The sequence below is a fragment of the Colossoma macropomum genome, unplaced genomic scaffold (genome assembly GCF_904425465.1).
Source record: "Colossoma macropomum unplaced genomic scaffold, Colossoma_macropomum, whole genome shotgun sequence".
In the NCBI taxonomy this organism is placed as follows: Eukaryota; Metazoa; Chordata; class Actinopteri; order Characiformes; family Serrasalmidae; genus Colossoma; species Colossoma macropomum.
In genome coordinates, this window is record NW_023494796.1 from 28,824,809 (window position 1) to 28,896,897 (window position 72,089).

Below are 72,089 nucleotides of genomic sequence, written 5' to 3' on the forward strand. Positions count from 1 at the left end.
GGATTAAGTGAACAGCACTTCCTTCTGGATTAGTCGAGTGACTGAAATCTACTCAAACCGAAGTGTTTTAAACCCAGAATGTTTTAGATTGTAGAGCTTCAGTATTCACTATTTACTGTATGTATCTATACTGACATATGATAGTGTCTCAGTAGTGTCCCAGATCTATGGCGTTTTTAGTAGAGGGATTATTGTGAAATCACTAGTTTGTTACTGAGCTTGGTAAAATAATATCGGTGTAAGCAGTGATTGAGTCTTTAGCGTTACAACTCTGACAGTGCTCTGTCTTAGTTTTGAAGGAGTATGTCTGAATGTATAATGACATTAGATTGTTCCATCATTGCATTTAACTCAAATATACGACTAGATTTATGTTATTTAAATAGTGTTTTAATGCATATTATTTAGCTTTTACTTTTCTAATATAAAATTGTGGTGGGGTACATGCAGGGTGTTGTAAGGCAAACTAACCCCCCCAAAAAAAAGTTTTACCAGCATTCCATATAAACACTCTAGGTTCTATAGGTTCACTGGTGGTTTTGGATAGTAAATGAAATGTCTATATTTGTGTTGTAGTCATGGGGACCCCTGGTTCCCATCACCACCACTGTAAAGAAATCTGAGTCTGTAAGTTTCTCTAATGAGCCATTTTACATCAAACCACTGACTGTTTATATCTCAGACACTGAATTATGCAGAAAAATATTTTTCTGATCATTTTTTTTCTTTTTTCTTTCATTTTAGTGCTTCTGCTTTTACTTCTCAGTTTTACTATTTAATTGTAAAGCACTCCGAGCTGCTTTGTGTATGATATGCTCTATAAATAAAGCTTATTTTTGGTTTTCAAGATTTCTGTAACAGATAAAATAGATTTTGTTCGGTTGTTTTTAAAATGTAAATTTAACTGTTTAAATAAATATCTATATTCACATCTAGATTTGTTTCCTTAAAATGTAATAGTTCATATTTTATAAGATGCAGGGCCTTAAATCTGTGTTCTTAATTGTATTTCCTTTAATTCATTACATTTTTAACTCCAGTAGCATTGCAGTCATTGACAGTCAGGCAGGTGTACTGGCACTTTACTCATCTGCATTAACATGAACTTTCTTTATCAGTACTGATAAAATCAGAAAAGGTTCTTTAGTGACCTCAAAAACATTGAGACAGACATTACTGACAGTTTATATTTTATGTGGGATTTTATGAATGTGAAGTTCCAAAGTTGAAAAATATATTCTTATACAAGTAAAACGTTTATTGAACTTATTTATTGATCATTTTGTGGAAGGTGTGGATAATTAGCTCTTCTATCTTTTAACTCGAGAAGTTTATATCAATTTACATTAATTTGATTTGGCTGCCAGAGCCTTCATTATTCCTCTTTTTATTCACTTCTCACTATTACATTTTTTTTTATCTTATCCATGTTTTTGTTTGTATAGTTTAATTATTTCAACACAGTTAGTGTTTAAATATAAACTGCTGTTCATCTTGTGTTTACAGCTCTCGTTCCCACACATTTTAAACAGTGCAGCCTCTGAAAGTGTCTGGTTCGTGCAGTCGTTCAGTGGTCTGTGCTCAGTGTGGTAACTGTTCTCCTCTCAGTGGTCTGACGCTTCAGTAAAGAGTATTAAAAACTTTAGAGGCCTCATGGTTCAAGACCACAAGATCATAAAGATGATTATTAATCAGGTCATGTACGTCTCGATGGGGGCTTTCTAGCATCACAGCCACCTGTTTTCTCTGTGTGTCTTTACGCAACCTGTAAGATCTACATGTTCAGAGATTAAGAAGTTGAAACCCTGATGGTTCATTGTGAAGAATGCAGGGTGTTTGTGATGGAGATTCAGGTACAGAGAACAGAGAACATGTAACAACACTTTCAGGCTTATAAGCTTTTCTCAATTTAAGGATTTTTAAGCACTCATTCCAGACCCCACATTTCAGGAATATATTTATATTGGTCAGTACCCCTTATTTATATCCCCCCGGTGTTCTAACAGGGCCTTCCAAATCCCAGTCCTGTCAACCGTTTGCTCTGCACATTGTGGTCTTCTCTACACACCTGACTCAGCCAACGAGGCACTCGTTAAGTAGTTAACCATTTGAATCAGGTGCGTGTGATGAGACAAAGCACAAAAATATGCATAGTGTTGGGTGACCAGGACTGGGATTGGAGACCCCTGTTCTAGAAGGCTCCCCTGAGCCACTGTTAAAAGAATCCCCCCTTTAAATTCTGCATAGATTACACAGTGTAGAGCTGTGATTTTACAAAATACATAATAATTTTATACAACAGGTTATAACATGGGCTACATGACAGCTATGTTTTATTACTTGGTGTTCAGTGTAAGATCCTCTCAGGGGGGATGTGGAATAGAGCCAGTGTGAAAAATTGTTCTGTTTAGTTAAATTAGTTAAGCTTTTATATATATATATATATATATATATATATATATATATATATATATATATATATATATATATATATATAATAAAGCTTTTCTCCCTGAAATATAGTTGAGTATATATGGTTGAATTTGACATCAAACACAACTATGATTAAATACGTAAATGTGTCTGTATAGTGTATATGTTTTATTTTAGTGTGATTCTAATTTTCTAATAAATGTACCTTTGTGTGTATGATTTGTTCCCCTGAAAAACGTTTGTGAATCTACACGGTGTCAGATTTATTCCGTTTTCTTTATATTGCATTTGCATCTCTTACTGTTCCATGTCTAAAAGCACTGGCAAAAAACTTAAATGCTGCACCCTCTTCTGTTTTAAATGAGGTGTGTTATTATTGGGTGGTTGTGCATCGTGTAGTAGCTGGTTTGCTGTTCAGTGCTCTGCTGCTTTAGTAAATAGTATAAATATGTATTAAAAGTTAAAATACTTAGTCATGCTCAAGCAGCCCTAAACAGAGTCCCAGCACTGTATGTACTGTATGTGTATCAGCTAATTAATGTTCTAGAATGATACAAGATATAATGGGGGAAAAAAGGGGGTTGGTCTCAAGTTCTGATCATAAAATCGCCCCTGAAAATGCTGCAGCTTCTGTATCGTGCGTTCTTTTGGTGGTTTGTGCTCAGCGTGGTGGCTGTTTTCCTCTCAGTGCTCTGCTTATTTTTTAGTAAGTAGAATTTCCAGACCCTGCTACTACAAAACCATAACACAGAAGACCATGAAGACGATTTGTAACCGAGTCATACAGATTTAGATGGTATCAGAGGGAAGCACAGAGCCACTCTGCCATGATTAGTGGTAATTACCAGCACTTGTTTGTCCCTTTACTTGAGGGAGGGTCATCCTGGCTCCTGGGCTCAGTCTTGAGTTGACCTCGCTAGTGGCAGAAATTGAGTTTGCTGGTTCAAATCCCACCAAGGACTTTTCTCAACCCCTGGTTTTTGAACAGTCCCTGACTACCCCCAAGTCAACCAACAAGCCCGGTTTAGTTGGGTTCTGTTGGTATTTCTGTTTTGATTTAGAGTTCTCGAGCAGCTCTCTACTAGTACATTTTCCCATATCCTTAGCTGGTAGCTCACTCAGTTAACACTGGTTCTCTGAGCGTTATTTTCCACTCATCCTCCTCCCTGATCCAAACAAAGCTGTATGCACTGTGCAGGTCAAGACTGCTAAAGTACAGGGATTCTCTTATGTTGAAGACACTGAAGCTGGTGAATTCATCAAGAACGTTATGATCAATACAGGGTTAAGACCTCTAATATACTCCTCCATAGCCTGGTGCTCTAATGGGGACAAGGGGTAAGACAAGGATGATCTCTTCCAGCTGGACTACACAACAGGAGAAGGGGATGGGCTTGGTGGCCTTTTCTTCACGTGGGTGATCAAAAATGTTTTGGAAAAGTTTAGAGCAATTTATGAGCCTTTTCTCTTCCCTGTACACACTGTACCTGTGAAGTGCTACTGAATGTGAATGCAAAGTTAGTATGAGAGGTCAGTTGTGGCACTGCATTTAGCCAGGGGTGCCCAATCCTGGTTCTGGAGATCTACCACCCTGCAGAGTTTAGCTCCAACTCTAAACTGACACCTAATCATGGTAATGAAGGCCCTGAGGAGCATTTGCAGAGCAGCAGAGAAAGTGGACAAGACCAGGGGACACTGGGGCGGCTAACAGTAGCACTAAGGTAGTTAAAAGCTGGACTGTCAGGGAGGAGTTAGTTAACAGTCCACATGCAGGGCAAAGTGACGGCACTTAAACCTGGTCGGCGTGCAGGGCGGAGTAGCAGCGGTGACGGAACTTAAACGTGGCGTGTAGGGCGGAGTAGCAGCGGTGACGGCACTTAAACGTGGCGTGCAGGGCGGAGTAGCAGCGGTGACGGCACTTAAACCTGGTCGGCGTGCAGGGCGGAGTAGCAGCGGTGACGGAACTTAAACGTGGCGTGCAGGGCGAAGTAGCAGCGGTGACGGCACTTAAACTTGGTCGGCGTGCAGGGCGGAGTAGCAGCGGTGACGGCACTTAAACGTGGCGTGCAGGGCGGAGTAGCAGCGGTGACGGCACTTAAACCTGGTCGGCGTGCAGGGCGGAGTAGCAGCGGTGACGGCACTTAAACTTGGTCGGCGTGCAGGGCGGAGTAGCAGCGGTGACGGCACTTAAACTTGGTCGGCGTGCAGGGCGAAGTAGCAGCGGTGACGGCACTTAAACCTGGTCGGCGTGCAGGGCGGAGTAGCAGCGGTGACGGCACTTAAACTTGGTCGGCGTGCAGGGCGGAGTAGCAGCGGTGACGGCACTTGAACTTGGTCGGCGTGCAGGGCGGAGTAGCAGCGGTGACGGCACTTAAACGTGGCGTGCAGGGCGGAGTAGCAGCGGTGACGGCACTTAAACTTGGTCGGCGTGCAGGGCGGAGTAGCAGCGGTGACGGCACTTAAACGTGGCGTGCAGGGCGGAGTAGCAGCGGTGAAGGCACTTAAACTTGGTCGGCGTGCAGGGCGGAGTAGCAGTGGTGGTGACGGCACTTGAACTTGGTCGGCGTGCAGGGCGGAGTAGCAGCGGTGACGGCACTTAAACCTGGTCGGCGTGCAGGGCGGAGTAGCAGCGGTGACGGCACTTAAACCTGGTCGGCGTGCAGGGCGGAGTAGCAGTGGTGGTGACGGCACTTGAACTTGGTCGGCGTGCAGGGCGGAGTAGCAGCGGTGACGGCACTTAAACCTGGTCGGCGTGCAGGGCGGAGTAGCAGCGGTGACGGCACTTAAACCTGGTCGGCGTGCAGGGCGGAGTAGCAGCGGTGACGGCACTTAAACGTGGCGTGCAGGGCGGAGTAGCAGCGGTGACGGCACTTAAACTTGGTCGGCGTGCAGGGCGGAGTAGCAGCGGTGACGGCACTTGAACTTGGTCGGCGTGCAGGGCGGAGTAGCAGCGGTGACGGCACTTAAACGTGGCGTGCAGGGCGGAGTAGCAGTGGTGACGGCACTTAAACTTGGTCGGCGTGCAGGGCAATGGAAACTAGCTTTGCAAGGAGTATGTGACCAAATGGTGTATACTTGGACATTTATAATATATTATTCAGAATAGTTTACTGCACAGTGTTTCTATAGTTTGTGTGTATTTATTGTATTTATTGTCTGTCTGTCTGCTGTTGTGTGTTTAATGTAGCACCATGTTCTGGAGAAACTACATTCCATTCCTCTCAACACGTCTCTGATGACTTTGATTTTGACTAATCTGCTAAACTCAGCAAATAAATAGAAACCGTGAGCTAAATTTGGAGGAAAATGTCATAATTCAGTTCGTCTGCAGAGGATGTGTTTAAATGTGAAATTTTTATATTTTATATGACAAATGACTCCTCTGGGGGCCGTCGTGGGCTGGAGGTTGGGGAACCAGCCTTGTGATCGGAAGGTCGCTGGGTCGATCCCCTCAGCGGACAGCACGTGACTGAAGTGCCCTTGAGCAAGGCACCTAACCCCCAACTGCTCCCCGGGCGCCGTGGATAGGGCTGCCCACTGCTCCGGGCAAGTGTGCTCACTGCCCCCTAGTGTGTGTGTGTTCACTAGTGTGTATGTGGTGTTTCACTGCACGGATGGGTTAAATGCGGCTGTCTAAGTCTGATGTGTTCAGACACAGTTGGCATTTCATTTTCATCTGTTCTTTGCTGTATTGTATTTTTAAGTCCTGTAGTTTTTCAGCCGTAATTACATTAACATGAATTTTCCTTATCAGTACTGATAAGATTAGAAAGGGTGCGTAAGTGACACCAAAAACAGGGACGTTATTGACATTATATATATTAGGTGAGATTCTGTGAATATTACAAAAAGTTTAAATATAAACTGCTGATTAAATATAAACTGCTGTTCATCTCGTGTTCACAGCTCTCGTTCCTACACATTTTAAGCAGTGCAGCCTCTGAAAGTGTCTGGTTTGTGCAGTCATTCGGTGGTCTGTGCTCAGTGTGGCAACTGTTCTCTCAGTGGTCTGACGCTTCAGTAAAGAGTATTAAGGTTTCTCAAGGTGCTTGTATCATGTATTTTAGGTGGTTGTGGTTTGTGCTTGCTTGGTGACTCTCGGTGCTCTGTTTTTTTTCTGAAAAAAACTTTCCAGACTTCATGCTAAAAAAAACACAACTCAGAAGATCATGAAGATGACTTTTAATAGTGTTGCACGTTTAGATGGTATCACTGTAACATGAACGTAACGTGAATTTTTTAGCAGTCAAACTTGATGTGATGCATAACTGCAGTTTATTAGCTGACACTATGATGTCCAGATATAAACGTTTTCTCTCGGCTGACAGTCCGACTGACCTTCACTGCTCAGAATGTGAAGACGTGCACAAGAACTGCAGCATTTCTAGGTTACAGGTTTTTACATTGTTTGAACTGCAGCTAAAGTGACAGAAAACGGCCATTAGATTGTTATTTTTAGGTTTCATATACGACACCTCAGCAGAGCTGCAGCAAAAATTTATGTTTTTTCATTAAACAATTACATTAATTTTGGTACATCTTAGAAATACAATGAATCTTGGGCCTGTCTGGTCACATCATGGATTTCCTTTTGAAAATGAGCTTTGAGTTTTTCTATGAAATCTGTGATTTATTCAGTTCTCCAGGCAATATTTAAAGTGACAACATCATTTCAAAACAGCTTTAGGACTAAAAATCCACAGGCTTTATTCATGAACTCTTCTTAAAATGGGTTATACATTTTCTCCAGAATTAGAATAGTTATGTCTGAAAATCATAAATAAATGAGTCAGGAGTCAGGATGTGATGAATTTTGGGAATCCAGTACACACTGAAATGGTGCTGATCCAGTAGACGAGTGAATTACAGAGCTCTGTGCTATTTTGGCTCATGGAAAATAACATGTCCGCTTCTCCTCCTGATCCTGGCAGTATTTAATTTACCAGGTCCTGGTTTACCCTCTCACACTGTCCAGTAGATTGAGGCTGATAACCAGACGAGACTTAAAGTAGGCAGAGTTCTCTTTAGCTTGTGTGGTGACATGATTTCTCACACAGTTCTAGCATTAATAGTAAACACGAATAAAAGTAGCAAACGACGGAGAACTTTAAATTTTGCTTGCTTGTTATTGAGGGAGTAAATATTGGAGAGACATATGCAAGGAACTGCCAGTCTCTTGGGGTAATGATAGCCTTTGTTCTTGGTTTGTCCTTTAGCATATTAGCCTGCTACCCAGGCATGTGTCCATTAGACCCGCCTGTGATGCACTTTTGTTGATCAATTGCATCACGCAGCAGAGGATGTGTTTGTTGTGTTTATGTGAATCCAGCATTCTGGTTGTTTGCTGTTGTTTTGTTTCAACATAGGGAGGATATTCAGTGCTAACAGCAATCCACCACTCAAATAACACCTGCTCAGTGGTGGTCCTGTGGGGTCTTAACTATTTTTACTGGTCTTAGGTGCCCGTTTGCTGGCACACTTGGCTCTGCTTTTTGTTGTTCATTAGTTATTTTTTATTTTCTCTGGTACCACAGAACAAGTGGATTGTTATTCTTAAGTAGTAGAGTTTCCTCTGAAATAAATTAGTAATTAATAGATTTGTAGTATACATGTCAGTGTTGCATGTGTTTCCATAATTAAAGTATTTCAGATGTTCAGGTAGTTCCAGAATCAGTGGGTCTTGAGTCTTTTTGTTGTTAACTGATTGAGTTGCAAAATTGATTTATTAGTATGTTTTTTAATAAAAGTCCTTCCAAAATTCATGTTACTTTCTCCAGTGATGACATCTATATTACAGTTAAGTACAAACCTTGAGGTGCAAGTGCAGGTGTTTGTAATCTTAAAGACACTTTCTTATCTGTTCTGTTACCAGGTGTGTTCAGCAGAGTCTTTACTCAGAGGTTTTGACTGAGGCTTCTGTATCAGTCACACTGTGAACCACAAACTCATCTGGTCAGACTGTTTGCTAAGAGGGCCACCACTACTGAATCTTCTATGTATCTTAAAGTATGACTTTTTAAAGAAAACAACCGTTTGTGTTGCTTGTTGAAAAATTGCCAGAAGATAAATTACAGTTAGAGCTGCACATGTTCTGTAATATGTATCTAATAGTTATAAAACTTTCATAAAACGTTTAACTTTCTACAAAGTGTATCACACCACTGTAAATTTATACTTGCAGTAAATTCAGATTAAGTTTGTTAAGCTATTCATTTACACACTCCTACCAGATGTTAGTTTGCTGTTACAAATAAACCAAAAATGAAATTGAAAAACAAAACTGTTGGTGAAATTTGCGTGCTCTCTGTTTACGATCAGTTTTGCTGCACAACTAAGTAATAAGGGACATTACAGACATTACGGCATTTATTAGACGCTCTTATCCAGAGCGGCTTACAAAAGTGCTTTGCTGTCCACTCAGACAGTGTGTCATAGAGTCCAAACTAGCCTTGAGCAGAGACACTGCCAGAGACAGAAGCCAGTGCTGATACCTGGAAAGACAGATACAGAATTACGACACAGTGTAACTGCAGTACAGTGTATTTCAGTAAGTGCTAGATTAGTGCTCACTGAAGTGCTTCACAGATAGATGGGCATTAGGTTTTCACTTGAAGACCATGAGAGACTCTGCTGCTCAGAGAGCCAGTGGAAGGTCGTTCCGCCACCCTCAGGTTCCAGGACAAATAAGAGTCTTGATGCTTGTCTGCCGTGTGTCCTGAAGGATGGCAGGTCAAGCTGAGCTCTACTTGAAGCTCAAAGAGCTAAAGGTGTGAACTGAGTTTTGACCACTGCTATAAGTTAAAGTAAGTCTGGTCCATTTCTGGCTTTGTAGGCAAACATCAGGGTTTTAAATTTGATGCGTGCAGCTACAGGAAGCCAGTGAAGGGAAGGCAGCCATGGACCGACATGAGTGGACTTAGGAAGACTGAAAAAAAGCCATGCAGCTGCGCTCTGGATCAGTTGAGGTAACTTGATGGCCCGCTTAGAAGGTTGTTGATCTTAGCCACTCAGGTGTTCACGCTGGCCCGTTTCTCCTGCGCCCAACAAGCCAACAAAATTTTGAAATACTTTCAAAAGCAAAAAAGCAAGTTGTCTATGACCATCAAGTCCTTTTACTTCACAGTCTACACCTTTTACATTGGTAACTATGGTACAACCATTATAAAAGGAGGCCAGTCTAAAAACTGATCTGACTTCTTGTTCTGCTGAAAGGTCATAGACTTGTCCCACCTCAGCATGGTGGGCTTGGTCCACAGTAATATCCCAAAAAGGCAGAACATCCCAGATCTTGACATGCACTGTTGTTAAGAGATGATCACCATTTTCATTTGTGAGTGGTCAGAATGTTTGGGCTTATCTGTGTATTTTAGTTATATTACATTCTCAGCAAGAAACTGTCACTTAAGTGAATGGCGTGTTTTCAGCATGAAGGGGGCGGGAGGTGGTCTTCTTTTATGATCTGACAGAACAGCATTTTGCTCTTTCAGAGTAACACAGTCATCTGCAGAGGTAAGAGCAGAGTATGTTTACCATAATAGAAATACAAGTTTCTTATTACTGCTGTAATATATAGACAAAATATTTTGATTGAGAAATAATTTTGTCCTGCCTGTGTCTGTACTTCTGTAAGCATTTATGTTTGCATTTGTTTACTTAAAAAAATAGGGTTAAATGTGGTTAAAATATATTACAGTTAGAACATATAGAGAGTCTGTGGTTTGTTTATTTATTTATTTATTTATTTATCTATTTTCAAAGTTTTTATTGGCTGTGCAAGTATGACCAACTGAAGCGTTCTTTCTGCCTATTGTTCCTATTCTGAACTCAGTGGTATTAATGCTCTTGTTGTGAAAGTTAGTGTAGAAAAGGTGTAAAACACTGATGTCTCTGTTTGGCTTTTATATGTTTTCCATCCTTTTTTCAGTGCATTCAGGTGGTGGTTTGTGCTGGTCACAGTTCATATCTCTGTATCTGGAGTGAAGCTTCAGTAGGTTCTTAAATCTTAGTTCACTTTATGATGTAAAGTCATTATTATTACAGCAGAAATGGAATCTCACTCATCATTTTCACTCCATCATAGGACAGAGTGATCGTACTATGGAAGACGTCCCATTCTTCACTTTTCCCCTTTATCAGGCAACAAACATCCTGTCCATCTTTCTTCTATTTGCCGTGTGTGCTGGTGTGCCGGCTGTGCTTTGGGCTCTTATTGTTCTACATCGTCATCATAAAAACAGGCACAGAATTTCAGCTTTTATCATCCTCCTCCTCACCAATGATTTACTGGAGCTACTTCTGAATCTGTACATCATAGCAAAACTATGGCAAGAAAACAGGTGTGAGGACACGACATGTGTGATACTGTCCTCTTTCTGGTCAGCGTTGAGAGTCTGTGGTGTTTTCCTCCAGCAGATGATGGTGTTAGAGGCTGGTATTGCTCTAAGATATGTTCTCTGCTGTGCTCATGTTTTCTTTCCCTGCTCTGTTATAATCTCTGCTGTTGGATTCATGTTTTTTTGTCTGTCCATCTTTTCCGCAGCACCACCGTTTCACCTTTTCAGTCTGTTACCACCGTTAGCTGTGACAGTCTCCTTATGTTCAGTCACCTGTGGAAAGTCACCCATTAAAATTCCACAGAGCTGATAGAACCAAGAAGCGTAAATATGTGGTGTTACCTTTGGCGACGTTCACTATGATCCTATATTTGCTTTTTCTCATTGCATACTTTTATCATAGTAGCTTGATCTTCTGGTTAATGACTGTGTGTCTGTGGAGTTTGAGAGTGATCACAGACCCCCTGCTATGTGTGATGGTCCCCAAAACTCTCACAACATCAGGTTGATCAGTCAGTGTAATTTGTCTGTGCTCAGCTCTCAGTGATCAGATATCAGTTTATCAGCAGGGTTTGGTAGTAAAGGAATACATGGAACAGTGTTTTATAATCAGGATACGGAAAAGGAAACTGAATTCTTTTACAGTGAAACAGACAGTAATCAGACTGGAGGTATATTATAGAGACTGGAGTGATCACTAGCTGTATTACATTACAAGCATTTACAAACTTTTGTTTACATTTGCTGTTTTGAATGATAAATGTGTCGCATGTTGTGTAGATTTGCAAAGTTTTTCAGTTTGTAAAGAAGGAGGGGGTCCTACTGCCAGGAGAAATTTCTGGAGAATCCCCCTCTCCAGCAGCAGTTTTCTGTCTTTTATTCAGCCAATCTATAGAAACTTTAATGTGTTGTATTTTATTGGCAGATATTTGATCTGCAGTGTTTTCTCAAAGATTACGCATTTAAGCTGGTTTTATAGCAGTAAACTGATCTGAAAATAAACACTTTACTCTCATTTTCTACAGTTTGACTGGGTATAAATCAAAGCCCAGACTCTGAGCAGTAAACCTGGTTTCATTTTCACATAAATGATTTCTTTCTTCAGTAGTTTTTGAATGATGGTGCAGTTAATATGTGAAAATGATCATTACTTGTAACAAAGACACTCAACTCCCTCTTAGTGTTCATGTGAAATGAAAGCCTTTTAAACTTGTTAGATTTCTGCTGAACCCACTGAGAGCTGAGGGGCGTCTACACATCTACACATTACATCACACACAGCGATCATGATCCAGCACAGGCCTTTTAGCAGATAGAGCACAAATGATGGTCAGTCAGAGTTTAGAATGACCTCTGTTTAATAGTCCTGATGAGGAGGATCTCAAAAGAAGTTTCAGACCAGATTGATCTTTTAGAGAGATAAACAACAGATTTGTAACAAATATGGTAAAATCCCAGGACAGCAGTTCAGTTTAGAGCTGTATTGTATTTGCATAGTTGTTGAACTCAGTGAACCAGATCATTCTACAGTTTCAGTCTCAGAGCTTTTAATCTCAGAGTACCAACATTTTTCACTCTCCCTGTTAAAATCACTCCAGTTTTCTCATCAGGAGCCTTTATTTCTGATCGTACTGCTCACGAGTCTAAATTACACTGTTTATACTGTACAGTTCTGTCATCTTTATGTCTGAGATATTTCCATAGGTTTTGTGTTCAGGAAGATTCTTAATGGAAAAGATGTTGATTTTTTTTTTTCTCTTAATTTCAATATATGCTGTTAAATGGACAAATAATCCTAAAGTAACAGAAAATAATCAGATTAAATTCCTTTAATATATTAATCCTTTAGATTAGGTTACTGTTCAGTTTTTTAACAGGTAATCTGTAATCCCAACCCTGTTTATCAGTGTAAAGAGAAACAGAGACCACGTTTTGGGGATCAGTGTCATATTTTTTTTTCAGCACATTTTTCTCAGAGTCTGATAATCATATATATGTATATTTTTCTTTCAGGGATTTTGTTAAAAATATGTTGAAGATTTCTTGATTGCCTTTATTAGACTGATGAGTAGACACTCAGGTCCACACATTTTACATTCCTTTGTATCTTCTTTAATTAATTTCTGATTATTTTTCCTTTAGTCTTGAGATTCTCACTGCAGAAATTCATTTCTGATTTTGTTTATTGTATTTAATCTATAAATCAGGTGATGTTTTCTTTCATAAATTTCATTTTCTTTACTGTTTGCTTGTTGGATTTCAGAACAAATAAACTCAATAAACTGCTGAGTTATTTTTCTATCCAAACACTGGGTGACTATTGGAGTATTGTGTTGGGTTATTTGGACAGTGCTGGGCAGTTTTGTGTAGCTCAACCACAGGGTTAGGGCCTGAGTCGGTCTCAGTGACAGTGAAGATATCGCAGATTACCTTGTTTATTTATTTTTTTTTTTTTTATTTATGACATTTTAAACACTGTTAGTTGTACACATGTTGTTACCTTAATAAACTGTTGTTCATGAAATAAAAATGTAATATGCGAGAGTTAATCTGTTATTAAACATAACACTGAGCTCAGTAACACTAACCAACAGAACTAAACATGGCACATTAATAAAAGGTTAACTGACACTATGTTTCAGTCCGCTGCACCAATGTACAGTCATATGGAAAAGTTTGGGTGCCACTGGGTAAATTACACTTTATTGATTTTTTGTACGTATTAATAAGTTAAAACATCCTCCACAGAGAACACACTGCTGAACATTTTCATTACTGTTTATTTGCTTAATTTGCTTAATTTGCTTAATTTAACATATAGGGGAAGTAAAAAAAAAATATATATCATATTGAAGTGTGTTTTCTGTAGACAGTGAGAACTTACTTACACTTAAAAAATCAACAAAACGTTTAATCTGAGTGGGTGTTCAAATGAAGGTTGTAGCTCTGAGCTTTGTTTAATGTTCAGCCTCAACCCAGTTTCTGTTTGCAGCTGCAGCATAAAGACATCCAGTTCAGTAACACACAGCACTAAGTTTGGTTGATGCTTAATGACATTATTTCATTTTGCCAGAAATGATTATTTATATTTTTTATGAAAGAGAAGTGTAAATATAATTTATTAAAATAAAATTGAGAGATTTGATTGTAGAACATACATCATTTTCTATGCAACAGGTTATACAATGTGCTACACGACAGTTATACTTTAATACTTTGAGGTCAGTTTGAGGCGGCACATACTTCCAGGTCAGTATAAAATCTTGCCAGTGGATTATGGGATAAAGCCAGTTAGAGAGATTGTTTTATGTAGTTAACTTATATATGTATTTATATTTCATTTTTTTTTTGTATGTGAAAAGCTTTTTTCCTTAAACTATTTCTCTGTGGTTCCAACAATGCATTGAACTTGACATAAAGTGTGACTGGGTAAATATTTGTTAAAAAGGAATAATTTTTTTAGTATTTTATTGTGCTTCTAATTTTAACTTTAAAAATCAGTTTTTATAAAGCATTTTATATGAGATTAGCAGATTCTGTGATTATGGCACCAACAATTTAGAGACCATTTGGCTCTAACCTCTTCAACTCCTTGAGACCACCGGTAGTTCCAAAACACACTTCGTCATATTCTTCATAACTTATATTTCATAAGCTACATTCAAAAGGTGGGTGTGATATGAGAGCTGTAACTGTCTTCTTTCCAGTCAAATAGATGGGTGATGTAATTTTAAACCCTTATAACTAAAGAAGCTGAACTCAAACAATTTTTTTTTCTACTGAAAGTCGACCCATTTTTCCACAACTCTGAGCTATAAACTATAAACAGATGGCGTCTCTTCAGTGATCTGCTCTGTAAAAATTATTTTAATAAAATAATACAAAGAGCGTCTAAGATTTTTGGCTTTCAGCAGTGAATTGTAAGCTTATAGCAATATGTGTGATCATAAAACACATGTTCTGTTAATTTGAGGGGAGCTTTTACAAAAAATGTACATTTATTTCATGCAGTTACGAAATAATTTGCCTTACGATTTGGTCATATAAATTCAGATGGAAAAACCAATATATACCCTGAAGCATAAGAGGTTCTCCGGGTAAATATAAAACTCTCATTCTTACACATTTTAAAGGGTGAAAACTGAAAGTGTTGCAGCTTCGCAAGGTGCTTGTGCCATGTTTTTTTTTTTTTTGTGGTTGTGGTTTGTGCTCGCTTGGTGACTCGCCTGGTCTGTTTGATTTTAGTAAGCAGAAAAAAAATTTAAAAACTTTCCTGACTTTATCATCTCAGAAGATCATGAAGATGATCTTTAATAAAGTGATGCACATTTGGATGGTATAACTGTTACATCTCAACCACTTTCTGTGGCTTGAATCTTTTAGCAGTCAAATGTGATGCATGGCTGCTGTTTATTAGCTGATTATTAACATCAGGCATCTGAATTCAGCTACTGTTGAAATGTGAAATTAGCATATTCTGGTCCAATTTCAGAGCTTTCAGTTATTTTAACACATGGTAATTGAGAGTCATGAATTTTTATCATTTTAATCATCATAAAAAAAAAATCATTCAGAAACATTTGCTGTTGTGAAGTCATTTTTGTTGTATTTTGTTTGTCCAGAGCAGCAGTTCCCAGTCCGGCCCTTGGGATCCCTAAATGGCTTATGTTCCTCCTCTCTGTATGTTGTGAGTTGGGTTGGAGCAACAATGTGGATCATCTGGGGGGCTCTGAAGACCAGGTTGGGAACCACTGAGGACACTGACCAGACAAACACAAAGAGAAATGTTTGGTTGGTGTGTCATACCTGTGTTTAGTTGTTGTTAGTGTCTAGAACTGAGGTTCTTAATCCTTCCCACCTATTTATCACTATAGAGCCTGAAATTGCTGACATTTATTTATTTGTTCAGAATTATGACCTGAACAATCGCTTATAAATCAGGTCGTCCATTTGAGTCCAATCACAGAAAATAACATTTCATCTCAAAAAATGATTTATTTATTTTGGGTGTAAACCTTTAGCTCTAGACCAAAACTGAATGGAGGGAGAAAAGATTGAAAGTCTTCACTGAATATTATTTAGCCTTTGAAAGCATTTGCATTCCCTTCTTAGTCAATCATTTTTTCATGACGTACGATTATCTGCTCACTAAGGATTCCAAGTACACCTCAGTAAAGGCTGAGGACCACCAGTGCTTTGGCCCACTGGTTGAGAAACACTGCTCTAGAACAAAGCTCTTCAAATCCAGACTTTTGAATTCAGTTTTTGTTAATAACTGGTATTTAACTGAAGTGCAGTGGTGGACGAAGTACACAAATCATGTACTTGAGTTAAAGTAGAGATACCCAAGGTAAAATATTACTCCAGTAAAAGTAGAAGTTCCTCCCTTTAGATCTCCACTTGAGCAAAAGTACAAAAGTATTTGTCTTCAAATGTACTTAAGTATCGAAAATAAAAGTACTAAAGATTAATTATGGCTCTGATGTCCTGTTACCATTTTTGTAACAAAACTCTGCTTCATTAACTCAATTTATGTGAAAATACTTTAGTGTCACTCTTGGTAAACCAGTCTTTTAATAGAATGTCATTAATTAGTCACTGATGTCTATTAAAATTATCATAAGCACAAAACACTGAAGGCAAACAGTTTCCATTAGGTAGAACTGAGAGGCTCTGAAATCACTTTTTACAAACAAGCAAAGTTTCAGTTTAAGATTTATTTGCAACTTAGTTACAAGTTTAAGTTTAATAAAAACTTTAATCTCAGATTCACAAATGAGTTTTCCTTTACTAAACTGCATCTGTAGGTCTCTGTTCATAAACATAAACTAGCCAAAACTAATTTACTATAAAATGAAATAGTGTTAAATTCAGAAAAAAGACACGTCAGTCACAACTGCATATGTGTACATATTTCTATATTGTGGTCTATTTACACAAAGTCAGGTTAGTTCCATCATTTATGTTGGAATAGGCACAAAGTGCACACTGTGCCCTGATTGGTGTGCTTGACTCGCACTTCTTTCGTTTTGACGTTACGTTTTCATACATACATAAGCCAAAAGGAACGGCAGATTCCGCATAATTTAGTGGAGTAAAAAGTAAGATATTTGACTTTGAAATGTAGTGGAGTGAAAGTAAAAAGTCGCCCAAAATGGAAATACTTCAGTGAAGTACAGTAACAAATTACATTTACTTAGTTACTGTCCACCACTGCTGAAGTGTTGATGTAATTGAATGACCACCTAGTGTTACTGCCAGTGATTACAAAGATCTGGATCTGAAGACCTCTGCTTTAGATTCTTTCTTCATTCACTCTGGCTCATTTGGCTTATCAGTCCTGTTTAATTTGTATAGAGACTTTCTCAAACCTAAGATCACTTTCCAGCCGCAAATCATAAAATACATTAAATACATAAGGAGGGAAAATTTCAGGTGGTAAGATTTTGCAGTAGTTCTATAATTTGGGAGCAACAACACTGAAGTATATGCTGTTAGAGTTTCCACCTCAGTTTATTATAATATTAATGTTCCGAATTCCTACTTCAAACAAGGTGATGAAATATTGAAGGAAACATTTTACATTGTTTCTGTTTATTTACAATAAGAATTTGTTAAATGCTAATATGTGTATTGTATATATGTAGTGCTTGAAATGCTGAATATAACATTTACAAATGGTTCCTCATATGAAGATCAGAGACAGACTTTAAGATTTAATATTGACTAAAGAACAGTCACTGTAGAGTGTAAACCAATTAAAATGTTCATGAAGTCACTGTAATACCCCACCCAAACATGACAACAGGGCCAAGCACCAAATTTATCTCAATTAGAGGAGGAAGTGCACCATCTGTTGGTTAGATGTAGTTTCACATCAGTTCACATTTCCTAATGACAATTCCTAACTTGCCTATCCAGCCCTAAATGAATGAAGTTCTGAAACTTTTCATGTCTGGAAACTTTTTTTTCCAAATCTTTGATTCAGTGACCTTCAGCTTAAATAGCAACAGGCTATAAAAGTTACTCTACACTTCAACAACATGGTAGATGATCACAAACAATCATACATGTTGAGGACAAGCTGAGAATAAATGTCAAGAACTAAGACAGGAGATTCAGTTCTCCACCTTTACTCACTGAAGGTGATTTGGCCTGGGCATTTGTTAAATGCTAAATTTACAGAGCAGGGGGTCCAAGATCTCTCACACTCAACAGAGAGCCAGACATGGCTTCGTATATATCAATTTTTCATATGCTTTTATCTTTTAATGTGAAAATTAAAGTATGAATAGAACCCACAAGCAAAATATTGAGTATTAAAATATCAGAAATTTAAATGTAGTCAAACAGACTTCTGCTTTTTTTTTCTCATTCAGGTATAAATGTATTACTCATTTTGCAAGTTTGTGCTTTCATTTTTTTCATTTGCTGATTTTGCTTATAGCTTGTTTGCTTCTAGACTCGCTCTTTTCCTTCTGACTTTTGGCACTTTTTAACAGGGGGCGGGTCTTAGAAAAGGGTGTTCACTTGCACTTTTTATTGGTCAACTGATTTGAAGTGACAGGTCTTCTGAACACGTAGCCACTCAAAATGAACCGCCCCCAGCATGGCAGAACACATCGTACTGAGTGCTGCTATGAGTGCAGCGTTTTACTGGCATATCTGACATTATGAGCAATGTTTATCATGTTCCTTTAAAATGATTAATATAACACGTTTATGGGTTCTGTGTCGACCTGTCAAAAAGATATAACTGTTTGTTTGGACATTGACAAACACAAACTTAGTTGTTTAAGTGAACAAAGCTGTACCACCTTTTGAGTTTGCAACTGCTAGAGCGAACTAGCCCAGCAGTTTCCTCTAGTGCCAACTTGGTGAGTCATACTGGTAATGGAACTAAACTACTTAGATGCCGCATTGGGTCCAGCCAGGCACCTCAACGGCGCTGCCATTTTAGGGCGGTTAACATCGCTGCTGGACTGCATTCAGTACCATTACAGAATGGCGGTTTAAGAAATATACTGTCCAAAATGACACTATTTCAAGAATATTGCACTCAGAAAGTGGGCTATGATTATATAACGGAGGGAATGTTTATGTGATGTTTATGTGTAGATATGGTTGTGTGGTTGATGAGGCACAAAGAACCTGTTGATGTGATTGTTTTTCTTCTGGCTTAATATTAAGCTTATTTCATTTGATAGTCTATTCAGGGGATCTTAACTTTATGTAGTAGTTATTTATTTACAATGATGTTTAAAGCTTTGTAGCTCAGTAAGTTACAGCATTCCTTAATCCGTGTAGATATTCATAATAGATTAACGTTAGCACCTTCTTACACGAACCTCTGAGTCCGCTTTGCCAACTTCTTGTTCAAATTTTCCCGTTCCACCTTAAATGGTGCAGCTTCAGGCACCAGAGTGTGACTGCTGCACCATTTAAGGTGGAACAGGAAAGCTCCAACAAGAAGCTGGCAAATAGGAAGCCAGCATCGTCCTTCTTACTGTGTTTTGGGGATTTATTTTATTTTTATGTGTATTAAGATTAGAAGTGAAGTTGTGGCCGATTGAATCCTGAGACTCATCATCTCTTAATACAAGTGAATTTGTTCACAAGCGTATGTTGACCGCTCTAACATGGTGGACACACAGACGTATCGCCTCAGATAGAGAACAACCGGCAACGCGGCATCTAGGTATGTATATCTATGTCTGTAACTATATCTATGTATGTCTATGTCTGTTTTGCCTCTTTCCTTTAAACACTGCATTTGCTGCATGTAAGGCTTCATTCTTGTCAGAAAAATTCAGTATTATACTCTATGTTAATGCTTGAATCACCATATATGGTTATGCTTAAGCTTAGAACTCTGTAGGCAAAAGAGTTCAGACAGAGTGCACTGCGTACACTCTGGGGTCAGATGAAGGGCTCTCCTATCAGTAAGAAGTGAAAACAACGCTACGCAGAAAGGAGAACTTGTCCTTTGGGTAAACTCTAAGAAAAGGGATTTATCAGGAAATAGATAAAACAAGAAGTTGAAGAATAGTTCAGCTGAGTAAGAGTAAAACGTACATTTCCAAAGGTATAAGACAGGGCATGACCCAAAGCACTTTGAGCATTACATTCTAGACTTGACTCTGTGTGTAACTGCTCCCTTGCTGCAAGGATAAAAGCTTCAAAGACATCAGTGGTCTCAGGCTGATTATTTAAAGAAGATTTTTCTAACAACTTGGTCCTTCGAGCCGGATCCCAACATCTCCTCTGCCGCCCAGATACAGGGACCTGAACCGCGCGGGGGAGTTTGAGGACTCCTGATGAGAAAAGACCTCGGGCGCGTCCTCCCTGAGGACGTTTGAGCTTTCAAAAAGAGGCCAGGATCCTCTGGGTGGTGGAGAAGTGATGGGATCGTTCTAGAATCACTGAGACACCGTACTTTGAAGGTAAGAAAAGGGTTTTTCTTACTGGTTCATAAAAGCCCAGAATAGGCCATCTGGTCGTCGGTTGGGTGAAGATCCAACACGCGGGAAGTAAAGCCAGGCGAGGGAGTCTGGTCATTTATTAGGTGTTTTTACTAAGTCCTAGTAAGTGAAGACCGGAGGTAGCGCCCCGGCAGTAAAGTCCGAAAGGCATAAAGTATTCGGGTGAAAGACCCCGAATGGTATTCAGGTGAAAGACCCTGAATGGTGTTCAGGTGAAAGACCCTGAACAGTTGTGTGAGTGTTGTTGTTAACGTAAAATTGCAAGTCTATGTGGTGGTTGTATTTGTGTAAGTGTTTTAGTACCGTTAAAAAATTTAACATCATGGGTAATTGCTGCAGTTGTTGTTGTTATGACAAAGCGGAGCCCGGGCTGCCAGGTGATGTGAAGTTTTGTTCTAAGAGAAGGATAATGCAAATGGTTTAAAAGATGGAAAAATAAATATGGATTTAAAGGAAGGTTGAGTATGTCAGAATGTGAGAATCTGCTATCAGAGATAGACAAGAGGGCTAAAGGAAGTTCAAAAAGGTTGGTAAGAGAAGGTCATAGTTCAGCCAAAGAATGGTTGGTAGAGGCAAAAAAGCGCGCAGAAGGTATTAGAAAAGCTAAGGAGCTCAGAAAAATTGACGTGCTAACACTGACGGACAAAGAGGACGAAAATGCTGTTGGACGTAGACTTTACCCGCAACTTAATAGTCGCGGGGAGACTGACCCACCACCTGGTTATAGTGTTGGTGTGACTGTACGTACTGACGAGGACAGTAAAAGTGATATTGCATCCGCCCCTCCAGCCCAAGTGACTCCCTCGCCCTCGACTGCTTTGGTCCCAAGGGACGGAATACAACTGCGCAGTCAGTTCATCCCATCTTTTTCTTCTCTCTCCAGTTTTACGCGCTATCTTCCTGTATTTTCCCCTGATGGTGCTGTTGTTAGAGATTTAAATAAAGAAATAGCCGAAGCCTACCCTATGATCGAAGTCCCAAACCCCAACCCCAATCTTGACGGCAGCAATCCCACTATGTTTGTGTTTAGACCTTGGACTGAGGAGGATGTAAGGAAGACTCAAAGAGATTTTTGACATTAACAGTGGAGTACCTTTTCCACCAAATTCTATCAGTGACAGTCCTTATGAACAGCAGTTGAAAAATGCATTCTTTAAAGGTGCACTCCAACCAATAAGCAGTTTGTTACTAAACACATGATTGATAATCGCTCAGCTCAGTTAAACAACACCTTAGAATATGCTAGGCATGCTGAAAGACATTTCAAAGAGAAAAAGAAAGCCAAAAAAGCAACTGCATTTGTCTTGCAAACTAACGAGGGTGAGGAAGTCTATTTTCAGGCTGAAGGAGGTGGACGCGGAAGGGGTCGCGGAAGGGGGCGTGGCTACTTCGGAGGACGAGAAAGATCCGCCACTCCTACTCCAGGTGGGGACTCCTGCTGGGAGTGTGGTAAGGCGGGACATCAGGCCCGCTACTGTAAAAACAAACGCAAGGGTGATCCCCCAGCAAATGGATGGACGGCATGACTAGAGACGGCAACAGGTCAGACTGACCCTTTCACTTCCAATGACAATAGCAAGGATAGGGAGGGAGTTGAGGATGAGCCTGTTTGTCTAATGCATGTTGACGCCTTCCTGCTCAGTTCAAAAACAAAGCCCGAAATAACTCTAGACGTGAAGGGTCAAGAAGTTACCTTCTTGTGTGATACTGGGGCATCACGTACAGTTATTCATCCTGACGATGTTCCACATGTTCAAATTTCTGATGATTTGATTTATGTCAAATCTGCCGATGGTAAAGTTAACCAAGCGCGACTGTCTATGCCTGTTTGTTTATTTGATCCCCAAACTGGCATACGTAGTTGCGACGCTCAAATTGTGCTTTCACCTGACGTTCCAGTTAATCTTTTGGGGAGAGACATGTTGGCTGATCTGCAGATCGCTGTGATTCCGGTCCGTGATGGGCTGCGGGCCCAGCGATGTGCAGATCTTGTATTGGTATTGGAAGACGATTCTTCTCCCCATTACTGGTATTCTTTAGATCTTGTCAACACGGGCCCAAGTTCGGTCTCCCAGGCCCTAGTTGACAAAGCCCGCGGAATGGGCTATGAATTGGCAGAATATATGAATCCAAATGATTTGCATTGCACAATGTTTTTCAAACACACCAGTGGCCGTGACCCTAAATACGAGGAACGATTCTTTAAAACTCAATGTACAACCATTACATTACATTGACCACATTGTACTGGTCCGGCCGAGGAATGTGTGGCGCAGTATGCTCATTGCAACCCGACATGCAAAAATTGCATCGCGGGCGCAATGTGCCCCACATTTCTGTCTCTAAGGATCAAAAACACAGCTGGAGTGACGTGGGTGTCTTCGTCACTGCCTGTGAAAATGCTCACGGTTGGCGAGAATATATGCCTGGGGTCCAACATTCTTTTGAGGTGCACGCATTCCGTATGCAACTAAACTGGGTCACACGCAGGACCCCGCATGTACACTTTGCCAGCTCTGCAGGACAAGAACCATGACATGTTTTGTCTCTCACAGATTACGAAATGGCTAGACTGCATACTGTTCCTGAAAAGCTTTGGTCAAAGAACAAAGCGGATGTAGGCCTTATTAAGGGAATTTCCCCTGTTTCTATTACACCCAAATCCTCATTCCGACCACATCACAGACAGTATCCACTTAAGCCAGAAGCTGAGGCTGGTATAGAACCTATCATTGCAGATCTGTTAAAAGCTGGAGTACTCATTGAGTGTCCTAACTCTCCGTGTAATACCCCATTGTTTCCTGTTAAAAAGACACCACCATCCTCCGGCTGGAGAATGGTCCAGGATTTACAAGCAGTAAATAAGGCTGTAATTCCTCGAGCACCGACGGTGCCTGACCCACACACTCTGCTCAATGATTTGCTTCCTCAAAACAGGTTTTTCACTGTTGTTGACATAAGTAATGCCTTTTTCTCTATTCCTGTGCATGAGGATAGTCAGTTTTGGTTTGCGTTTACTTTTAAACGTAAAAGATACACTTATACTCGTATTCCGCAAGGATATTGTGAAAGTCCAACCATTTTCTCACAAGCCATGTTGGCTAATTTGGCTAAATTTACACCTCTGTGCTCAAGTCAAATACTGCTGTATGTTGATGATATTTTGCTTGCTAGTCCTGATGAGGACTCATGCTGGACTGACACAGTGGCCCTCCTCCACTTCTTGGCGGAGAACGGTCATAAAGTCAGTAAAGACAAGCTGCAGCTTTGCAAAACGCAAGTTAAATATCTTGGTCATATTCTCTCCCATGAGGGCAGGCACACAGATGAGGCCCGTAAAAGTGCTATTCTCCAGGTGCCCAAACCTGAAACAAAACGCCAAATGATGTCTTTTCTCGGCATGGTTAATTATTGCCGCAGTTGGATCGCAAATTATGCCGAGATTGTAGCCCCTCTGACTGACCTCATCTACTCTAGCCCCATGGCAGCCCATGACAGCCTCCTCTGGACTCCCGAAGCCGAGGACGCTTTCATTTGTATTAAACAACTTTTGGTCAGCTCATCCGTATTGGGCCTTCCGGACTATCCTAAAACCTTCTTTCAGACTGTAGATTGCAGAAATGGGTTCATGTCTTCTGTGCTGACACAAATGTATGGAGAGAGAGCTCGCCCTGTAGCATTTTACTCCTCCAAATTAGACCCTGTGGCTAGGGCTTTACCTCCCTGTGTACAGGCTGTTGTCGCTGCCTCACTCGCTGTTCAAGCCTCGGCCTCAGTGGTTTTATTCCATCATCTAGTTTTACGTGTCCCACACGCTGTCTCAGTTATTTTGCTGCAGAACAAAATTTCTTATCTCTCTCCCTCCAGACATTTTCATGCATGACGACGTTGTTGTCACAACCCCATCTGGAAATAGAACGTTGCACAGGGCTTAACCCTTCAACCCTTATGCCAAATGCCTCAGAGGGATCACCGCATAGCTGTTTGGATGTTATAGCAGAAAATGTATTGCCTCGTGCTGATCTCAAAGATCAACCATTCGCCAGCCCTGACGTTACTATGTTTGTAGATGGCTCTAGTAGCAAACGCCCCGATGGCACTAATGCCACTGGGTTTGCTGTAGTCACTAGTGATGCGTTGTTAAAAAGTGGGAAATTGCCAAGCCATCTGTCTGCACAAGCTGCAGAACTTATCGCTTTAACTGAAGCACGTAAGCTCGCGAAGGGAAAGTCCGCTGTTATCTGGATGGATAGTAATTATGCTTTCTCCACTGTCCACGTTTTTGCCCAGCAATGGAAAAACAGAGGTATGATTACCTCGGGAGGTAAATCAATTAACCACAAATAACTTACTCTAAACCTTCTAGACTCAATTCAATTGCCTAAGCGTCTCGCTGTTTGTAAGTGCGCTGCTCACACACGCTGCGATGACCCTGTCTCTAAGGGCAACCAGAAAGCTGATGAGGAAGCGAAGCGAGCTGCTCTTCACGTGGCTCACATTCTCTCTCTTAGTTCTGAAACACACACACACTTAGATGAGGAAGTACTGGCAGATATGCAGCGTGTGTCTCCTGACACTGAAAAACAACATTGGCTAAAAAATGGGGCACAAATCAATGCTTCTAACGTCTACTCCTGACCCCTAGACAAGCCTATCCTCCCAAAAAACTTATTTAAGTATGCTGCTCTTTTGAGCCATGGCCCTTGCCATGTCTCAACAGGAGGGATGGTGCATACCATAAATCAAGTGTTCACAGCTTACGGGTTTACAAATTACTCGAGAATTTTTTGTCTAGCATGTGAGACATGTGCAAAACACAACTCAAAGGGAAATTTCAGACCCAGAAGAGGCAAATTTCCAAAACCACAATGGCCTTTTCAGCACATATGTATGGATTTCATAGAATTAAATAAATGCGAAGGGAAAAAGTATTGCCTAGTAATTATAGATTCACTCACCAAATGGACTGAAATATTTCCCTGTGCTAATCCAGATGCATTAACTGTGGCAAAAGCATTAGTAAAAGAAATAATTCCTAGGTATGGGATACCTCAGAGAATCTATAGCGATAATGGCACACACTTTGTTAATAGCCTTATCACACATGTGGGTAAAGCATTAAACATCGAACTAAAAAATCACTGTGCCTATCACCCCCAATCCGCGGGATTGGTAGAAAGACACAATGGTATTATAAAAGCTAAACTGCGAAAGACAATGACAGAAACAGGAAAGAACTGGGTTTATTGTCTCCCACTAGTAATATTAAACATGCACATAATGCCAGGAGAAAATGGGCTAACTCCTTTTGAGATGATGTATGGGAGGCCATATGTTATTCCCCAATTTAGAACTCTTTCAAAAGGAAGTGAAGAAGCAGAAGAAAGCTTAGCTACCTATATGAGGAACATGCTGAATAAACAAAATGTTCTCTCTATTAATAATCCTCCTGTACAGATTGAAGGAGAACCGAGACCAGAGACAGAAGTTGAACCTGGAGACTGGGTTTTCATAAAGGTCATAAAGAAGAAGTCCTGGGCAGACCCACGGTGGGAGGGACCGTTCCATGTGCTACTAGCAACCCCTACAGCAGTAAAAATAGCTGAACACCCCTCCTGGATTCACCTCTCTCACTGTAAGAAAGCACGAGAACTTTCTGATCACGGTCGAAATAAACCTGCTTAGAGCCTCCTGAGGACTAGTCCAGCTACAAAGGGGAGTGAAACCAATAGGGTCACTCGTCTCAACCCCGGTGAAGAAATTATTAAGGTCCAGAGACAGTAGTGAAGCAGATTCGACCATGACCAGACTGACTCTGTATTATTTAATCATTACTGCCTGCGGGCTCTATGTGATAGAGGGGTTTCATACTCCCATTTATCAGGGCAACCCGGTAAGGGGGGGGCCTCGGAAAATAGTTAAAACCCTGACGATGGAGTACCAGGAAGGTGTCACTGGTACTGTCAAATTTGATCTGTGCCAAATAATTAAATGTACGGACCAGAGAACTGGCTATATCTGGGCAGAAAAATATGTCTGTGAAATGCCCCTGATAGACACTCCTGGGCTCACCAAGGGTAGCTGGTGTGATTATTGGAATGATGTTATTTGCAATTCTGGGATCTCTAGGTGGGGCTACAGCCCTGCCAGAGCCTCCCATGGACCTGATCCCTTGAACCAACGTATGTCTATCTGTCAAGGCCAGACACCCACAACCTGTTCCATCGATGACTGTAACCCAATGTATCTCACCCTCACAAGACCAAAACCCTCTGATGCTGGTCTTTATGTACTTGGTGTTATCTTTTCCGGACAAGATCCTTTAGGTCATTTTCAAATAAAAGTCACTCCAAAACCTTACTCACAAACTACCTCAAACATTACCTCAAACACTCCCATGCAAGATAATGCCACTTCTGGCTCTTGGCTAAATTCCACACGCTTCTCTATGTCTAAAAAATTAGCCATTGAAACAGGCTATGCAGCTAGGAATGAATGGTTTGAATGGATGCTGTACACAGCTAAAACCACAAATGTCAGTAATTGTGTAGCATGCTCCGCCAGCAGACCTCAACTAGGAACAACTCCCTTTAGACTAACACAAATAAATGCCGATGAAGGATTAAGATGTACCCTGCGGCTGTTTACACGTGACAAATTTTTGAACTGCACATGCCAACTTTTTTCTTATTTGTTTCCAGCCACCAAGCCTACTATGCCACCTGGTGTTCTAGCCTTACCTGGGAACTACACCTGTTTCTCTAGGTCTTCTGGTCAGAAGAATGGGTCAACGCTTCCCTGGTGCACATATAGTTACGACGTCACCAAAAATGGTAATGGTTATCCATCCAAGTGGTTCACCGATCATACCATGGCTGACCTGTGGTGGCTGTGTGGGGATAGGAAACTGAGGGCTGTGTTGCCCCAATCCTGGCAGGGATCTTGTGCTTTGGTACAGCTTCTCATGCCCTTCCACATCTACCCCACTACTGCCTTTTCGGCACTGCCCGAGAAGCTGAAACGTCACCATCGTCAGAAGCGCGATACCCCAGCACCAGGGGCTTTCGATAGCCATATCTACACAGATGCAATAGGAGTCCCTAGAGGGGTTCCGGACGAGTTTAAGGCTAGAAACCAGATCGCTGCAGGCTTTGAGGCCAACGATTAATAAAAATGTGGATTGGATTAACTATTTGTATTACAATCAGTTGCGTTTCATAAATCATAGCAGAGATGCTCTGAAAGCTGTCCATGAACAGCTGCAGGCTACATCACTTATGGCATGGCAAAATAGGATTGCCCTAGACATGTTACTGGCTGAGAGAGGCGGGGTATGTAGAATGTTTGGTGACTTTTGCTGTACATTCATTCCCAATAACACCTCACCTGATGGAAGTTTTACCAGGGCTCTCCAGGGTTTGGAAACTCTGTCCAAGGAAATGCACGACAATGCTGGTATCAATAACCCTCTGACCTCACTGCTCGAATCATGGTTCGGGAAGTGGGGTGCTCTTGTTTCTTCTGTCTTAATTTCTCTTGCAGTAGCAGCAGAGCTGATCACCACCTGCGGGTGCTGTCTCATCCCCTGTGCGAGAGGACTCCTCCTGCGCCTCATCGATTCTGCCGTGACCAAGGTCATGGTATATGAGGACACAAACGAGTCCACCTACGTGGGCATGACCCAAAGCACTTTGAGCATTACATTCTAGACTTGACTCTGTGTGTAACTGCTCCCTTGCTGCAAGAATAAAAGCTTCAAAGACATCGGTGGTCTCAGGCTGATTATTTAAAGAAGATTTTTCTAACAATTCTGTACTTCTGATCAGGGACAGAGCCACAGAGAGGCCTGAGTCTACCCAGGTTGAAAACAGGCCTACTCAATCAAATGGAGAAAGAGTACTTAGTAAGCTGTTTTTTCAAGATAATGAAATTCCTGAGTGCTGTCATTGTAAAAATGGCCAAACAAAATCATTACACTCTCCTACAAGCTCCGCCTCCTTTTCCTCTGCCCTACAATCACTGCTAAGCAACCATTGCTATCCACAATTGCCAGCAGCTGTCAGTTCGTTATCTGCATGCCAGCGTTTAAATCCGAAGCTCCAGCTTTGTGAAAATGTCAAAGCAAACTTCTTATGTTACATCAGTGAAATGAATCTTAACAGGTGGGACATAAAAGGACCATAAACATTTTTCCTGTCTGCTGTGGCAGTTTGCTTTATCCTACGATGGTCAGGTTTAGGCCTTTAAGTTTGCTGTGCTGATTTTCCTCGTCTTTACATGAGTTGTATGATTTGAGCTCAGTCATGTTGCCTTATTTGGGTCTCCTTGCCGTGGCAGTGGGTGTTTGCCAAGAATGATTAAGATTTTTATTTGCTGTGTTTGCTGTATTTTTTCTCATCTTTGCACATCTCATCTGTCTGATTTTAACTTACGTTATCTTCATTGAACAATGTTCCTGTGGTGAGCTGATGCATGCTTTATCCTGAAGGATGCTGTGGTGTTGTGTTTATGTGAATCCAGTATTCATGTTGATTGCTGTTGTTTTATATCACTGTAGGCTGGAACCTTTGAAATTGGTGTGGGATTGTGAGGATGTGTGAGTATCAAGTATCTGTGCACAGCTTGAAATGTAAAGTTAGCAAGTGATCTGAATGAAAAGCACTTCTGAAATCGCAAATCAATCACTGAGACGAACCCTGCTACAGCACACACCCACAGAGGAACAAATGGCAAAGATACCTGCAATGAAAATTCATAGGGAAAAATCTATTTTCTTGGTTCCTTGTAGATGATCTACAGCTACTTGAAATTATTAACACAGTTTCTGGTGATTCCCAGTTGATCCTCAGTACCATTGGGGTAAGGGTTAGGTTTAGGAGTAGGTGTAGATTTTGGACTGAAGTTAATGTTTAGGGTTAGATATGACCATTTTTCACAGTCAACTTCAAGTTCAGTTGCATTTAATAGATATTTTGTTAAATGCTAAAGACAGACTGAGCATCTACAATCAAAATAAGCCTGATTGTCAAGGCCATTAAGGGTTAATTATCATAGGAATGCTGGAGACTCCACTGGCCAAGGAACCAAAACTGGCAGTGAAGATGTATGATTTGGCCTGCTACCTTAACCCCACCCCAGAATGAAAGAACAAACATTTTTTATGCTAGTATTTCCCAGCCTGGTCCTCATGGCCTCATGGCTTTAGATGGTTCACATTTTTCTTCATTCCTGTGTTTTTTACCCTGAGGACGGGTTTGGGAAAAACTGTTTTATGCTATGCTGTTACATTGTTATTCTCTGTTACATACCTCACTACAGAGTTTCAGACTGCCTCTGGAAGCAACATCCTGCCACCAAAAATATCAAGAAAGCAGTAATCAGAAACTGGCCACTGATGAAGGGCTCGACCAACACTGGTATAAAGTGGTCAGTACATGTACACAGTTTAAAAAATGGAGTTTTAAAACACCAGGAACTCTCCTATACTTGAACCTCGACATTTTATTGCAATGAAAATCTTTATTCCAGTGGAAAAAACTGTGAGATTTTACAAAATTACATTTTATATGTATTTTTATCAACCTCCTGTAAAGTTTTACATTTATGTCTTGTTGTATTAAGGCAGCAAAGGGAGGTCAGAATGACAGTGAGCAGAAAGGAGGAGGTCAGGAGGACAGTCAGCAGGCAGGAGGAGATCAGGAGGACACTGAGCAGGCAGGAGGAGATCAGGAGGACAGTCAGGACCTACTAGCAAAGAGGTGAGTTAGAAAGGACACTGCATTTAAAGATGTTTGTCATCTTACCAGATATTAGGCATTAGTACTTTCAGAAACTGATGGGATACACAAGTAATATCCCACTGTTATCAGACAGTATGCTAGCACTTTTAATGAAGTGTTGGCTACTGATAGTAAAGAAAGCTCAAAAGCCTCAGCTTTACTGACTACAGTGACACTATTTTCTATGGCTCCTGTGGAAAAAGACCCTGTAGAACATGGTGATTTGATAGAATATGATGATTTAATTTTCAAGGCAAATTTACATTATTGGGTGGTCTAACTTCAATGTTAGTCAAGCTCAGCCGTAGCTGCTGTATGGTTGTAACACACCTGCCTACCTTTCGGCACATTGATAGCATCTTGGTATAGTGTTATGTGGTTCTGTGCTTGAGAGGAAATTATGGTCTGCCTTTGTTGTGTTTATGTGGGACTGCAGACATTACATTAAACAAGCAAGATAGTTTAAGTGTAAGGATTGTATAAACCCCACGATTGTCAGAATAATTCACACTCTGATTTGCAGTATCAAAATATGTTCTGACGTTGCTCTGTTTGACTGAATAGGATTACAAGGTGTAAATGTAAATATGTCGATTTTTTTTTTAACTGTCTTTGTAAAATTCTGTAGCCAAAGATGTAAAATAACCAATTACATTTACTCTGTTTACATTACTTGAGTACAGTTTTCCCTGATATTGGAGTGAGGTATATTAATAACTTTATAAAAAAAGGCAAAAACACTCTTAAACTTCCAGTATAAGTTGAGGTCTGAAGTTCTATGTGTTCTGTTCTTTGCAGGGGTTTTGGAAAGTTTAAATTAAGGGGGCCCCCTGGTCCAGAGGCCCCAGAGGGAGTAGGTCTCTCCCTCTCTTAGTTCCAAATAGATGAGATCATTTTAAAAAGAACCATATGTTCTGTCTTCTCTTTCAACAACAAGTCCAATATATAAGCTGTTGGCCATAGTGGTCTGGAGGGGACACTTAGAATTGGCACGGATCCTCTCTCAGGTACTTTATAGTGCTTGATATGATACTGTTTTACTTTGTAATAAACATCTTAAACAAGGAAGACAGTGTCAGCAGAGTTTCCTTCATTATCTTCACATCATCGCTACTTAATAAACAACAGGAGTGTAATTACATCATAGTACTTTCCCTCTTCTACTTTATTTTTAATAACGTTACCGATTAAAAATAAATGTAGTGTCAGTTTATAAACCAATTAGAAGAAAGTGCTGTTACATTTGAGGTTCACTTCTGAAATCCAGTCAAAATAGAGCAACCAGAGCAGCTCTCAGCTGCAGAAACAGTTGGTTTAGCGGATACAGAAGGAGGAAAACATTAGCAGCACAAACAAGAGATTTACTGTGGCATCAGTGAACATGAAATAGTGCAGTTTGAAGGCTGTAAATGTAACATTTACTGTCTCTAGCAGTCTATCAATGTAAACTAGCGTAACAGGCAGAAGCTAACAGGCAGCAGGGCTGCCACTAAAAATTACATTATTAGTTGAATAATCTACTGATAATTTTGACTCTTTATTCACACTTTATTTTGAGGGTCCTCTATAGACAAACTATAGATGATATTTGATGATTTGTGATTCAGTAACATTATGATGAGGGTTGGGTTTAGGAGTAGGTGAAGGTTTTTGGTAGCAGCCACTAGACCTGCCACTTCACTTGACACATTCATTATTGGAAGGCAGCACGACTTGAAAAAGCAGCCGGACCTGCCATTTCACCTGCAACATCCATTGCTGGCTGCTGGCACATCTTGATGCAGCTGCCCCTAGACCTGCCACTTTGCATGGCGCATTTAGTTTGCGGCAGCTAGGCCATGGCTATGATAGCCATCACACTTGCTCTTAAGAGAAAGAACTCCAGGGTGTTAAAAGGAGCTGGCAGTTGACCCACCACAGCCACTAAAGAGGATGTGGTGAGGGGCCCAGGCTTTTTAAACACTGACGTGATAAACTTGAACTTCAAACAGTTTGCATGCACTAGGTTCACATCAGAGTACCTATAGAGAGGGTAAGTGGTCCAGTCTTTGCTGTTTGCATTCAAAACTTAGGTCACAGGCTGCACAACATAATGTGCTGACACTATGAGAATGTTCCAGACACTGTGGGAATGTACCAAGTGGTGACCCTTTGTCTGTTTCCAAAGACAATTAATTTTATTCTCTTTTCTGTGTTTTGTTATATGAATATTATCCATATTTCTGTTTATTATTTTATAGTTCCTAAATTTCTATCCCTTGTCTGTGTTTTATATTCATGTTTGCCTACTTGTCAAACAAATGCATTAGTCTTCTAAGACGTGCATCCTACTTCTTTTTAACCATGTATTGTCTCAACATTTTTAGGCTCAGCATTTCTGTGATCATAGTTTTTTTATATCCTTGTTCATGAGACGGTTCTTTGACTTTTGTCTCATTAATGATGCTCTGAAATGCTACTTAATGTGTTAGTAGAATTATTAATTAAGAGACTTTAATTCATAGAGTTACTTCATATACTTCAGTTAAAGCACTCATTAACTCATAAACTCAACACAAAGAGATGGACAACAATCATGAACCAAGTCACAACACAGAGATTTTGTCTTATAGAGTTTTCATCATAAGCTGCTTTACTGCGTCGATTCAGTTCCTGGTTTTCTTGTCATTTGAGTGACACTGTGAAAGAGTGAGGGTGTGGTCATCTCCTCTGCTGAGCTTTCAGAGCAACATTTCATTGCTGAATAATAAAGGTAAGAACAAATCACACACACACACCTGTAATTATACATAAATAAATTAATATAGTATCTGTCATTAACCAAAATAAATCTCTCTCTATGTATATTTAGAAACACTCACCCAGCACTTTATTAGGAACACCTTCTTGTTTCTACACTCATTGTCCATTATCTCAGCTCCACTTACCATATAAGAGTGGTCAGGACCCCCACAGTGCTGGTATGATTTGGGTGGTGGGTCATTCTCAGCACTGCAGTGACACTGACGCGGTGGTGGCATTAGTGTGTGTTGCGCTGGTACAAGTGGAGAATACAGATGAAATACAGTCTGAAATTGTAGATCTACAAAGTGCTCCTATGTGGTGAGTGTAGCTCCTAATAAGGTTCCTAATAAGTGTTCCTAATAAAGTGCTCAGTGAGTATGTATAAATATATAGATATATGTATATATATATATGAGGGAGAAAGGAGTATAATGAGCCACGTTTTATTATTCATCTGTGTATTTATTACAGACAACAATTGCTTTGTGTTTTTAGGGCTGTTCTCCATGCATAGAATTCGAAATATCACGTTCAGTTAATACAGTTTCTGAAGTATGACCCCTCAAAAAAAGTTGGTCCGTTGACACAACTTGCCCTCAGGCCGGGGTAAATTGAGCATAGGGAGGGGAAGGTTGAGCCTGGTAGGGGGTAAATGTGCTACGGTTAAATAACCTACATAAAAAATAAAATAAAATCACACCAGTGATTCTCCACTATAGTTCATATTAATCAAAGTAGGATTACTCAGGAAAGGGTGGTTGTGTTTGTTATGTAGTTTATAGGTAAAATTAACAGGTAGCTCACGAAGGCAACTTAAGTGCAAGCTCTATGCACTTCAAGAGAGATGGCGTTCACAGTTATGCTACGGTTATGACATCATGTTGAAGCTCATGCTGCTGTAAACTAGAATATAAAGCATCTCAAGCCAACTGGTTTCTTTTAACATGCAAGACTGATAATCTCAACCTTTCTATTTTCACTTGACATGAGAACAATAACATTTTTGTCTCCAGTTAGCTCACCATTTTCTTCATGTGCTCGTTTCAATAAGAATTCATGCGAGATGAACTGTTCTTCCTGAATATGGTTGTCTGAATACAAGAGGGTGGCTCACAGCTCTTATGTCTCACATATGCTTTTTGTGTTCACCATTCTTGTTTGCAGACTCTCTTTTTTGGTGAATTCAGCTGGTTGTGTGTATTTATTGTGGTCACCACTCTCATCTCTACAGTTGGTCCACCATTTCAGTAAGTAGCCAAACACTCACACAGTTCTTGCCATGTTAGATGTATTATTGCTGAAAAAGCCGTTCTTTACCTCTACGAGGCTGAATCTCAGCCTTGATGGTCATGCTTCTTCTGTGACCTGCTGGTGTTGCTTCTGACCCCATACATAGTGACAAAACTGTTGCAGGATGAAAACTGCTGGGAGACGAGCAAGACTTGCTGAATTTTTACCTCTTTGTGATCAGCATTCGATGGTTTGAACATTGTGGTTGTGGTGATTTTATATAGAACTGATCAACCCGTGAAACCCACATATGTGTGAAACACATCAGCAAGTCTATCTCATTCTGAACACCACATTATTTATAACATACTAGGCAAAATATGATACACATAAACAGCATTTAAATTAGGATATTCGCATGACAACATGCTCAACACTATACAAGTCCAAGACTGACCATAGTTGATGAGGATGAAAACAATTCAATACAAACAAACCTGGTACTTGGAGATAAGATATATATTCTATAAGAACATATTCTATAAGAGAAAATATACTATTACAACTAAGATACAAGATACACTTGTGTTATTACATGAGTAAGAACTGAAGTTGACATGTATTTCGATTATTACTCTTATCAATATGTAACAATGCATACATCAACAGTAGTTACATTGTTGTTAATGTGTAACTACACAATATAGACGCAATATAAAGTGGAGCCTATAATGTTAATGCTTGTGTGATTATGCCTATTTGTGATATTATCCATAATCTGTACGTATCATCATAACTGTATGTATCTTTATTTTTATTATGATTGTGTTCTGCTGTTGTCTGTGAGGTAATTCACCCCAAATTTCCTCTCTGTGACCAATTTCTCACACTGGCTCTGTTTAAGCAGAGCCAGTTGAAGCAGATTGTGTTCAGAAAAGACTTGTGAAGCTAAATGTGTTAAAACAAACCTGTGATGCTTTCTTTGAGTTTGAGGTTGTACCAGATTTAGAGCAGCCTCTAAATAGGAAATGTGTCATAGTAATATGGTAGGCCACTTGATGCTGAGGCACAGAGGCAGCACCAGAATTAGTTTTACAGGGGGGCTGAACCATTTGATGGGATTGCTATATCTATGCCTTTTAAGGTTGCAGTGTTTGAATGTGGGGGGTTCAGCTACACGCTGAGGTCAGTGGAGAAGGTTTGATATGAAGTTTTAATATTCGAGGGCATGTCTAAGCCTTGCTGTCACTTGTGCTTCCATCAGGACCTATTAGACTGGTCTTCAGCTCTGCATGCACTTTTGCTCTTCATACCGAAATGTGCAGCACCTTAGTGACACGCAGTGCACTCGCCTTCATGAGGGATGTGATTTTGTTTTTTTCCAGAATTATGATGGTGGTGGTGATGTGCCAACAAGGCAGTTATGCTACCATCTCAGTTTTGTGGTGGTCCCTGCAGCTGTATAGACGACTATGGCTTCATCACCGCCAACCAATTGTCGTTCAGCTTAACCTGAATACTGATGTGCCTCACTTGTTTCTTCTTTCATGTGATAGTTTATAAACCCAGGCTTTAGTTTAGTTTATTGCAACGTATTGCTTCTGTTTCTAGAGCTACTGAGCGGTATTTCCTGTACATTGTTTTCCGATGAACCAAACCTGATTTCTGTGTTTTCTGACTTCGTTTTTGCTTTCTCTCTTTGGAAATGCTTGCCTTGAATTTTGTCATTTGTTATATGTGTCTCTTTGTGTATCCTATCTGTCCTTGTTCTGACCTACGCCTGTTTTTTGACGACGTCTTTGGAAAATCTCTAAACAGTAAAGCATTTTTTGATTTTACCGCAAGCATCTCACAGATTCTGTCCCATTACAGAATACCTTGTCTACCAGATGACTGATTCAGAGGCTGTTCTGAAGGCAATGTTCAGTCAAAGACATTTAATAGGACAGCATCTTCATGTACTTGTGGAGGTAACTCAGTCAGTGTTTTGCTAATTCTCTGCCGAGTACTGATCAAGTGAAAGTTTCATGTTTGATCTTGCATTAAACTGATAGATCATTGGATTGAGCTACTTCAGTTTGGCAGAAGGTTCACAGTCTTTCGTATGATCAGTTTTTGAAAGATTTTCGTATCGTTTTTGAGCATCCACGCGATGGAAAAGGCTTGGTACGCTCTGTAAACAGTGGAAATACTTCACAAAGATGGGTTCAAACAAACAGTTCAGGTGAAGCTGATCTTTGAAACAGTTTGTGATCGGCGGACGATGTCACATGATCTCCAATTGGATTCTGGGAGTCCGTAGGATTACACTGTTTTACTGATGAACAACCTGGTTATGAAACTGGTGACATTGGTTAGAGGGTGCTAATCACCCTTTTGTTGTCCTCACTGACCATAAGAATCTTAAATATCTACGTATGACTAAACACTTAAGCCCTCGTCAACCTTGCTGGTCTCTATTCTTCTCCAGATTCAGATTTGGTATTACTTCTGTCCTTTTTTTAGCCTACACTAGGACCTTAGCACATACTGAGACATATTACAGCCAAGATGGTCAAACATTATTTCAGTAAAATGGACATGAGATGATGTGGCTCCCAACGTGGTTTGATTGTTGTTGAAAGGACAAAATGACTCTTCTTTACTTTTGGGTTGCTGACCCCTGCCATAGAGGGAGTCAATGTACCAAGTCACTGTCCTCTTGGAAAAATGTATATTTCGGGGCAGTTCTGAGACAAACTTATTACTTGGGCTCACTCTTCGCTAACATCAGGTCATCCGGGAAAGTCACACACTCAGCAACTCCTATCTAAATGTTATTGGTGGAAGTCCCTGACTACTGATGTACACAAATACGTGTCCTCATGTTCCCCCTGCTCACAATGTAAAACCCCAAAGACATTACCAGCCAGTAAACTTATGCCATTACCTGTACCTGTTAGACCATGGCCTCACATCGGCCTAGACTTTGTTACTGACCTGCCTAATTCTCAGGGTTACACTACAGTTCTCACTCTTGTGAATAGATTTTCAAGGAGTGTAAGGTCAATTTCTTTTTGGTCATTGCTCACCACTTTTTAGACTGGTGAAACTTTGGTGAAACAAGTGTTCAGGTTTTTTCTTTGTTTTTTTCTGTTCGTGGTCCTGAATTTACTTCTCAAGTGTGGTCGTCATTCTTTGAACATATTGATGTTTCTCTGAGTTCGACTTCAGGTTATCACCCACAAAGGAATGGACAGTGCGAGAAGGTGAATCAAGAACTCAGTAAATCTTTGAAGATTTTTTGTCATAACACCCCTCAGACTGGTCACGTTTTCTGGTTTGGGCTGAAGTGGCTCAGAATTCTTTAATTAGTTCAACTACTGGCATTGCAACAAAACAAAAGACAAGCCGACCCCCACCTGTGAGCCTGGAGACCAGGTTTGGCTGTCAACTAGGGACTTCAGGATTGCCCAGGGGAATAAGATCTCCCAGTCTTTTAACGTCTCCCTTTTCAAGCCAAAGGTTTCTGGTCCGTTGGACGAGGCTACACTCAACATCACACTGCCTCCTCCAGAGGATGTGGATGGAGCTCCTATGTATGCTGTTTGTCGGTTGCTCGACTCCAGAAGAAGAGGAGGGGAACTACAATACCTGGTGAACTGGGAAGGATACGGTTTGGAGGAGCTGTGTTGGAACCCAGTTCGCGACGTCCAAGAACCGGATTGGTGGCTGATTTTCATAGTCAGCATCCAGATGATCCTGCTCCTCATCCTAGGGGTCGTCCTAGGAGGGCTAGTTCTGGTCCTGCTCCTGGTTGTCTCCATGGCTTTTGAGCTCTGTCAGTCCGTCATCACGACAGCTTCGGGGTTGCTCCTGTTCCTGCCTCCGGTCGTGTGAGTGGTGGTCGTCGTGGCCGTCCTCCACCTAGGCCATCCTGGACTCCTTGGAGGAAAGGGGCTACTGTCACACATCCTTCGACCGTGCTTCTCTCATGGACTCCATGGTGACTGTGGCAGCATCACTGCCAACCAACTGTCGTTCAGCTTGACCTGACCACTGATATGCCTCACTTATTTCTTGTTTCATGTGAACTTTCGTAGGTTTTAAGTTTATTAATCTTTTCTGTTCTTTCAGATCATCATTTCACTCTTTCAGAGTAACACTGCACAGATCTGATCACAGAGGTAAGAACAGATCATGGCTGTGTAATATGGAACTGAACTGGTTCTAGATTCTACTGACAGAGAAACTGTTTAGACGTGTTTAATAAAAGTCTATATTTGTGTGCAGTGAAATTTTAGCAACTCTCATATTCAGTGTCTGTGTAGACTTTTCTACCTAGTCATGTTTTCAGTTTGTGGTTAACAGTGTTAAAATAAAATACTACTTAAGACAGAATAAACCATCAGTGAGAAAGTTTTAAAATCTTAATTAGAATAGTACTTTGCACTAGATTTTTTCTTTCCTTATGGATTTATTGATTTATTCATTTTAAACTTTGATCATGCCACTATTACATGTTTCCTCTTCAAAAAGTAAAGAACTGAATCATAAAGAGAAAGAAATTAATTAATTATTTGTTTAAATAAGATCAACATCAACTTAAACCTAAAATGTAAAATGTGCAGTAACTTTTCACAGGCCACATTTTGTGTTTTACTTTTCACAATACGTTACAATGTGTTAAAATGTGCCATGTGTTCTCTGAAGAGTAATTTAAAAGTAAATAGAGTAAATTAAAAAAATCAACAAAGTTCATTTTTTATTTTTTATTATTCAGTTTTATTCTGTTTTTCTTTTTTTTCATGTATTGAGTCCTTTATTTATTTATTATTTATTTATTTCGCTGTATTGATCAATATGAGTAAACAGCATGAATCATTCTAAGCTGAGTGTGTAAATATAGTTGCATTTTAATGGTGTGAGAGGAGTGATATCATGATCTTTATCCTAAAGTTTAGTGTTAACTTAATATGAATGTAAGAAGTTCTACTGCTCTACTGTTACTGTACCGTTTTAGATCACATTCACTGGTATTGTGTTGGTACATATTAGAGTACAAACAATGTAAAATATTATGACCCATCAATATCTCAAGTCTAATTTGCTGTTTTTATATTTTTATAGACTCTATGAAAAACCTCTGAGGTTGTTTGCACTTTTGGTCTCAGTTCTCTGCAGTAATTCCATCATTCAAGTAAGTAGTGCAACAAGACAGTGTTTGCAGTATTAAACATATTATTACTGTAAAATAAATTGTTCCTCACCTGATATTTTTACTACAGAATAAAAAAAGAACGACTGATTCAGTGACTGAGTAAAAAGAATGGCTCATATTTTACTCTCCCGCCATGCATATCATCAATATGATATGCAACAAGATCGTCTGGATGGTGAGATCAGACTGTCCATCTTCCTCGCTGCTGGAGAGTGTTTTGGTCTGCCAGCTCTAGTTTGGGCTCTGCATGTTCTGTATGGTCATCATAAGAGTGGAGGCCGAATCTCAGCCTTGGTCATCGTGCTTCTTCTCTGTGACCTGCTGGAGCTGCTTCTGAATCCATACATAGTGACTAAACTGCTGCAGGATGATTATTGCTGGGAGACGAGCACGACATGCAGGGTATTTACTTCTTTATGGTCAGGATTACAAATCTTTGGACTTCACCTCCAACAAGTGTTGGCTCTAGAGGGCGCTCTCTCTTTGACATATGCACACTGCGCTGCTCATGCTTTCTTTAATTCTTGCTCCATCATCACCTCCATTATTGCTTTCATTTCTTTCTTTCTCTGTGAGCTTTTCATGAACACTCTTCTCATAGTCTTCAGTCTGCCAGTTCTTTTAATTATAACACTGATATCATGTATCGTCACTTGTAGAGCTCCACCCCAAATCAGCGACTTCCCTTACAGAACCAAGAAGCCGAGTTGTACAGTGCTAGCTTACGGCACATCCACAGTGATCCTGTATGGGACGTTTACCAGCACGTGTGCTGTTGTGTATATGGTATATTGGAGGCTTCACTGGGATGTGTTTGTGATGGGTGTTTCTCTGATGAGTCTGAATGTACTTGTAGACCCCCTGCTGTGTGTGCTTGTCTGCAAAAGTTACACAGAGCTCAACAAGTCTGAGGTGAACATCTAGTGTCACCCTAATGTCCACAGCAGTCTAGAAGGATCTATATTCAGCATCTATGTTTTAATGTATAGTGTTTCTCTACATTTCTCTGTCCTTCCTGATCAGCACTGAACATGTCTGTCTGAGAGATCAGAACAAATTCATGAGGCCTGTTTTTAAAACCCAAAGTATAACCTGCTTATCAACCCTTTCTCTGTATTAATATGTTTTGGATGTTTGTAAAATTAAAGGGAAACAGTCACATTTGGCTATTTTTTTAGTGTCAGCAGGTGCTGCTTCATGCTAGAGGTCTGAAAATAGTGAGACACTACAGAAAAAAAAGTAAAGAAAAAACTTGAGGACTCAGCTCCCAAAAATCACCTCAGCAGTATTACTCTCTAGTTTATTCACTCTATTCAGTCACTCACTCAACCCCTGAAACAGTGAATCAGCAGCTGTCCACTAACACATTTTCTGCAAACTCACAACAGAAAAGACAGTCTTACTAACCGGCAGTACAGACTTAGCTGATGGAGTTTAACATGGCAGAGTGCAGTGCCGTATTTACGTTTTCAGAGTTGATTCTGATGCTCAGCTTATGAATGAAAAACAAATTTACCTCTGAATATTTCAACTAACTCTCTTGTGAGCTCTATTTACAGCAGCTAAAGCAGTGTTAGCTTCATTATTACAGTCAGCTGACCTTAACTCAGGTTTTCTGTTTCTGCCGAGTGTCCACTGAAAGAGCTCAGTCTGGATTTGATGCTGTTCAAAAGTCCAGACTTTAAATCCTTCTTGAAAACTAATGACTTAAAGTGTTTTGAACACACGTAAATGTTTCTCAGTAGAAATACAGTTTGGTTTATTTATAGCAGCACCAACTTTTTAGCTGTTTCAATTTTTCTGTGGCCACAGTTGTGTTACCCCTACCAGCTGTCAGAGTTCAAATGAACTCTGGGAGATGTAGCAACCAAGCTTTTTAGGATCTCTAATAAAAAAGGCTTGATATCTTTTAAGTAAACCACAAAATATCACGATTTTGTTCTGAATGTTTACTTGGATGGAAAATTGATCAAAGCTGTTTGACAGTGTGACTGTTCCCCTTTTAACACCTGCTTTATAATGTCCAGCTGCTTTAACCACAGTTTTCCTTTCTTTAAATGCAACATAACAAATGGTCAGTGTGTTCTTGAGGACTCTTTTCACATGGGCCTGTTTATGAGCACATACCATATGTTATGGTAGTTATCTATTTTTGGGATTATTATGCCTGTAATAATTGTGTGATTATGTCTGTGTTTATACCTGTAATAACTATGTATCTTCAGTTCTTTATCATTTGTGCTTTAAGCTGTAATGTGTATGATGTCCTGCTGTGGTCTGAGAGATAATTCTGCCCCCTCTTCTGTCTGTATGACCATTTTGTAACATTTTCTCTGTATGTTTAAGCAGAAGTTGGGTCATCTTTCACAGAACAGAGTATCTGAGGAAATGACCCTGAGCCTCAGCTCCCTTTATCATGCCATAAATGTCAGCAAATTGGAAAACCAAGGTTTTTTTTTAACAGATGTTAACTGGTGTTTTCTTGTTTCTTTTGTTTTTTCTTAAAACTGAATTCATTTTAGAAAGTTATGAATCATTTTAATCAACAATAAAGAATCATTGACCGACATTTGGTTGTTGTGAAGTCATTTTTGCTACATTTTGTTTTTTGTTTGTCCAGATCAGCGGTTCCCAGCCTGGTCATCAAACGGTTCATGTTTCTCCTTCATCTCTGTGTGTTGCGAGTTGAGTTGGAGCAACAATGTAGATCATCTGGGGGACTCTGATGACTGAGCTGACAACACTAACCAAACAAACACAAAGAGAAGTGTTTGGTTGGTGTGTTATACCTGTGTTTATTTGTCTTTAATCTGTAGAACAGAGATTCTCAATCCTTTCCACCTCAAGCCCAGCTTTTGGTCCCTGTCGACATGACTGCATCATGCAAAGATTTTTCAGAAGCACTTATATGCTGCAAATCTCTTGTTCACCCTTCTACCACATTCCAAATGTGTTCCCAAATGTGTTCTATTGACCAGGAAGGCCACTGAACTCATTTTCATGTTGTCCTGCTTTTGTAGCCCATCTGCTTCAAAATTCAACGTTTATATTTTTGCCCTGTTCTTTTTTTCATGCCTGTCTCTTTCTGTTTACATCATTTAAAAAAATAACAAAACCTCAAAACACTCGAAGTTGGGGTCAAAGAATTGACTCGTTCGGAATCGACTCCCCATCACCACAACCAGTATTGTAAACAAGTTTCAAGTTTATTTGTTATTTGCACAACATGTCAGGACATTCATGAATTGAAATGCTTATGGTGAGGCTCAGGTAATCACTCTACAGAAAGTAAACAAAGTAAAAATAAAAATACAAGAAAATACTGGAACTGAAATATATTAAATATACACAAAATATAGAGACAGGAGGGACCTTTGTAAGGAGAAAAAAAATCCTCTCTGCTATGTACAAATATATTTTATTAAACAAGGGAACAACGCACCATACTGAGGTACGTCACTCTTATTTGGCAGTGAATATATGTCATGACAAAAAGGCCACACTACAGAAGCAATGTAGTATGATAGTAATATGAAGACGAGGGATGGACTATGGTCTTCTGAGGCTCTGGGTACCAGCATCATTGAGGTCCCCCAAACTCTAACCAAAGGAGGGGTCCCACTTTGTCAAGAAGGATGTGTATAACAGAATACAGAAAAAGATTGACATAAACAAACAGACGAGCAGAAGCATCACTCATGTCAACTTATTCCACCAACCCGGAAGTGGACGGTCCACTCTGGCCATGCAGATACTATGGGACCTGAGAAAAAAGCTCAGGTGTGCCAAAGTGGTCGCTTCTACAACAGACACAAAGGCTGTTGCATGTCAAGTGGTGCAGTTATTTAATGCAGGTGGTTCTGGACAATATAAGTGATGAGCCTTCATTTGAAAAAAACCTTGAAGACAATCTTATTGATGAGATTAAAGCAAGTAATGTCACTACCACTGTCCCTGTGGTCATCATTTTAAACTGTGTCCACCAGCTGACAACAGCAAGGAGCACAACACTCTGCACAAGTCTTTCAGAAGAGGAGAAAAACAAACTGAAGGAAAAACAAGCTGAAGTTATTCAAAGACATGGAGACAGACATACAATACATCTGATGTTTCAAAGATCTGTTCAATTCTCCTTCCTATTAAGAAGAAAAAGAGGCCCTGCAAAGCACCACTTTGGCATATTTAGCTCTGGTTAATTAGTATGCCCCTGGTGCACTGTTGCTTTACCCAAATCCAGCTAATGCTATTTGCTGGACCCCTATGTGGGCCAGCCAAGAATAGTGATTTAGTAGATTTCAACCTGTGGGATGTGGCCCCCATTTGGAAAGGGTGGTCCTGCTAGGGGGCCACTAGCATTCCTTTTAATTTCTTTAAAACACAAAACATCACTACAACAAATAGACACTGAACTAAACCAGTAATTTTAAATATGAAAAATATTATTGTTGTGATAATTATTTGCAAAAATAGAACATTGAAAATATTTAGTCTGAACTGAAGTCAATATAAAACGAAATTCATCTATCATTGATAAATAGGTTGGTGCTGGGCCATGAGTTACAAAGGTTGGGAACCTCTGGGTTGGTCGGCTCTGGTTCCTCTATATTATTTAAAAATATAATAGAATATGTTTTATTTAAATTGTACTGCTTAAGTATTTCAGTCACAAAATACAGTGTAACATTAGCAAATCCGTTTTAAAACTCAATCTGAAAACTCCACTTTCTTTTTTGTATAATGTTTATATTTTTTGTACCACAAATATTGTATTTTTGCCCCATAAGAAAATAACTTTTAAATGTTTAACCTGTTCTATTGGCTCTGGCGGCTAGGGTGCGCTACCCATTAATGAACTTGAATTGAAAATATATGGACCTGATATTTTTGGGCTCGTCTGGCTGCAGAGCTCCAAAAGTGATGGCCAGGGCACACAGTGACCTAGCAGGGAGGCTTTTAGTGAGATCTTTAGCTCAAATGTTGCTTCTTTTGTGGCTTTAGGCAAGAAGAGTTTCACTGAAAGACTGTTCAGCTTCTACAGTCTACAGTCTTTTGTTTATACGTACAAACAAAATTACTGAATTCTAAAATTCTACAGTGAATTGGGCTGAGCCCCGGATCTGTACATGCTCAGCCGGAGTCCCTGCTTTATTCACTATTACGCACATCTAATACAATCAAACACACACATATCATACATTTTATTTGTGGACAAACAAATTACATTTTTTGTTTTTTATTTTTTAAATTGAAATTGTTCTGATTTCTTTGTTATCTGAGCTCAGTTTTAAAAGTTTGTAGTTTATTAGGTAGTTCAGGGTCAGTAATGTGACATGAACTGGACAAACATTTTAAAATGCTTATTAACCTCCATCTCACTCATCACTCCATTTACTGTGACTTTAGAAATAATCAATGATCCCTCCATTCTGATTTTTATTGTAAAATTAATCAAAAACTGATATTTCATACAGTAAGTTTTTCTCCATTTTGCTCAGGAATGTGTTAAAATGTGAGATTTTAATAAGGGAATCATATTTAAATGGCTTCATATTATTATGAACAGCTGATTCTGCTGGTTATAATGATGTGTTTATGTTGTGATTGTTATGTATCATAATTGCACAACAAAGTGTTTTTCTGTGTCAGCGCGCATACTACAGACACAAACAGGACGCTGACGGTCGATGACGTCGGGGACAATCGGGGATTCCGGGCGGTGACGTCACAGTTGGGGATTCCGGGCAGCATACAAATAGAAGAGACCGCTGATCAGCGGTTCATAATGATAATGAGCTGCTGAAGGTGAGCTGCGATTCGGTTCCTCTGATTCTGATTCTTTTTCTGATTCTTATTAATGTGGAATCCAAACCTCCATCTTTAAACCATCATTCACTTTAATACTTTCTCTGATTCTGATTCTTTTACTGATTCGTATTAATGTGGAATCCAAACATCCATCTTTAAACCATCATCCATTTTAATACTTTCTGTGATTCTGATTTATTCTTACTACTGAAAGGCTGTTCACCCCCACACAGTTTACACTCTTAGCAAAAAGGGCTCTGTACAGAACCAGAAAAGTTCTCTCACTTGTACAAAACAGCAAAAATGTGCTGTTACATCACTTAATGACACGATACAGCAGCTTCTTCACCATACAGAAGAACGATTTAAGTCACGATTTTATTTTATTATTTTGTTCTACTTTATAAAACCCTTTTCGCTGAAAGTGTATACAGTCATTATTTTCACTGAAGAACCCCTTTATAGTTTGTCGATTTAGAAATGTAGAGTTTATTAAACAGTAGTTTTGCACAGAACTAAATTTCAATGATTTTATTGAGCACTTTTTTGTTTTCATTTCTTCAGCTGTGAATATTTCAGTATCAGCCAGAAACGTGATATAAATGTAATTTAGACTCTTTATTTGTATGAGATCAATATTAATAAAATATTATCATCATTAATATTATGATAAATACATACATTTGTTACATAATAATAGTAATAATAATAATAATAGCGGTTAATGTTTTCAAATACTGATGTATAGTAATATTTAGTTTATATAATTATTTAAAAGTTTAATTTAAAAATAGATGAAATAATTTCTGAAAATATAAGGAGACAACTGTGCTGAAAATAGCGATGACGTCAAGACGCCCCGTCTCTTCCTTCTGTCGTTTCTTTTGGTGTGATTTATTAGCTGATCGTCCTAAAGAGCGCACGCATCCTGTAGATCAACTTTAAGCTGATATGACTGAATGAGTAACAGAGTGAACAGAGAGCACTGAGCCTGTAGATGGTCTGTGGATTATAGAGCTCAGACAGCATCACTGTTTATGTGGGATTCACTGTAACAGCCCAACATCATCTACACTGGAAGTAAGGAGTGACTGAATTTGCGCGCGAGTGCGTGCTGGACTCACCTACATTCATCCAGCAGGCCGTGGATGTGGACTGTGGTGTAAGAGCTGTAGAGCTCTTTTAAAATAGCTCAGTATGTGTTGACATGCTGACTCCAGTTCTAATGCACTTCAGACTCAGCGTTCACCAGCGTTCAACCAGTGCAGAACTGTGCAGAATCAACCAGGAACCAAAATCACTGTGTAAGAAATAGCTGTGCCCCCACAGAAGAACAAAATATAATGACTAATGCTCTTTTAAAACGGAATTTGGTTCATTTTAAGTTTGTTAGTTTCAGCTGTGAAGAGGCTGGTTATGGTGTTTAAGCTGATTGGTAAACTGTTGATAGGCAGACACTATTGTCCACTAGGGTCCACATCCTCTCCATGCAGGCTCTCCACTGGTGTCCCACAAGGCTCGGTGCTATGTCCTCTTCTCTTTTCTCTTTACACTAGCTCTCATGGCTTCTCTTATCACTGTTATGCTGATGACACTCAACTAATGCTTTCTTTCTCACCCTCTGACACACAGGTTTCCGGTCGGATCTCGGCATGTCTGTCTGACATCTCTTCATGGATGTCAGCTCACCACCTGAAGCTCAATCCTAGCAAGACTGAGCTGCTGTTCATCCCTGCAACTACAGGTCTTCATCATGATCTTGCCATCTCATTCGAGAACTCTCTGATTGTCCCGTCTGTAGAGGCAAGAAGTCTCGGTGTGGTTCTGGATGGCCAGTTATCTTTCTCGACCCACATTGCGAACCTAACTCGGTCATGCAGATTTCTCCTGTACAACATCTGGAGGATCCGACCCTTTCTCACTCGAGAGGCCACCCAGGTGCTAGTGCAGTCTCTTGTCATCTCAAGGCTTGACTACTGCAACTCGCTCTTGGCTGGTCTTCCAATGCAGGCCATCAAGCCTCTGCAACTCATCCAGAATGCAGCAGCACGACTCGTCTTCAATCTCCCCAAGTTCAGCCACATCACCCCACTGCTGCGCTCCCTTCACTGGCTTCCTGTAGCTGCACGCATCAGATTTAAAACCTTTACGCTTGCCTACAAAGCCAAAAATGGACCAGCCCCTCCCTACTTGATGGCAATGGTCAAATCTCGAACTGTACCACGAGCCCTTCGAGCTTCGAGTACAGCTCGGCTTGACCCGCCATCCTTCAAGGCGCACGGAAGGCAAGCATCTAGACTGTTCTCTGTGCTGGCACCCAGGTGGTGGAACGAACTCCCACTGGCTGTCCGTACAGCAGAGTCTCTCGCTGTCTTCAAACGCAGACTGAAGACACACCTGTTCATTCAGCACTTAAATGAGCACTGATTTAAGTATTGATTGTAATGTCTTGTACTGCACTTATGTATTGTATTGTATTGCACTGCTCTGTGTTTAACTCTGTTCCTTTTTCTCTAGGTGTCAATAATGACTTTCTGATTCTAGCAGTATCTGAGCTTAGGACTGGCTTTCTCTCTAACCTACTGGTAACTAGCGAAGATACTTTCTCTGGATAGACAAAGCACTTTTTGTAAGTCGCTCTGGATAAGAGCGTCTGCTAAATGATGTAAATGTTTAGTTCAATGTACATAGGCTACAGGTGCAAGTAACAAATTGATGAACAGTACAGAGAGAGAGTTTAAGAAGGATCCACTTAAAGTTCTGTAACAATTTAATTTTGTGAGCAGTTAGTGACCAGTGAAGCTGCTGAGTAGCATCAGATGTGTTTAAGCAGCAACACTGGTAAGCTGTGCTGGACTAAAGTCCAGGACTGGAGTTCCCCACCATCACAACAGTTTACCACAGTGGTCACCAAGCCTGGTCCTGGAGATCTAGCTTCCTGTTAACGAGCCACACCTGGTCCAGCTAATTAGCTACTTCACAGGTCCTTGATTGGCTGAATCAGATGCAGCTGTGTTAGGTGAGGGGAGGGACAGCATGCATCTACAGGTTGGAACTAAACTCTGTTTGCTGGAAAGTAGATCTCTCAGAAGAGGGCTGATCAAGATATCGCTGATGACTTTGCTTCAAAAAATCAAGAAAGCAGAAACACACCATGTTCACACACACTGTCATTAATTTAGTTTGTCATCTTTTTAGGGGGATTTCATCATTTAGGTTGGGGGTGTAGGATGAAGGATACTGGAATTTTAAAACAAGCTGTTTATGTTATGTTTATGTGAGCTTTTAAGAATAGTCTATGTAAATCAGCACAGTTCCGATTGGCTGCCCTGTATCGTACCTCATTCCAAAAGCTGTTTGGTAAGAAACACTTCTTATCACTTCAGCGTGACTCGGTAGGTGCTCTGACATCACAAGAACCGTGAATTCAAAACAAGCTGTTTCTGCATAACTATGTTTCATATGTAAAAAAGTGAGATGACGTGAGTTTAACTCAGATATAGGCTCTTTTAGATTACGGGCCATGGTTCACATGTTGTTTGAAACCTCTCTGGAGCTCTTACCATCATTGAGAAGACTAGTCAAAAAATGCTTATAGACTTAAATAAAGCTACTAGGCTGAAATTGCACTGTTTGTGTTCTTATTTTACAAAAGTAAATAAAACTAACCTATGTTTCCTTTTTTCTACAGCAAACGGGTTTTGGGCAGCAGAACGCTGGCATCACTGCTACTGAGTGCTGATTGGTTCGGCAAGCAGAGCAGCTTATTGAGATTGTCGTTGCTGCAGAGCCAAAAGTCCAGGGGATTTGGCTGATCCTTACACCTCCCACATCGTGTTTTAACTGGTCTGAACTAGAGTGGAGCTGATAAAATGGACAGTGAGTGTAGAAACAAGATAGAATGAGCTAATAAAGTGACTTATCAGGGTATATAACATTTAATATGATTTTATTTAGGTATATTGAGTTTTTTAAATTTTTATTAGACTTATGGAAATGTGTGGCAGTAATACCAAATCCTTTTAAATGTAAAAAAAAAGTCAATTTTTTTTTATTATGAAATTCCAGGATTTAGTTGATAAACACAGTTATGTGGGTCATTTAGGCCTGTAATATGTGCATTCTAGTGTTTAAAAAGTTCATTGTTTTCAACTAGAACTCATCTATCATAAGTACGCTTGATTTGGCCTACAGAACGGACTTTGTACCGGAATGTGAAAAAGGCTTTTCGAGTTGTGACAAATGAGTGTAAACGTCGTGAATCATAAGCGGTTATAAAGGCTGTGTTGTGGCATTCAGGAGCAATATCGAGAAAAACACAAACACACCAGCAACACCTGCGGGTTTCCCACAGAGAAACACGCGGCAGGGTAGACCAATGAAATAAGTCGTAGGAGGAAAAAGTAAGCGACACATACTGGTTTAAAGACCAACAGAAATGTGATGATTTTAGACCAACGAAAAGAAGACGAGTTGGATCAGGTCCGGCTCCACCCCTTTGGACTTGTGGTTCTGCAGCGAGTGATAGTTGAGCTTATTGGCTGTTCGTGCACACTGACGTCACGAACCTATATGAGGTGCTGTTTTAAACTCCTACAACTCAAGTTTAAAAGCTCTTAAAAATATAACAGCGGTGTTGAAATATTTTACATTGTTCAGTGTTCAGGAAATGGATGTATTTTTTATATTAAAAATCTTTGCTATATTTTGCTGCTGGAGCGCCCTCTAGCGTTTGAGGAACACAGAAGACATTACAGAGTGGTAATTCTCCCCTCTACAAGATCTCTGTTCTAAACTGCTGCTAAACCTGTGGGTTTGATGGCACCTACATATATACACTGGTGCTCACCATCGCCCCCCACTGTTATTTTCCATATATGAACGCAGTACAGTTTAAATGTCAACAGTGTTTACATGCTACATCAAATTCTTGTTTCAAAAAAAAAAAAAAAATCCATGATACAGGCTTTTTTAAGATTATGGGCCACGATTCACATAATATTTAAAGCTTCATGTTTATGGTAGCTCATGAGCTCTTACCATAAATCTGAAGACAAGTCACAAAATACTTACAGCCTAGAAATAATCTATACTGCTGAAACTGTGCTATTTGTTTTTTAGGAGTGCCTTGGAAGCTTTTACCATCAACGTAAAGACCAGTACAAACATGGGTTTACACTTGATAGCAATGATGTCCCAACATGCTGCTCAAATAATCAAGAAAACTGCTATATCTGACTTACACTGGAGACTTTTTCATTAGTGTCAAAATGGTTTAATTTACTGGTTGCTCAAACTTAGCTTTGTGCACTAGACTTCTCATTCATAGTAACTCAGTAACTTAGTATATTACCACATTTCCATGTCAGAAAAAAAATTAAAAATCACCAAAAGTTACCATTAACTTGAGAACAAGACCTAAAATTTATAAATTTAAGTTCTACCCAGTTTGACCCCCTCTCTTCCTGATGTGCTGGGGTTTGGGGCTGCCCAGATTTTCAGATTTGGAAATTTGAATAAGCTCTATACTGGTACACTTTAAGTCCAGCCCACTTTGGGTGGGATTTTGTAGGTGTGTCTGTGGGTAACTGGGCCAGCCTATATTTTAATGGGAAAACAAGATCCATGAACTCCTATTACAAGAACATGACTTATGGATGCTGTTCAAAAGTAGTTTTTTCTACAACGCTGATACTTAGACACAGCCCCATTTCTTCTTTTTTCTCCTACCCCTTGTTTTCGAGTGTCACTCTAACCCTTTGGAACTGAGTTACAAGGGGTAGTGGTTGAAATCTTGCGCTACGAAATGGGACAACCCCCAAATAAAAAAAAATAAAAAAAACATTGCTCCATTAACAGCTACTAGCGGTGCTCTGTAGGCGACCCGGCCCGTCTTCAGTGATAGCGGAGAGGGGAAAAGTTCAGCAACCTCGCTGCTGGGCTTTAGTTACATTTAAGGCATCATATCCTTCAAAGAGGGGACAATTATTTATTATCACCCACCACTAATTCTTTGGTGATACGCAGCTGAAGTCGCTATTCACCAGCTTCTTGTTCGAATTTTCCTGTTCCACCTTAAATGGAGCAGCAGTTACATTATGGAGCTTCAGGCGTCAGCACTGCTGGACTATTTAAGGTGGAACGGGAAAGTTAGCTAGCTAGCTACCGAAACATTAGCATACTATTAGCGGTTGTTTTATGCTTGTTATGAAGAAAACGACCATAATACATTGAAATGACATTAAACTAAGATAATACAGTGGTTAGCATAATTTTTAACGGAGAAAATTCTCACATTTGTGGGTTTCTTTGGTCGCTCGCGCAGCCATCTTGCCGGTTTTTTTTTTTTCTGATAACACTCCGTTTGGAGTGTGAAAAACCTCCATTTGGAGGGCCATGTAGCCCTAACACTTCACGCTACCCCTCTATCTTAACAAAAATTGGGACACCCTAACCCTAGACGTGAAAGCGCAAAACAGAGGGCTAAGCACCAAGTGGTAGGCGTGAGGGGTGAAATGGGATTGGGCCTTAATCTTCTCACTTGTGATAGAAATGTCTTATATTTTAAGCATAAGCTCAAATGAGACTCAGTTTCCTGACCTCATCACAGTGTTAGAAAATAATAAAACTTAGTAATATCTTATAAGAGAACTTATCTAGAACATTTCATCAGTTTCTTCATCTTTTACAGTTCATTTCTGAAATCTGAGAAACTGCTACTCTCTTCTCACTCATTTACAAGGTCATTTTTAAATTTCACTACTGGCCACACTATAATTCACATAGACCAGGTAAACATCAGGACAGGCCAACCATACAAAGAGCAGTCCTCCAAAAACTGATACCATCCAACAAACTAGGCTACATTAGAACCATAAAGAAGAGCAGAGCTGCTCAAAGGAACTCTCTTAAACTATCCAACAGCACATATCACAGTCTATGATAAGACAAAGTTCAATTATTTTTTCTCTCTGCTACAATTTTCACATCTTCTGAGTCACTATAGATCAGAGCTATGGATATCAGTAAATGAACAAATGGAAATGGAAATATAAAATATCTAAAAATGTATCAGAAAGTGACTAACATTCTTTTAGAGTAACTAAATAGCAGTGTACTTAATTTACTGTAATGGTCAAATACTTAAGATAAGAACAGCACTTGAGTGACCACTACTTCTAAACTCAGAGAACAAGAAAGGTCACAAAGGTCAGCTACCAAACGTCAAACAGTAGAGTTCAGTCTTAATAACTGATGGAGAATCCACAAAACATGCAGCAGAGAAAAAAAAAAAAGAAAATACTAATCAAATGTACATGTCTAAATAATCCTACTAATTTCCTGGTTTCTCTTGATTTGGAAATGACCTTCTATGATAAAACAAGGTTGTCAGAATGATCTTAGCTGTACACAGCAGAAAGTTACCACTAGATGGCAATCTCAATAGCAGTTTGGCTTAAATAGGAAGATGTGCTGTTGCCTTTTAAATTTGGCAAATATTATCGTTGTGATAATTATTTGCAAAAACAGAACATCAAAAACATTTAGTCTGAACTGAATTTTCAGTACAAATTAATATAAAACACTTCTACTTTAATAATTCAGAATTCATCTATGATTGATAAAATAGATTAACGCTGTGTGGGCCACGAGTTACAAAGGTTGGGAACCTCTGAGTTGGTCTGCTCTGCTTCCTCTATATCTACATAAGCATAATGGATTACATTTTTATGTAAATTGTACTGTTTAGATATTTCAGAAACAGAATATAGTGTAACATTAGAAAATACGTTTCAAAACTCTACTTTCTATATTTGTATAATGTTTATCTTTTTGTTACCACAAATATTGCACTTTTGCTCCACAGGAAAACAAGTTTTAAACTTCTAATCTGTTCAGTTGGCTCCGATAGGGGGCACTGCTCACTATAAATGAGCGTGTGGTCTTGACAGTTTAACATTATTAGCATGTATGCTAGCAGCTAGAGAGTGTTTTTGTTACTATTCTCCTCTTTAACAGTGAAAACATTAACAGTTAAGCCCTCCTGAGGTTTGTAAACGGAGCCCTGTGCTGATCTGGTCTTGCTTCTGTTTTGTTCTTGTACCTTTACATTTTCACACTGTTCACTAAAATAACAGCATCATTTCATAATAATGTGTGATCAGCCTACCTGACTGTGGAGCCGCTCTTCATTTAGAGTCACTGTCCTTCTAACACCACATCTCATTGGCTGATCAGTTAACATTTCATTGGCTGACTGGCTCAGATGAATGGCATGATGGTTATATAAAACTCTGGGCCAGTTTTAAAGACACAGGTATATAAAACAGATGCAATACTGAAAATGTTAGGCATGTAAATATTTAACTTTCATAAATAATACTTTGTGAGTTGAAGTATCTTAAAAGGTCACTTGGAGAAGTCCATAGGCTTATACAGCAACAAAAAGGACAAGCAAAGGTCTGTTGTTGTTTACAAATTTTATTCTACAGTTGGAGCGAGCAGTGACTTTCTTCTAAACTGCTGGTGAATAAAAGCTATAATAGTAAAACATCTAGTGCTCACCTGTGCATGTTCTGTCACCTACCTATGTACACCTGTGCTCACCAGCGCCCCCCAGTGCTATTTTCCATGCATGAACACAGTACAATTTGTGACATTAACAGTATTTACACACTACATTAAACTCTCGTTTCAAAAAGTGAGAAAATTCACTTTTCTACGGTTTGGGAATTTTAAGATTGTGGACCATGATTCACATGATATCCCAGGCATCATGTTTATGGTCTCTCTGGAGGTCTTACTGTAAATGTGAACAATAGTCACAAAATGCTTATAGCCTTAAACAAGCTACAGTGCTAAAGCTGTATGGTTTATATTTTTTTTTTTGCTCAGTCAAAGATATAAAATGAAAAAAAGTCTTATGTGGTGAAACATGACCAGCTGGGTTATAACTAGCATGGTTCCTCATATGCACTTACCATCAATGTGAAAAAAAACATGGATGGATCTTAACAGTTATAGTTGAAAAAGTCTATATTGAGATGCTAATCAAACAACCAAAACAGTTTTTGATTTCTAATAATGGAGATATTAAACCAACCATTGCTAAACTCCTAGTTAGCCTGTCAAACAGACTTAGTGCTCTGGTAGTTTAAACATAGTTTGGGCTCCAGACTTCTTGTTCATGGTTACTCAGGAAATTAGCATATGCCCACATTACCATGTTAGGAACTCACTAAAAGTTAGCATCAATCAAATATTTCCACCCCAGTCACCAGCCCCCCCAGATGATCCACATTTTTGCTCCAGTCTGACTCCTAACATACAGTGATGAAGAAATGTAAACAACTTGAGGAGCCCAGAGGATGAGGCTGGGAACTGCAGCTCTCAACAAACAAAAAACAAAATGTAACATAAATTACTTCACAACGGCAACTTTTCTTGTCAGATTTATTCTGGTAAATGATTTTTGTGATGATTAAAATGATTCATAACTCTCAAAAACAGAATTTGTTTTGGAGGAAAAAACAGAAAACACCAGTTAATGTGTTAAGATTACTGGTTCATCTTTTAGTCTGAGAATTCTGCCCCTCCCCCAAACTCCTCCCCACAATACTGACTTTAATACATACAGTCATTATGTGTATAAACACACTGACATAATCACACAATCATTACAGGCATAATAATCACAAAAGTAGATAACTACCATAACATATGGTGTAAACAGGCCCTTCCACAAATCAAGCCAACGATGTGAAGATTCCGAACAAAAATCGTGACATCATGTGGTATACTTCAAACGATTTAATTTTTTGATTCCAGAACCTAAAATGCTTGATTTCCACATCTCCAAGAGTTCATTTGGACGGTTACAGGGGGTGGGCCATAACTGTGGCCATAGAAAGACTGTGAAAGAAGTAACAGTTAAAAGAGTTGCTGCTGCTATAAATAAACCAAACTGCTTTTCTACTGAGAAACACTTCAAGTTAGAAGATTTCAAGGATTTAAAGTCTGGAGAGTTAAGGTCAGCTGACTGTAATAATGAAGCTAACACTGCTTTAGCTGCTGGAAAGAGAACTCAGATGACAACATTACAAAATGTGTCTCTCACTTCAGCAGTCAGTGGAAATATTCAGAGGTAAATTTGTTTTTCATTCATAAAAACGTACATACATTCATGAAAACAAACAAGTCTTTGGGCACGTCCTAAAACATGCCCAAAGAGGTCATTTTTTTCTTCACTTTTTTCTCTGTAGTGGTTCGCTATTTTCAGACTTCTGGCATGAAGCAGCACCTGCTGACACTAAAACACAGTCAAACAGTCAGACTGTTCCCCTTTAATCTTAAAACATCCAAAACATATTTACACAGTGACAGGGGTCATAAGCAGGTTATACTTTGGGTTTGAAAAACAGGCCTCATGAATTTGTTCTGATCTCTCAGACAGACACATTCAGCGCTGATCAGGAAGGACAGAGAAATATAAACACTACACATTAAAATATAGACACAGAGTACAGATTCTTCTAGACTGCTGAGGACATTAGGGTGACACTAGATCTTCACCTCAGACGTGTTGAGCTCTGTGTGTCTTTTGCAGACAAGCACACACAGCAGGGGGTCTACAGTTACATTTAGACTCATCAGAGAAACACCCATCACAAACACATCACAGTAATTTAGAATAACTGCGATGACAAAAATGCTGGTAAACATCCCATACAGGATCAGTGTAGATGTGACTAAAGCTAACACTGTATAACTCGGCTTCTTGGTTCTGTAAGGGAAGTCACTGATTTGGGGTGGAGCTCTACAAGTGACTATACATGATGTCAGGGTTACAATTAAAAGAAGTGGCAGAATGAAAAACATGAGAAAAATTGCCCTAAAAAACTCACAGAGGAAGAAACAAATAAACGCAATGATGGAGGTGATGATGGAGCAAGAAGGAAAGAAAACATGAGCTGAGCAGAGTGGATGTCTCAAAGAGAGAGCGCCCTCTAGAGCCACCACTTGCTGAAGGTGAAGTCCATAGATCATTGATCCTGACCATAAAGAAGTAAATATCCTGCATGTCGTGCTCGTCTCCCAGCAATAATCATCAACAGTTTAGTCACTATGTATGGATTCAGAAGCAGCTCCAGCAGGTCACAGAGAAGAAGCATGATGACCAAGACTGAGATTCGGCCTCCACTCTTATGATGACCATACAGAACACGCAGAGCCCAAACTAGAGCTGGAAGACCAACACACTCTCCAGCGATGAGGAAGATGGACAGTCTGATCTTACCAGGCAGACAGTCTTGTTGAATATCATACTGAGGAAATGCATAGTGTGAGAACAAGATATGAGCCATTCTTTTTCCTCAGTCACTCGTTCTTTTTTTATCCTGTGATAGAAATATCAGGTGAGGAACAATTTATTTTACAGTAATAAGATATTTAATACTGCAAAGACTGTCATGGTTGCAAACAACCTCAGAGTCTATAAAAACATGAAAATAAATGTATTATTATTATTGCTGTTATTCTTAACTGTGTATAATATGTGCAAACACAAACAGTGAATGCGATCTAAAATGGTTACTGCAGTATCAGAAGAGCAGTAGATCTTCCTACATTCATTTTCAGTTAACACTAAAGTTCATGATAAAGATCATGACCTCACTCCTCTCACACCATTAAAATACAACTATATTTACACACTCAGCTTAGACTGATTCATGCTCTTTACTCACACCTATCACTATGGCAAAAAACTAATTTAAAAACAACCAAACAAATAAATAATTCATTACAGTTAATATGTTAACTCTATTTAAATTAGCAAAAAAATTCAAATTGGTACAATTATTTATTTTTGCTTTTGTTTCTCTACTTTTTACCATGTATTTGTGTGTTCTTTTACCTTTTTCATTTATTTAGTCATTTATATATTTACTTTTATTGTGTAGCTGCATTTTTTATATTCAGGCTTAGCAGAAAACCAGAGTGATAGAGAAAGCCTGATTCTTTTTAAAAACTAAAATATAAAATTAGTTCAAAGTACCAATTGCGATAAAAAAATCTCTCTGATGTTTCATTAAATTTTACGTAGTATATATTTTAACACTGTTAACCTGTTAACCTAGGTAGAAAAGTCTACACAGACACTGAATATGAGAGTTCCTAAAATTTTACTGCACACAAATATAGACTTTTATTAATCACGTCTAAACAGTTTCTCTGTCAGTAGAATCTAGAACCAGTTCAGTTCCATATTACACAGCCATGATCTGTTCTTACCTCTGTGATCAGATCTGTGCAGTGTTACTCTGAAAGAGTGAAATGATGATCTGAAAGAACAGAAAAGAAGAGCATCACACCCTCTCTCACTCACAGTGACGCAACAAGTGACGAGAGGAACAGGAAGAAAGCAGATACCATTAAGTAGCTGAGAATCTATCAGCATGAGCTGAACACTCTGTAAGAAAGACTCTCTAAACTGACTTGTTCTGAGTTCTAAACTGTCCTTTACATCTAGTTCAGCTGAAAGTCCTGACACTGAGGAATCCGACACTGTCTCTGCCCACATTCACCAACTTTTTGTTGGCACAGAGTTGCCTCTGTTCCGGGCTCTTCCTCTATCTCACTCAGTTGAACACCTGTGCGTTGTGTTGCTCGTGTCACCTTCAAACACTTCATTTTCGATTGATTGATCTTTAATCCTTGGTTATTCTTATAGATCTGCGGGTATATACAACTCGAGTGATGTTTGCGTATTAGCTCACAGATAGAGCGTTAGCTTGAAACTAGAGCATGTTAGCTTGCAGTTAGCACATTAACTCAGGGCTAGTGCATTAGCTCGGCCCTAGGGCTGTTGCTCCCGGCTAGCGCATTGTCTTGTGACAGCAGTGGCATGTCCACTCACCTGCACCCGCATCACCCTTCTGTATAAGTCAGTGGAGTGGAACCAGAACAGTAGAAAACAGTCTAAAACAGGTGCTGTGGTTGTTAAACTGAGATGATTTTTCCTGGTTCTACTGTCAGGAAAGCTCCACCTTAATTTGACCAGTAAGTGTCTTATTTTGACTGAATTTTTGTTAGAACAAGAACATTCTAGTTGTTTACACAGCTTGCAGTTGTGGAGTTCTTGCCTCATTATTCAGTTCTAAGTAAAACCCGTCAACTTCAGACAAGGTAGCTGTTGTTGGAGTTCTGCTTGCACTGGACCAAAGTGACCAAGCACATTCAGTTTGTTGAGGGATCTGTCAGAAATGTTGATTGTGGTGTTATTCCAGATTGTCAAGTAAATGGATTTGTTGTGCAGTTTGACACAAAAACCTCTGTTAAAGTAATATCTGGAAATCAGTTAATTAATCAAATGAAGTAAATGATGAATATTACGATTCGTCTTTCCTCAGCCATCAGGAAAGATAAATAACAAAACAAAAAACAGGTAGCTTGTTTCTCATGTGTACGTATTTCATGAAGGCAGACTGAACAGGCTGACACTTGTACGTCAGGGACATACACAATGTATGTGCATAAGTCCTTGAAGATGTACAAACAAAGACTGAAGATAATGATCCATCACAAAGATGAAGCTCCTTTATTATTTATTTAACCAAAATCAAATGGGAGTTTTCATTGTGAAACGGCTTTCAACAAGTAGTGATTATTAAACAGGAACATTACTAATATTTTGCATGTTCTGCAGTAAATGAGTGCGGCATTCTCATGGTCACATCTGGGCTGGGGACCAACGTGGGTACTCAGCCGTAACTGTGAGCCATATCTGAGCCAGATCTGGACCACACCTTTTAAATAGTGTCACTTTACAGTGTGTGGGCCAGATCTGGACCACAGCTGTTAACCGTACACACTATACAATATATAGGCCAGAACTGAGCCACATCCCTTAGTTCTTCATGTTTTACAGAATATGGGCCCAGACAAAACTGGATGTTACTAAGATAAATTTTGCTAACTAGGTCAGACCACTGAGAGGAAAACAGTTACCACACTGAGCACAAACCACCGAATGAAAGCTCAAACCACACACTTTCAGAGGCCACACCATTTTAAAATGTGTGGAAAACGAGAGCTGTGAAAACAAGATGAACGGCATTTTACACAATCACTAACTCTGCTGAATAAATCAAACTATAAGCAAACGAAGGAATCTGGAATAATAAAGACTACTGCAGCCAGATCAAATTAATTTAAACTGATTCCTCTACAAGACACTTAAAGAGATAGAATGGCTATTTAGCCACACAACTTCAGCAATAAATGTGCATAAACAAGTTCAATGCAGGTTGTACCTGCATAACAATACATATTACAGAGACTTTTAATAATCTTAATAATATTCCCACATAACGTGTGCATTTCCAATAGCTTCCCTGTTTTTGTGGTCACTAATGGACCCTTTCTGATGTTATCAGTACTGATAAGCAAAGTTCACGTTAATGAAGCTAAATAAAGAGCTAGTACATCTGCCATTTAGCTAATTCTAAATCTTTGTGTAAAAAAGGGTGATTGTTATTTATTTATTGACTTTCTGCAAGAACCACATTAATTCTTACCATAAATGTCTTAAAGCCATAATCGGCAACGTAAGCTGGTAAAGCTGAGAGGGAAATAAGCACAAGTATAGTAAATAACAAAGTGTCTGGGCACGTGTTTCTCATCACTGTAAAGGCTTTCAGTAACAGTACATGAATGTTATTAATCTGGCTTTCCTGACTGCACCAGCTATTTCCTACAGCCGAACTCTCCAAGATAAACCATTTTACCGAACACAGCATAACATGCAAATGATTGGCTGTAAATGACGTAATGGAAATCACTGTCATTAGTATGAGGTTCTTATTTATCTAAAACATTCTTTGCAAACAAACATTAATGGCCCATTTTATGGATGCATTAAGCACAGAAGCATTTCTGGTATTTTATAAGTATAAACTTATTCACACTTCAGACCACTGGTTCAGAAACAGGTCCTCAGGGCAGTGGCGTAGGCAGAAATAAGTTACCAGGTAGGCCTGTGACAAAGTGGGTACGCAGAACTCAGTAGATACAAATTGCAAATGCCTTATGTCCCACAATGTCATGACATCAGGCTATAACGCATTGCTGACAGCAATGCTGTCATCACCTCACCTATTCCAAAACTTATACCATCACCATATGATGATACAGAACTACAGCAGTCAACCAGAACTGTTTATCATTGTTTGATTTCCTTGCATCGTTTCCTCACAACTTAACTCCTCCCTCTGAGAACTTGCTAGTCTACAGATATGTGCATATGACATGTCAACCGACAACTACACACAGGATCCAGGTTGAGCTTCCATCAAGCAGAGTGAGGAACAGGTGCTGCTCATTACCCACAATCATTGCAGAGCAGCTCAGTGCTTCCCTCTAGTGGCTGGAAGTGGCCAAGCCCAGCCTCAGACTGAAACCTTACACTAACAGACAAGAAGTTGCTTATTAAACTAGTGAAATGTGAATTTCATAAACAACTAATAAGTTTTGCCATGTAGTGTGATGTCAGCAAGGAGTAATACGCAGAAGAGGCCATGAGTGCTGAATGAATGATGACATTATCAACACCAAACAACAGAATAAAGACCCTTTTTCAGAGGACACGCGTCTCCCATGCGCCTTCATGCATTGCCTTCGACTTCCCTTCGCAAGTCTTTAATTTCTTTAATAAAATCAGCTTTTACCTCAGCTCCTATTATAAAGCATCCCAAACCCTATAAACCCTTCATCCTCCTTCAACCTTTCAATGAGTGAGTAGAAGTGTAAGGGTGAGGGTGAGGCCCTCGTGATGAGGGGCAGTCGTGGGCTGGAGGTTAGGGAACCAGCCTTGTGACCGGAGGTTCACTGGTTCAATCCCCTCAGCTGACAGTATGTGACTGAAGTGCCCTTGACCAATTGCTCCCCAAGCCCACCGCTCCAGGCAAGTGTGCTCACTGCCCCCTAGTGTCTGTGTTCACTAGTGTGCATGTATGTGGGTGTTCCACTGCAAGGATGGGTTAAATGCAAAGATCTAATTCCTCTGTGTGCAAACACAGTAGGCTAATGGTTCTGAATGTATCTCAAAGGCAAGGTGGTCCACCTTAAATGCTTGGCCTTGAAGAGCACATTCATTGGCAAGATGGAAATACGGAAGAAGATCTAACATTGGTTAGATCCTAGATCATCTTTTCTCAGCCCTCACTGACCACAAGAACCTGGAGTATCTCAGAAACACTAAGAGGCTTAATCCATGTCAAGCTTGTTGTTCACTGTTCTTTATATGGTTTAGCATCACTTTGAGGCCAGGACAGAAAACATGAAGGCTGATGCTCAATCATGTATCTATGAGCTAACTTTGCTCAAGGAAAGTACTGTTTACATCAAACCTATTGCCTGTGTGTCTGATTAGTCTGTACAGTGGGAGATAGATGAGATGTAAAGTGAGGAACATTCCTATTCCTGAGAAATGAGAACTGTCTAGTATGTATTATATCACAGGCACACACTTCCCCTTCGATGGGTGACCTGGGTAAAACAAAGACACTCCAACTGCTGTTCTATCAATACAGGGGGGAGAATATAGCTAAACATGTGCCAAGTTAGTCTCATCCTGTTCAGTGTGTGTTAGATCCAAAACACCAATGACACCACAGGGAAACTGATCTGTTAAGCTGAAACTATGGGTGAAGCTAATAACGGTACAAACCATTGCCTGTTCAAACAATCGTCACAGCATCGTCACACAGTGCTACTAAATGACCACCATTAAAAAAAAATAAATAAAAAAACACTGGCCAGCCAGAACTGCTGTCTGTGTGTGATGTGGTGAGTTTTACACCCCATCACCAGCCCTGATGCATCCAGAGACTGGTAGTATAACCATCAGAAGTATGCACATTTAATTGAAATAAAATGTTACCTACCTGTATTTCTTTGATGTGCGTCCTTTAGGGGATGTCAGCGAGAGCTGTGGATCCTCTTATCCTAGTCGGACAGATCCACCGATGTGGTGGGGGGGTTGGGGGGTGGTCCACTCTTGTGCGGGTCCTGTAAAGAAAAGAAAATATATTAGAGGGATCATGATCTTTGTATGTAATATTTGTATATACTTACCAGTAAGACGGTCATGGATTGCAAACAGGTTTATGTTGTCACTGAACAGTATGTGTTGTGTGTGTGTATTAGTTATGTTCCCCGGGGTTGGGGTTTGGTGTAGGCTGGGGCGGAGCTTAGAGTACAAGTGCTCCGGGCCAGCCATTCAGAAAAGGGTCTCACCTGTATTCACTACTAGCCATCTGTGTAGCTCGAGTCAGCGTGAGTTAGATGTGCGTGGAGTTCCAGCCTTGCAGCTGTTACTCAAATCCACTTGTAAATAGTGTATATATTATTGCGCTTTCTTTCCGTTTTGTTCAGTGTTTTGTTTGTTTGTTTGTGTCTTGTCGTTTAATAAACTCATTTCTTGCACTCACAATTTGCAGTGAGCTAAGAAATACATGAAGACTAATTTTCAAACACTTACACTAGATGGTACAGATGGATGGAGTTCTGGATGATTTGTTCAAATGAGCCTGTAACGTCAGCAAGGAGGTGGAGGAGTGATGATTTGGGCCAGTGAGACGGTAGGTCTCTTTAGGCTCCATGAGGGTGTTAAAATGACCTCTGCAAGATATACAGAGTTCTTGATTTTCTGTCATGGTATAAAAAGAAGAATCATGCCTCCCTCCCATTTCATGCAGGACAGTTCACCATCACATGCTGCAAATACACCGTTGACTCCTGGCTGCTATGAGCATAAAAGGAGAAATAAATCATTGTTTGGCCACCATCCTCCCCTGACCTCAATCCTACTGAGAGCCTGTGGAGCATCCTTAAAAGGAAGATCAATGAGGTTGCACATCAGTATAGCTCAAAACACCACCTCTGGGAGGCACTACTGGCATCCTCAAATGAAACACCGGCAGAAACTATATATTGTCTTACAAACTTGAAATGGTCGACAGAGTTGTTAAAGTCTCAAAGAATCTCAGAGAAGGGCTCATATTAAGATGTAACTTGATCTGTAAATGTCATTTTAGGTTAAACTTATTTTATTTATTTTTTTTATATTCTTTAAAAAAATCTGTCCATGCAGCAAATATGACACATATGAATGTGATTAGGACCACTGAATGTTTACAAAAACTGCATTCTACATAATAATATGGAACAACATATTTTGTGTTCTTTTCAAAATATTATGCATAACTTGTAATAACATTCACATTGTGATATAATTGTTGAGGATAACAAAATCCTTAACCATATTTTGCTTTGGAAAAAATAAACAAAAATGGCACAAGCAAAAAAATTTGGAAAAATTTTGAAAAACCTCACAATGGACATTTGTTTCGCTGCTGCTGGGTTAACTTTGCTGGTAACCAGGCTAATCTTAAGCTAACATTAGCCAGCATTAGCAAAGCAGCAGCGAGTTCGTTTCTGGTAAACATCCAGTTTGGTGTGCTGTGGTCAATTTGAATTGGCATTGACAACGTCAGTAAAAGATTATTATTTTTATTCTATGCGATTTTTTTTTTCTCTGAGAGAACATCTGAGAAGAAGAGACCCTCAAGTGACCACTGTAAACTCATCAGAGGAGAAACTGAGTGAACTGAGTGAGGTAAGACAGCTTTAGAACTTTGATTCCCACCACCAGTTCATATTCATACCTGATTATCAGTTATTAATGATCCATTTTCAGCAAGACTGACAGCTGTGATCCCAGTTTAGTCCTTCAGGCGCTCCAGCTCATCACTGAGTCACTGTTTCCACCTCATAGAGAAACACAGTGTCAAACTCTACAGTAAAACTGTCAATGTGCAACAATACAGAAGAGATAGTACAACACAGATGAGCAATTAATCAATCTACCACAGTTATAAGAAAGTAATATCATACATTAAGCCATTATGTACTGTATGTGTCTTGTTAAAAATTCTTAAACCTCACCTATGTTCACCACTATGTGGACATGAACTGATTACACCAGAAAGCATTTTGAAGCAACTGATTTAACTGACCAAACAACATATACAAAACTCTGACAAAAAGAGTGGAACAGCAATTACATAAGTAAAGAGACAGTTACAGTGGTGTTTACCAAACAATTACAAACTAAACTGGTGTGTGCTGTACGCTGCTGTACTTGATTATATGTGTACACTCACTGGCCACTTAATTATGTACAATTGCCTTGTATCTATGCTCATTTTACATTTAATCAGGTCCATTTAATGTATAGGTGCACAAATATTGTTGATCCGTTTCTCTGTGTAATTCGTTAACCCTTTCACTTCATTCATCAACTATTAGGACCCAAACCAAGACAACCAGGACCCCCACAGAGCAGGTATTATTAGTATTTCATTCTCAGCACTGCAGCATTGGCTTATATTATTATTATTATTATGATTTAATAAAAAAAAATTATAAAACCATTTCTGAAAATATAAGGTTCACAAATATAATTTTCCTTTCATAACTGTAATAACGGCAAAAACAAATATCCATGTAAATGTATATTTAGATAAGTATGTTTTGAGTCTTTTAACTGTTGGAGTTTGAGAAAGGGGCAATTTACACTGTTATTATTATTAGTAGTAGTAGCAATAGTCATAAAATTATTTGCATTATCATTGAACATTATTTGCATTACAATTAATAAATGTTTAATGATGATTTGATTTCTAGAAATGTCAGGAAAGTGTAAAACTGCACTAAAATCAACCAGGACCTGTAATCACTGTAGAAGAAACAGCTGTGAAGCCCCCCCAGGACCCCCCTCCTCCACAGAAGCTAAAATACTTCCAGGATATCCTGGACATCGTTTACACTCTGAGTGATAAATATGTTTCTTCTCAGAATTATTTAATGAATTTATCTCGATTTATTATTTAATAGAATAATGTAATAATTGATTTAACGTGTTGTAGGGAGCGGACAGCTCTGATGAACGATGTGCCAAATGCAGTAAGTATTAAAAATATATTGACTAAAGCTCTTTTAAAAAGAGGGGATGGAAGCAGTTCCCACTGCAGAAGAACAGCTGAAGAAGAAAGCCCAGTCTGAGTCTATGAGCCCACCTGGCCAGTCTACCAGGCCCACCAAACTTGAACCCTCAGCTGAAAGGTGCACTGTAATAATAGTTCACATTAAAACCAATTCTTACTTAATATCTATATATATATCTATATATATTAATATCTTAATATAGTGATCTGCTGATCACTGCTGCTAAGAAGATCAAGCACATCATCTCTAACTCAGAGGACAGTCTCAACAAGAGGACACCACTTGACCAAAACAAGAGAAGAAATGCTAAGGAGCTCCAGACAAAGGCCACCAGGTACTTCTTAGTACTACTGGAGTTTGGGAAAGGAATGGCAGCTCCACCGAGTTACCCAGCAGCCTCAGCAGTGAAGCAGATCTGGACTCTGTGCTGGACGCAATGGCTCAATCAGGATTCCCAACAGAGATGATCAGAAGTCATCTAGAAAGCACTTCAAGGGAAATTGTAGACACTATTGTAGAGAATATGGACACGCTCTCCTGCCAGCAAACAGAAAGATGTAAGTCTGGATTTACTTCAGTCGTTACCAACATCTTCCAGACAGTTAATGAGATGGTGAAGAAGTTCTTTCACCTGTCCAAGCGAGCTGTGAAGGAGAGGAGCGTAGAGCTGATGATGATGATGTTCCTCTAAGAAACCAAGTTGATGTGGATTCATGCACTGACAAGACCATTTACAGCATTGTGGATTTATATAAGAAGGAGGTACGACTTGACAAATCTGGTTCATCTGAGGTACATGAAGCCAGACCATCAAGTGATCAGAGCATTCACAGTGTTATCGATATACAAAAACATCATGAAGTCATCAGCTCTCTCTCTTTTCCAGTCCTCAAAGAGCCCGAAGACAACATACTCACAGCCGAGTCTGAGAGATTTCTAAGGCCATTCAGGTGGTGAGCGATCGTCTGGTCAAGAATAATCCATGCTTCAACATCTGAATTTGTTGCTGTTAATATTGCAGGAACAGCTGTTGAAGCCTTGGACAAACTTGTAGAGTCAAGTGTGATTGACAGCACAAGTGACTGATACAATAATGAGGTCCCTTAAAGTGTCCACTCATACTCTAAACAGATCTGGTCTTTCAGAGGGGAGGCTTCCTTCAGCCCCCTTTAACTTGTTCAGAAGGGTGCATGGCTATCATCAGGGTCTTTTCATGATGTGTCCACATTTCAGACTCCTCTGAGAAACGTGAAGGCCAACCAGCTGCTTCTGTATAGGAAGTTGCAGTCTCTGATCTGACAGTAAGACAGTAAGAGTATTTTATCTTAAGAGTATTACAGTAAGAGTTTTTGGTCAAAAATAGAACAAATACAAAAATACAAATAAATAATACATTGTGATTTTTAAGCATCAGTGTGTGAACCATTTCTAAAACTCTCCTCAAGGAAGGTCAGTATTTGCAGTTTCCATCCAAAACCACACTATATTTCCAAATGTATTCACTCACCCATCCAAATAATTGAATTCAGGAGTTCCAATCACTTCCATGGCCACAGGTGTATAAAACCAAACACCTAGTCATGCAGACTGCTTCTACAAACATTAGTGAAAGAAAGGGTCGCTCTCAGGAGCTCAGTGAATTCCAGCGTGGTACAGTGATAGGATGCCACCCGTGCAGTCCAGTCGTGAAATTTCCTCGCTACTAAATATTCCACAGTTAACTGTCAGTGGTATTTTAACAAAGTGGAAGAGATTGGGAATGACAGCAACTCAGCCACGAAGTGGTAGGCCACGTAAAATGAGCAGTGGAGACGTGTTCCCTGGAGTGACTAATCACGCTCGTCCGTCTGGCAATCCGATGGACGAATCTGGGTTTGGCGGTTGCCAGGAAAACAGTACTTGTCTGACTGCATTGTGCCAAATGTAAAGTTTAGTGGAGGGGGGATTATGGTGAGGGGTTGTTTTTCAGGAGTTGGGCTCGGCCCCTTAATTCCAGGGAAAGGAACTCTTAATGCTTCAGCAGACCAAGAGATTTTGGGCAGTTTCATGCTCCCAACTTTGTGGGAACAGTTTGGTGACGGCCCCTTTCTGTTCCAACATGACTGCGCACCAGTGCACAAAGCAAGGTCCATAAAGACATGGATGAGCAAGTTTGGTGTGGAAGAACTTGAATGGCCTGCACAGAGTCCTGACCTTAATCTGATAGAACAACTTTGGGATGAATTAGAGCGGAGACTGCGAGCCAGGCCTTCTCGTCCAACATCAGTGTCTGACCTCACAAATGCGCTTCTGGAAGAATGGGACAAAATTCCCATAAACACACTCCTAGACCTTGTGGAAAGCCTTCCCAGAAGAGTTGAAGCTGTTATAGCCACAAAGGGTGGGCCGACATCATATTAAACCCTATGGATTAAGAATGGGATGTCACTCAAGTTCATATGCATGTGAAGGCAGACGAGCGAATACTTTTGGCAATATAGTGTAGTTTGGCTAATCAATCCTTCATTAACTTAGATCAGGTTTGCTGCTGATGGAATTTAACAAATTCATGCAATGACTGGAGTTCAGCAAGATATCAGGAACCAGACCTGTGTTCTTCTAACTGTATCCTTCTAACTACTAACACAGTGTTTTGCAAAAGTATTCAACACTCTTGAGTCATCACATTCGCATTACAAACGACGCTGAAACTCATTGTTTAAGCTACTATTTTTACTGTGAACCAGTATGCTCTAAAAAGGCAAAAATTCAAAATCAAAAGTTTATTATTTATCAGCAGATCTTTGAAAAAAAAAATTAAAAGCCAAAAAGTGCTACTTGCATAAATATTCAAACCATAACTTGGTAAAATCACATTTTGCTGCAATAACAGCTTTAAGTCTGCTGGGGAAGGTTTTGCACACTGTTTGGGAGAGATTTTCACTCATTTCAGCTTTGCACACTGTTTGGGAGAGATTTTCACTCATTCGTCCTGACAGATTTGCTCCAGGTTGTTGAGGTTGCTTGAATGATGCTGGTGGACTGCAATTTTCAAACAGTGCCACAGATTCTTCATTGTGTAAGAGCAATAGTTCAAAATTGTTATACTTGTTAGTTTAACTAATCCGTGAATGTACTAGTCACTAAGGATGCTGTTAAATCAAGAAACAGTGTGACAGATGTGAAAGGGGTGGATTGAGCAAGAGTGCAGGGGAGATATAGAGTGAGATGCTGCAGAGTGAGTTATGGTTCTGTCTTAATGTGTTTTCCACATTAAAAAAGTGGTTCCACCAAACTTAAATGCCAAGTCACTCCTGCTTCTTTGTTTCCTTGTCGTCGCCACCTTTCACCAACCAAACTTAACTGAAGCCCAGAGTCTTGGTAAGACCACAACAAAATGAAAGTAAAATTTTTTGAATTTGAATTGGGCTTGGCAATTCACCTATTTGTTGTTCAACTACTCCTGTGTTGCTTTGGCCTTGTGCTAGGAATTGTTGAACAATTGTTGCTGCTGAAAGCTTAGCTGTTTTAAGTAGACTGAAGCAAGACTATTGTTATCTCGCTGCATTTTGCACCATCCGTCTAGCCTTTAATTTTAACAAGATGCAGAGTCTCCGCTGAGGAATAGCGTCCCCACAGCATGATGCTGCCACCCATACTTCACCCATACTTCACTGTTGGGATGATGTTTGTTTAGGAATAAGCGGTATTAGCATTTTGAATTGTGGCCAAGAAGCTCCAATTTTTGTCATCTGACCCCAAAAACCTATTCCACATATTAGTTGGGTCAAGAAGTGCTTTGATTTGGTTTGTCTTCAGTATGGATTTCTTTCTAGCCACCCTCCCTTACAGGCTAGTTGTATGCAGTGCTTCATGTATTTGACCACTGCACCTTCATTCCAGTCTCCAGCTCCTTCAGAGTGATTGTTGGCTTCTCTGAGGCTTTCCTTACAAGCCCCCCTTCTTGCTGGTTTTGAGGGATGGCCTTGTCTAGGCAGTGCCTGCGTGGTATGATGCAGCTTCCATTTCCTCACAGTTGATCCATCAGTGCTCATTCAGATATTATTTACAGATAATATTTACAGGCCTTTTCTTATCTTGTGCATGTCTTTGTCTCTGATTGCCTTAGTACTTTTTTCACAGCGTTCATTCAGATTCATGGTCTGACCAATAATAATTGAATTAAGAGGGTCTTTTATCCAGAAAAGGTAAAGGTTTTTAATGATTCAGGTCAAATATAGGCCAGTAAAGAAATATCTTTCATCTGTGTAAACTTGAAGTGTCCACAACACGGGGAATGAATACTTGCGAATACAAACAGCATTTTCAGTTAGTAATTTTTGTCACAGAATATCAATGCATTAAATTAATTCATTTTGAATGTATCTTTCAAAACAAAATATGATACAGCATAAAATATCAAAATGTCATTTATAATCCAGATGAATCTGGTGACTTTGAAGTGGTTGAATACTTTTGCAAGGCACTATATATCGACTTTACTGAAGATAAAAATTCTTTTCTCAAATGTTGATTGTTCTTATCATTGGCTCAGAATTGTAAAGGTTTGTCCTCTTCTCCAGTACTACATCAGTATCCACCACCCAGAAATATCTGGTCGGTACTGGTCCTGTGGTCAGAAACTGGCGATGATGGATGGGGTAAGGAAGAGCTGAAAAATTATGCTCCAATGAAACCCTTAAAAAACAGTAAAATTATGAATTCTTCATTGTTTTACTACTCTTCTTTTCCTATTAGTAACATAATCGTGCATGTGCAATGGTATAACATAGTTGTATTTAATAGTTATAATTTTGGAAATTCCCACTAAATGGTTTCAGCATCACCTACTGTTTGGTCAGAGTAATGCAGCCTGAGTGCATTGCCGTGACCACTGCTCCTGACAGTGACCCAAAGGAAACTGAAATAACAGAGTAAAGTGCAGTAATTTTCCCTGTTAGCTTCTATATTCGTAACTATCACCAATTAGAGACCAACATTAAGAGGTTTAGGTGACCAGAATGAGCAATTGGAGCTACAAGAGGCTGTGCTAACATTTAAGATTTAGGACACCCTCTTCTATAATATAATCTACCACTCTTCTACTTTCAAAGTCACATGGTGCATAGAAACTTTGAAATCCTGCATTTGTGTTACTTTGCTAAAATGGTAAATTCACTTGCCTGTGTAACAGAGACATGGGAGTTTTCAGGATTGTTTAACTGTAACGCCTCAAAATAACTTAAAAAGATCTTAACTTGAAAATAATTTGAGCGCAGTAAAGACGTGCTTGTTTTTGAGATGGAGCTTGTGTTTTTATCACTGTTGGCTGCTTTGGGGGCTAAAAGAGGCTAAAACACAAGCAGGTTGAGGTGCAAAAAGGGAGCAGAGCTTTGTTCCAACAGTCTAATGTTGCCTAATATTGTTTTTGAAAAAAAAGTTGATGTCATGCGCTTCGAATACATTAAATACATTTGATCACCCATTGTATATCGTGCTCAGTGTGCATATGAGTGTTGAATATCGGCGTGTGACTCTGGGCATGACAAAATCGGTCACCAGTTGTGCAGAAGGAGAGAGAGAGAGGGAAATCAGGGTGAGCATCAGAGGTTTCATGTGTTCGTTATGTGTGTTTATATTATCTCATACCACATTATAATACGTTCTGACACATGTTGTTTTATGTCAATCAAAAAAATGTAATGATAAAAGGCAAATCATTTTACATGACATCAGCATTAATGTCAAGAACATGCTGCTTACAATTTCAGCACCTCCAACTTATAACACTTTTCTGTATCTCTGATGTGTAATTTTTTTTTATAAAACATATGCAAAGATGTCGATATTTTTGCCAAATTTATCAGAAACATAAGACACGTTTTCTTAGTAAACAGGCACTTCTTCAGAATTAAGTCTTAATCATGCTCATGGCTTTGGTAGTTGCAGGATAGCACTTGACACCAGATTGGTCGAATGAAAAATCTTTTTCTGATGATCTGAGAAAAGGAACAGAACAGGTGAGCAGTGTGCATGTCAGTTTGTTTATGTGTAATATAAAACCAATCCTGTTGTAGATATGTGTAAAATAATCCTAATAAAGTTTTGTACAATATTTAAAAAATAGTGAGAAGCTAAGTGCTTAAATTTTAAAGGAAGGTAATTTGACAAAATATTTAATCAATTGAAAGACATGGAATGACCTGGAAATGCATTTTAATGTCTACTTTACAATATTAAAATCAACATTGTTTAAGTTATGTTTTGTTTTAGTTAATTAATGTATACTTACATAATTAATGTATATAAAATTTGGAAAAGTATTTTTTTATTTTTGATTTTTTTTAAAGAACTGTCCATGATAAACTATAATCAGTGGAGGATTAAGGCAATCAAGTGCCATCCGATGCCAAATGGTTCTCCTTCGTGGACTTAGCAAATGCTTTTTTCAGTGTGCCTGTGTACCCTGACAGTCAATTTTGGTTTGCCTTCAATTTCAGTGGCAGAGGCTATACGTTTACTCGATTGTGTCAAGGTTATTGTGAGTCTCCTACCGTCTATAACGATGCACTTCGTAGAAGCCTAGAGCCATTGCAGTTAACAGAAGGCACGGCTCTTCTGCAATATGTTGCCAGCTGGGAAAATCAATCTGGGTCCATTATTTGACTGACACGCCCGCACGAGACTTGTTTAGCAGAGAGGCGTAGCACTTAATACTGTTGTCTGTTACTGGCGAAATACTGCTGGTTTTGTCCTTCACTGAGACTGTACCTCTCTTATTGCACTGAAGTGAACTACAAACCAATTGTAGTTATGACTCGTTGGCACCCATTTCGACATCCAGGGGTGCTATCTGTGTACTGGCTGTGATTTCTGTTATCATTGTTGTGCCATTTCTGTTAACAGGACAGAGTATAGTAGACAATAAACCTGACAATAGTACTGACCAAGGTAAACACAGTGTAACTCACAGTCACGCAAAACGTAATGTTGTAGC

At 39.6% G+C, this 72,089-nt stretch overlaps 1 protein-coding gene across 3 annotated transcripts; it reads left to right on the forward strand.

The window, feature by feature from the left end:
• Positions 1–19,935: 19,935 nt before the first annotated feature.
• On the forward strand, positions 19,936–40,379 carry LOC118816712. Of its 3 annotated transcripts, XM_036583252.1 has the most exons (10): positions 19,936–21,790; positions 25,706–28,151; positions 28,806–28,844; positions 29,567–29,674; positions 29,870–30,006; positions 32,640–32,779; positions 33,976–34,058; positions 35,914–36,011; positions 38,158–38,207; positions 39,151–39,220. In XM_036583252.1, exon 2 carries the CDS (start codon positions 26,049–26,051, stop codon positions 27,414–27,416), a length of 1,368 nt encoding a protein of 455 aa, XP_036439145.1. In that variant the 5' UTR covers positions 19,936–21,790; positions 25,706–26,048; the 3' UTR covers positions 27,417–28,151; positions 28,806–28,844; positions 29,567–29,674; positions 29,870–30,006; positions 32,640–32,779; positions 33,976–34,058; positions 35,914–36,011; positions 38,158–38,207; positions 39,151–39,220. The 3 variants fall into 3 exon arrangements, 2 of the variants coding, with proteins under 2 accessions (XP_036439145.1, XP_036439144.1); XM_036583251.1 differs by lacking the exon at positions 35,914–36,011; XR_005007895.1 differs by lacking the exons at positions 19,936–21,790; positions 25,706–28,151; positions 35,914–36,011 and adding an exon at positions 39,309–40,379 and having other exon boundaries at positions 28,588–28,844.
• The last annotated feature ends 31,710 nt before the right edge of the window (positions 40,380–72,089 follow it).

Coding starts and splice junctions, on each gene's coding strand:
- LOC118816712 (XM_036583252.1), top strand. CDS start 26,049: ATGACCAGACTGACTCTGTATTATTTAATCATTACTGCCTGCGGGCTC.